The sequence below is a fragment of the Podarcis pityusensis genome (assembly GCF_964106645.2).
Source record: "Podarcis pityusensis genome assembly, chromosome: 1".
Taxonomy (NCBI): Eukaryota; Metazoa; Chordata; class Lepidosauria; order Squamata; family Lacertidae; genus Podarcis; species Podarcis pityusensis.
In genome coordinates, this window is record NC_138028.1 from 94860102 (window position 1) to 94932190 (window position 72089).

Sequence of the window (72089 nt, forward strand, 5' to 3'; positions counted from 1 at the left end):
TTACACATGATTTACATCAGTCTATCTAAAAGAAGTCTGGTGTGCCGGTTCTATAGGAAGTTCCAATTGTGTAATATGGTTGTGTTATCTAGCTCTCCATGCTATACTTACTGTTGATAGAAATCCCTGGGTTGTGAGCTAGTGTGATATGATGTGTAGCTGCTTGAGTGATTGACATAAATCTTCTAGTATGTGCGGCTGTTTGTCACATGCATTTCAACATGACAACTGTGGCATTCAGTGGTGGTTTGCATATGTGAACGAACTATTTCAAATCAATACCAACCAGATCTTTCATACTAATTCACCTCACCTCACACACATATTAGAATCATGTTATCTATACCATTTTTTGATTTTCAGTAGGCTCATTTTACATACACCACAGTCTGAAGCTGTCTCGTTTCAGTAAACGTAAGTTAAGACTAACCACAGTTTGTCCAAGTTCAGACATAACACCAAACCGCTGTTAGCTAAAAATGAAAGCATGTTATATCCTTATGACTGCACTTGAGAAGAAGGGAGGAGACAGTTGACAAACCCAGGGCTCATTCATGTAATGCTAAGCTATAGTTTAGCATTATATCCTAATAAAAACCTCCCACTATTTGCCAATTTTTACATGGGTGCTCTTTTAAAAGGTCTTATATTTAAGCTGTGATCTTGCTTGATTTACTTCCTGTAAAATTCATCTTCTTTAATTTGCTAATAAGTTCTTGGAAGAACATCAGCTTAATAAATTAATAAGACAGTCTTTTGAAAGGAGTAACGACTGAGCTTTCTATCTTTTCTAATATGAGTTACCAGCAACACTGGTAACTAACCTAAGCATGGGAGATGAAACTAATCAGTTTCTTTCATTAGATGGAGAGATTCTGGGCCGGGTGGGTAGGGGCAGGATTGGGGAAGAAATTGTAGCAACAGTAACACAGATCCATTGTAATGAAGACAGAGAAAAGTGCTGTTATGGCATGTCACTTGAGTAAGCTGAAATATTTTCCTGGACACAAAGTGCACTATGTCCATCGGCTACAATCTGATGTGTACCTTCACCATTTAAATAATTTGTTTCTAAATCTAATCCTGATGCTGAATCTCTAGGGCATTTCCCAGAATGCCTTTGGTGGCACTGAAAAACCCCCAGTCCCTTATCCATGGGGCTGACAGATGCCCTTGTTTCTAAACGGACTGCTTAGAAGCAAAAACAGAAATGCAGTTGCAGGCGTTGGCATGAAATCCAACCCTGTGAAGAAATGGGTTTCCCCATTTACTTTTTTAAAAGTAGGACCTTGGTATTTGACGTTCAATATTATAATGATCAGCCTTTAAGCTGGAAGCAACACCAGAGATCATGCAGCTTGACCATTTTCCACATAGGAGAAAACTTACGCTCTTGTTTCTCTAGTCCAATAGTAGCAATGAGACAATCCTAAAACTATTGTTTACTCACTTGGGAAGCTGTTTTGCACTGAGTCAGACCCTCAGTCCACCTAGCTCAAGATTGTCAGTAACGAATGGCAGTGGCCATTGCAGGATCCTAAGGCAGGAGCCTAACCTGGAGATGCTGGGGTGTGTGTGCGTGTGCGCGCCTGTGTGTGTGTGTGAACCTGGGACCTTTTGCATGCAAAGTGTGTGCTTTGCCTTTGAGCTAAGATCCCTGGCCTTCCACATATCCTATCAGTGATCCCCTTCACATACTAGAATAATGCAATGCAGTGAATGCACTATAAAAAGGCCCGTGTGAAGGTATGAATGATTTTTCTTTTGCTTTTTACAGAGAATTAATTGAACCAGGCCACCTCACACATCAACTAATAATAAGTCTGCATTGGAAGGATTAAGCTGTGAATCCACTGAACCAGATGATGATGATGATGATGGTGATGATTTTCTTTCATTTGTACCCTGCCCATCTGACTGGGTTGCCCCAGCCACTCTGCATGGCTTCTCACAAATATAAAAGCAGAATAAAACATCGAACATCAAAAGCTTTCCTATACAGAACTGCCTTCCGATGTCTTCTAAAAGTTGTATATTGTAGTTACTTATGTCCTTCACATCTGATGGAAATAGAGTGGACAGCTAGCTAAGCGCAAAATGGAACTGTCCCAACAAGATGGGAAAATCTTAAAAAGGTCAACTGCTCTATGTTGTCCAGAAACACCTACACCCCCTTTTGCCTTCTCCCCAACAGGTGCCTGCCCAGCCTTTCCTTAGTGCAGATGTGAAGAACATTTGGTCCGTAATTCCTGGTCATTGGCCATGCATGCTGGACCTGATTAGAGTTGTAGTGCAGCAACATCTGGAGGGTCCAAAATTCCTACACCTGCTGTAACACCTCCTATTTGTAGCTTTCTTTAGGTGATTGCTAAGATTGCTGAACTTCGTGGTCTACAAAGCCAGGCATCTGGGAGATAAAGGGAAGCTTGTCCAACACTTTCTCATATAATATTGAGGGGAAAGACAGAGGACAAAGTCGACATTATGGGAAATCATTTTCTCTCCCTAAAACGCCAACAACTTAGTCCTTCTTTGTAATCAATCGGTCCATGTTCTCAAAAAGCTTAGCCTCACATCATTAAAAAAAAGGATCAAGGATGGAGAAGGGAAAACAGCTGGAAATAATAACCATTCCTAAGGGCAAATATTCATTTTTAATTACTGGTATCCCTTTTATCCATGACAATGTAATTGCATTCTGTTTAACTAAATCTTAATTGGGGCTGTGAAGTAATGATAAGCATAGCTGTACAATTCTTTACTGGCTATCTTATACATACAATCGTTCATCCTATCTACTATGTAGAGAGAGGACACAATGGTACACATCAGAGTAACAGTCACAGCAATATGGTGTGATTTTAAGGGAATCCAGTCCATGTTTTATGTGTTCCTGTTCACCAGAGTCTGGAGCAGTTCCAGTCCAGGTTTTACACAAAGCTCAGGGGCCCAGTGTAGAGACTAGGCTTTGATACAGCCAATGAGATAGAACATAAGAAGATCCTGCTGGATCAGGCCAAAGGCCCATCTAGTCCAGCATCCAGTGGCCAACCAGGTGCCCCAATGAGAAGCCTGCAAACGGAATCTAAGCACAACAGCAATCTCTCCACTTGGATTTTATTACCATTTTTCCTGTGGTGGTTTGGCTCCTGGAAATTGATGCTGCCACTGAGGCCAGGACCCCAGTAAGCCACATAGGTGGTGGTGGTGGGGCTGTGGGGGGCGTGGCCAGGGGAGGAGGGATATTCCTGTTTTGCCTCAGGCAGTGAACACCTGGTCCAACCCGGTTCCCAGTCCTGCCTGGAAGTGCTGGGAATTGGACCTGGGACCTTTTGCCAAGCAGATGCCCTACTGCCAAATGGTCCTTACGTCTGTTCTACACTGACAGCAACGGAACGCAAATTTTCCACTATCTCTACCATGCAATTTGTAGCAATGTCCTAAAAACTTTTTGAAGCCCTGATTGGATTGGGGAGATGAGAAGCCTGATGATCAGTCACAAAGATGTACAATAAACTTGAAATGCCTTCGGTTACAAGAGGACAATGTTTCCTGCTTTTGCCAAAGTCTTCTCTTAGTCCCTGGACAACTTCAGATATTTCTGTGCCACAATGGATGATGGGAATGTCACAGGAGAGTGGGCCATGCAAAGAAGACATCAGGGCCCCCTACCCTCCTTCAGGATCATCTACCTCCAATTGTCCTATGGGGAAGATCCAGGTGAATAGTTACAGTTTACTATTATCGTTATTTTCGTCAGTGTATCCTTATTTTACTTGTAAGCTGCCTTGGACACAGGCAGTGGAAAGAAGGAATTTCACGTTGCGCTCTGGCAGACTTAGAAAAATCGGAGTACTACGTTCCCCCACTTCTCAGATTCAGGTAGGAATTGGGGAGAAATTCGATTCAGTTTGCATTTAGAGACGAACCTCTGAAATTCAGGCAAATTATGTTCCTTTTTAACCAGGCCTTTGGTTGCTTTGCTTTGACTGACATCCTATGCCTTTTAAAAATAGGTATGTGTGGGGGGTTTTTTTTGGGGGGGGGTTATTGGGTTGTTGTTTTTATTTTGATTATATATTTTGTGGTTTTATATTCTGACATTGTTCTGTGCACCGCCTTGAGACCTTCGGGCATAGGGTGGTATATAAATAAATATTAAATAAATATATAAAAAGCAAATTAAAACACAGTCATCCTTTGAAAGTTGCACCTCTCTGAATTCTGCCATGCAGTACTCCAGACAAGGAATGTGTAAAAAATTACAATGTATGTACTAGGGTAAGGTATGCACAGAAATGCACTTACTGGTGAAAATAACATATGAAATACATTATATCGGGGTGATCATTTTGCAAGAATGTGCATATTATGCAGACGTGCATACCAAAATGTGCACATTAAGAAAAAGTTGCATGAAATTGCGAAGTGGTGTGTAAATATGGTGAACAGCACCTATGACTGGATAAAGGAGAAACTGGGAGAAATTTGAATTGATGGATTCACCCGTTGCTAGATACAGAGTTAAAGAGGGAGGGAGCAGCCATCAGATCCTTCTCAAATGCGTAGCCAATTTGCTTCTAATGGATAGTTGTCAGGCACAGCCATGCAAATTCTGAAGGTGAAAAGAGGCAAGATTTTTCTCTTTTTTTAAAAAAAAAAATGAGCGATCTTTTTTTTTGAAGATTTGAAGCAATGAAATCTAAACATTGCTAAAATGACTGGAAATTATCGAGTAGCCTATCTGCCTAGGCACACACCTGGAGTAAGACGGTTTCTATTCAACGCAATGTCCTAGGCTCACTGATTACTTTTGTCAGTGACTCCTTGCTATATTTCTCTCGTGACACTGGACTACATCTTTATTCTTTAAATTCTAAAATGGGGATGAGGACCTTGAGCTCCACCTAGCGCTGGGAAGGAGCAATTTGTCAAAAGATCCGAAAGGAGACAAAACACCTAGAAGCAACAAAGTTGTCTGTTTCTATTGTGGATTGTGTTGTCTTTCGTCACACAATAAGAAAAAAGTTGATTCACTGTAAGGGTTTCAGCTGATAAATCAATTAAGTCTATATGCGGCTAAAACATGTGGCTAAAACAGACCTGTGGAAGGAAAAAACAAAGGACATTTATCTTGTTTTTGGATGATGTGTATGTCACAACAGCCAATGTGTCTCCAATGTGGCAAAGGAGGAGAAATGGTGCTTCTAAGGAAGTGCATGTTTTAAAAACAATTAAGCTTTTTTAAAATAAAATCAAAAAGCAACAGCAATAGCAACTGCTGCTCACAAAAGAGAGAGGGCACTATTTTAAAGCCATTTTTTAAATGTTTGATTCGTGCTCAATTAATTAATCTAATTGATGAATGGACTAGACATTGATGCCCTAGGCTTTGGACCAATGCCTGACACAGCAAACAAAGTTTATCCACATTAAGAAATATGTTAAGGTGATTTTTTCCAGCAAACGGTGGAGGGGTACATATCCTTCTGCTGTTCTGCAGAATGTTTAGAAGGGGTAGTCCCTGTTTTCTAGTATTGATCTCTAGGTAAGTTGCTGTCCTTTCCCCATCTTTTTTGTCATTTCAGGGACGCCTTGTTAAAATTGTGTTTGTGTGAGCTGCTAGAGCAGGGATCAGCTCCTTTGCCAGGGTCGCCAGAACAGATATATTTGGAACCCAAGACTCTCCAGACATTGCTAGACCTATCTCCCACCATCTCCAGTCAGCATGGACGATGATCAGGGATGATGACAGCTGGAGTCCAACAGCCTCAAAGGTCCTCCCTACCTGTTCTAGATGTTAAATCTCCAAATGAGGTGTCTGTGGATGTCTTTTCACATCCACAGCATATGTAGCAAGGCACCACACAGCCCGAATGATATGGATGTAGGGCTTTCTTCTGAAATGTCAGTGTTATATTCTAGGGCAGGGGTGGTCAGACTTCCAGCTTTATTTATGATCACCATATTTTTCGCTCTATAGGACGCACTTTTTCCCCTCCAAAAATTAAGGGGAAATGTGTGTGCGTCTTATGGAGCGAATGCAGGCTCCAAGGCTTCAGCGAAAGCAACGCGAAGCCTCCGGAGCTCAGCGGAAGCTCCTGCTGCGCTCTGAAGGCTTCACATTGCTTTTGCTGAAGCCAGGAGACCAAGAGGGGTGGGTGCGCACCGATCCCTCTTGCTCTCCTGGCTTCGCTTCGCTGGAGAGGCGCTGCGCAGCTTTCCCTCTCTGCGCAGCGCCCCTTCAGCGAAGCGGGAGGAGAAATGGAAGGGGCTCCGCTTCTCCTGCCACTTCGCTGAAGGGGCGTTGCCACAGAGAGGGAAATAATATTTTTTTCTTGTTCTCCCCCTCTAAAACTAGGTGCGTCCTATGGTCGGGTGCGTCCTATAGAGCAAAAAATACGGTATATTTCCGCTGCCAGAGCAGAGGAAAAGGCTTCTGTGATAACTTGGCCAGCCCTGGGTAGTAAACATCTTGAGCTGGAGTGGGGAAGGGGACACACCATTCACTGTTCTGCATTTAAGTAGCAAACCCCCTTGGCCCAACCCTGCCTGCCAGGCTGCTGGGTTCATGCACACAAGCTTCACATAGCTGTTCTAATGTATTGTTGATCCAGAGACTCCTTCTTCTAGTTCTTCCTGAATGCCAGTGCTTTCCCAGGGATCCCTTTGCACACAGCAATAGGCTACATTGATGCGGTGAAGAATCTTGGCTGCTGGTAGGTTGGGTGGCTCAGAAGGTGGGACAAGTTTGGAAAAGATATGGACTTATTGGCTTAAGTCAATTTTGTTCATCTGACTGCAGCCGCGTTGGCACTCCAAACCTGGGACCACGGCCAAACCTGGGACCATACATTGCCTTTTAAGTGTACACATAAGATAACCATTGAAGCAGCACATATCACGAGAGGTGAAAATATATTTTTTAATTGACCCTCCGTATCTTCTCTTCCAGATCTGATTGTATCTATAAAGGAAGCTTCATCTGATGCTTAATGACAGACTCCAGGATTCTGAGTTGAAGCTTGAAGGCTTTCCCAGGACTCGTGTCTTAAAGCAGAGAGTGGTGAGGGATGAGTAGTATAGGGCTGTCATACATTACCAGGGGTGGGGGAATTGACATCCGGGGGGGTGTTTCCAAAAGGTGGTGGATCCTAGACAAGTCAATCGAAAATTTGTGGGGGGTTTTGGGGTGTGTGTGTGTGTGTGTTTTAAAAAAGCTCGACAACTTTGGGGGTTTCCTGTTTTTTACTTTTTGAAATATGGCAACCCTAGAGTAGTGAGGAAGGTTATTCAGCATGGTTTGCTTTTCTGATTGCATGATTTAAAAGATCTTGTATATATATGCACTCTGTGTTAAAGCTGGTCTCTTTCTCTCTCGGGCTATGTCAAACATGTTGATATTATGGTGTGCACATGTGTGTTCTATATTTCTTGGGCAAAGGACAAAGTACTACAAGACTCTGTGCCACTGTATTTCTTCAGACAGAAATGCCTTCAGGTCAGCATTTGCTAGGCTTGCAGCTCAACTAAAATGACATGCGCTTTAGAAGAAATAATAAATTCTGCATAAAAACAATGGTCTAGAAATATAGTACTTAGCATTCAATTATATTCAACATTGAAATAGCAATTTCAATGATATTTTTTTCCCTTGAGTGTTTGGCCAAATACCAAATACTGGCATGCCTGGGCATAAGTAGGGGAAATATAGGAGAGACATCAGCTGGCAGTGCTGCTTTTGGAAATTCCTGAATTGCTCAGCTAGGTACATCATGATTTTCTCCTGCCAGATAGGGACACATCATTCATTCAGTCCTTAAGCGAAACTCAAAAATGGCAGCACAGTGCATTCATATTCTGCTCTTTTATTCTGCACTGTAATCTAGATATAGGTCCCGACCTGCTACTAGAAATCAGCTCTCATCATTCATCGTCATTTAGGAACTTCCAGAATCCTTTCTTTACATGTGTGGCCTGGCCCATTTTCAGCATGACTTTTCTAGGTGTCTGTTTAAATCCCCCAACCTTTGCCTAAGGCTAGCTGTGGGGTGTAAAATGGGATTCCCCAGTCCCTTTCCATGTCTGACATGCTTGTGCACTGTTGCAATGCTGGCTATTTCTATGGGGGAAATGGTGAGCACAATGTTTTGACTATTGAATGTAAAAATAACTGAAATTTCTCATAACCAGGATTCATTTTCTTTTCTTACGTATGAATAGATTTCTACCATTTGCAGAGGTACCCTATTAATTTTGGTGCCTCATGCGAATGAGACCCAAGAATCTTTATACAGTCACTAAAACTTAGGGCAAATCCATACCCTACAAATAAAGACCACCCAATCCACATTTAAAGAGCATGACTTCCCCAAGATTCCTGGGAATTGTAGTTTTCCCACTACAAGACTACATTTCCCAGTATCCTTAAGAAACTACATCTCCCAGGATTCTTTGGGGAAATCGTGCTTTAAATGTAGGGTGTGGATCTTTCCTTAGTGTCACACATTCATGGATGTATGCCAATTAACTGGAATAACAGGGCACATCTGCACTATACATTTAAACTAGATGACATCTGAGTTAACTTCTATGATTTTTCCCAAAGAATCCTGGGAATTTTAATTTTGTGAGATGATTGAGAAGTTTTTGTCACAGATCCTTTATAACTGCAGTCCCCAAGATTCCTTGATTGGGGCCTCAGACTGCTTAAAATATTTGAAATGGGTTTAAAGGTGTAGCGCAGACATGACCTTAGTTCTGAATTGATCAGTCATGTATTTTGGCTCTCCCAGGATGATAGGCTTTTGCTTATATCATCCACCTTTTCTGTTGGGCACTATGCGTTTGCCTTTAGACATTTGGTACAGGAGAGGTATTATTTAGTAAAGTATATGTAAGGTTTATTCGTCAGTGAATGGAAGCCTAAGTATTTAATTAAAACCTGCACATTCTGAAATTTACACAATATCATTATTAAACCAGCGGAAAGTTAATCATGTAAACCTTGTTGGCTCCAAATGAAAGTACTCAGCACTTAAAATAAAATAAAATAATGCATGGCTATGTTGTTTGCAGGAATGTTTTCACCAGTATACCGACTGACAAAATTCATGGAGAATAAGGCTATCAATTGCTATTAGCCATGATGGTTATGTATTACCTCCAGTGCTGGAGCAAATATGCTTCTGTATACCAACTGCTGGGAATGGCCAGTGGGGAGACGGGCACGGGCATCTAGTTGACCCCTGTGAGAACACGATGCTGGACTAGATGAGTCTCTAGCCTGATGCAGCAGGCTTCTCATTATACAGACTGGAAATCTGGAGAAATCACTCAACAGTTCATTTGCCCTTTCCCCGCCTCCCTCTCTCCATTGGCCATCTTTTCAATATTGCCGCCATCCAATCAGGCAGCAAAGCCAATGCCCACAGTCCAAAGGAATGCCATGACCATAAAAACAGTGGTACAGTGGAGCAGGAACACAGGGGAGTGCAGCACCAGAGTTTTTACTCACAGGAGGAGGGATGATGTGAACTGCTGGATTGGTTATTTGCCTGTGTTGCAAGCTTGGGAGTTTGGAGGATAGTTCTAGTCCGGCACATGATCCCCTTGTTATGGAGGCTAGTCTCAGACAATGACTGGTCCAAGGTCAACCAGTGAATCAGATCAGGAATATGAACCCAGTTCTCACAAGTCAAAGTTTAACATGGTACTCACTACACTTACTATTACAGGACTGTCAGCTGATCCTAATATAATGCCTATTGTGCCATATGGCAGGGGAGACCAATGTGGTGTCCTTCCATTTGTTGTTGGACTACCAACTCCTTTTAGCTCCAACCAGCATGGTCAATGGTCAGGGGTGACGGGAGTTGAAGTCCAGCACATTTGGAAGACACCATCTGCTATGTGCTTTTTGGTATGTATCTATAAGGAATCAACATGGATGGCTGCATTGAATCTAGGGACTCCCCTTGGAAATCATGGCTATGCAAGCCATTGTGAGCTTTGACATTTCAACATTTATCACGGCATCGAGAAATAAATCAACACATTGATTTGGAGAGCTTTGCTTCTTTTTTCACTACAGCAGCCCCCACCAGCAGTAGGAGCAGGTCACTCCTCTCTCTCTCTCTCTCTCTCTCTCTCTCTCTCTCTCTCTCTCAGAGAAGCTTGCCTCTTTGGCAATAGAAACAGTTTCATTTCTCTCCTCCACACCCAGATCCTTCCTTGGGATCATGGACAGTGTCATGTGACTTCAGCCAAACACTGCTAGAGCTCTAAGAGGAAAATAGTGAAATGAAGAAGTTATGAACAAGGCACAGAAAGGTAGACTAAATAAACATGGGCATTATCTTTCATAAGGTTCTGGGAGACAAAGGCTATAAGTGTTGCCTCAAGTCTCATCTGCTTTCGGAAGTGTTTCCGTGATGTACGTTTCAATGGGTTTATGGACAATATCCAGCTGAAGACACCTGGAAAATGATTTGGCATGTTTGAATTACAAAAGCCAGCTGCACATATTTTTCAAGTCACCTTCCTCTATCTGGATCCTCTGCATCTTTACTCAGAAGTCAGCATCCCTCAGTTCAACGGGTCCTTCATTTCTTGATTATATGGGGGCCCTTTACAAGGAAAAACTATCTCAAGGCAGCTTCCACAAAAACGGAACATACAAGCATCAAACTTCCCCAATGCAAACCATGAACAAACCTATCAGTTATAAAAACACACCCAGCTCTCCCAGCCCAAATAAAATGGGACTGCAGCCAAAACCATCAACAGCAAAAGAGCATGATAAATCATTACACAAGAGAAGGCTACTGAAAACAGTCAAGATTGGAACTTTCTTTATGTATGCAACAACAGCAGCAAGAATACTCATCGCAAAGTATTGGAAGACACAAGAGCTACCCACACTGGAGGAATGGCAGATGAAACTGATGGACTATATGGAATTGGCGGAAATGACTGGCAGAATCCGTGACCAGGGAGAAGAGTCGGTGGAAGAAGATTGGAAGAAATTTAAAGATTACCTACAGAAATATTGCAAAATTAAAGAATGTTAGAGTGATGATGGATTGAAATTAAGTGGTTTCTAGCTGTACAGGCTTTAAAGTTATATACAGATCAAGATTAAGGATTAGGATTAAAAAGGTTAAAAGAATGGAAAATTGGCTATTAATAGATAAAAACTTAATGTTATATTACATTAAGATTAAGGATTGGGATTAAAAAGGAGGGAAAGGAAATGCTGGACAAACAAACTGAATTGGAATACAGAAGAGTGAGGTATGAGGAGGTCCAGAAAATAAGTAAATTCAAAAGTAGTGATGAAAAGATGGAATTGTTTTTAACTGTTTTTTCTTTTTTCTTTCTTTCTGTATTTTGTATTGTGTATTTTTCTTTTTACTTTTAAATTCTTTTTTTATTAATGTGTCTTTTTTTATCTGAAACTTTAATAAATATCTTTAAAAAAAAATGAAAACAGTCAAGATTGTAGGCCTTTCTAAAGACCCTACTCCCAAGTTAATGTGATTAGGATGTAGTTCCTGTGTCATGATTAGGAACACAGGGAGTGCCCTTATACTAAGTTAAACCATAGGTCAATCTAGCTCAGCATTGCCCACGCTTGGCTGGCAGTGACTTTCCAGGGTTTCAGACAGGGATATTTCCCAGCCATACCTGGAGATGCCAGGGATTGAACCGGGAACCTTCCTCATGCAAGGCAGATGTTCTAACCACTGAGCTACATCCCTTCCCCTGCAATAATAGTTCAGTTACTGGTCTTCTAATAAAGTGAGCCCAGTTACTGATGTTGATTCCTCACATACCCAGTTAGAATAGCCTTGATCAGCAAAGGAGAATGTAGAGATGTGTTGGTACAGTGGAATTAAAGGAGTAAAACAAAATTAATCCATTCTCTGATTAGCCAAGAGATACACTCTGAAGGACAGTGCCATGCACACTTCTTCGTGGAATCATCAGTATTAAGGTATTGTTTCTCAGACATCGGAGCAGAACTGTTTTCCATTAGGCACACTCTACCCCAGCATCTTCATTATGACTGCAGTTGTTTTCACCCCAGTTACGTTTTGCACATGAATAAATGGAGAATTCTGTTCCGGTACATCCCACGTCATCCAACCAGATTTGTCCAGAGCCTGCTATCAAGCAGACATGTAACGAGTTAGCACAGGGAGGAAAAGGGTGAAAAATAACAAAGCAACAATCCATCGTGTGACTCACATGCTAATATCTCATTATGCCTAAGTACCAGGAAAGTGGAGGGTAGGGGTGGGGGAGGCTGCTTTAGGAAATGCTTCTGGAGCTGCATAACAACTGCTTAATTACTCCAGAATGAAAATTGCTTGGGAAGAGAATCTCACTCTTCTTTTCTTTTCTACCATCCTATTGTCCAGCAAACAATTTCAGACAGCAGCAACTTCTAAAGCAACTTCCTTAGCCATAAAGGAAGCATGCAGACTTTGTTGTTGTTTAGTCGTTTAGTTGTGTCCGACTCTTTGTGACCAGAGCACGCCAGGCACTCCTGTCTTCCACTGCCTCCCGCAGACTTTAGTACACTTTAATATACTTTGGACACTGGGCTGCAGTGGTGAAACACCTTCCTGGTTGGACCTGGGACTTTTGGCATGCAAAGCAAATACTTTACGACTAAGCTATGGCCCTTCCCCTATTAGGTGAACATTCCACATTCTTCTGAGAAGAAGCCAAGGCTGCCAGAGCCTTCTGTGAGTAGGCAGTGCCTGTTGAGGTTCTGATCACACCTCCACTGCTTGCTACCGCATCTCCCAAGGAGCAAAGAACTTGCTTTGCGGGTCTGGGATGGGGTACCAGGTACTAGATGGCTCCTCAAAGTGAAGGGATCCCTACTCAGCCTCTCATCATTTCCCCAACTATTTGGAAAGTGAAGATCCTGCCAGTCTCTTTTTCAACTGGGGTCATGGGAACTGTACTTCAACTATAACTCCCATGACCCCCAGTAATAAAAGATCCTGACAACAGTGTCTTCTCTTTACAAACAATCTGGGAAGGATGAGAGTCCCAGCAGGCATTTACCATCTGCAAGGGAGTTTCTATCCCATCACATTGGCCAACCTTTTTATTTTTTTCTCGGAGTGGCAGAGTCTTTCAAGCACTTGAAAACTCCCTTTAAAGGGGTCTCAAGCATTCAAACTGAATGTTCAGAGGGGAGCAGCATAAGGCTGCTTGCCTAGCTCTACTCTAGTGACATGTTTTGGATGACAAAGAGAAATACCTTCCCCTTCCCTGCTATTTTTGAACACAGTCATATTACACACAATTGAATCTTTCATTTTGCGGCTTGATTAAATCAGCCAGGGAATGAAGTGATAAATTACCTGCAGCTGCAGTGAAGGTTTCAACTACTCGGCTAAATCCCAGCATCCGACAAATCACAGCTCCATCACTAGTGTCCCAGCTGTCGTCACATATGGTACCCCATACTCCTGAATACAGAACCTCAACTCGACCACGCTGATGTCCTCCAACAAGTCTTACAACAGAACTGCTCCCTGTTGGATGTTTTTGAAAGGCAACATTTATGCACATCAGGAGACAGAGGCAACACATCAAGATTTGGGGCAGGGTGTGAGTAAATGATGGGAGAGGTGGTTTCTACACATCCCCTCCTTTTTGGTTGCTGAAATATGTGTTGTACATTCCAAGAATGAGGCCCAGCCTATTTCTTTGTAAGCTTCCAAATCAACTCTGATGGTGGTTTGAAGGGAAGCTGTTCCTGAGTAGCTGCCAACTCGCAGTGTAACACAAGGACATATGACATCACTTGGGACTTGAAGCCTAATCCTGTGATAAACATATAAAAATGATAATGTGCACATATGTGTTTACTAGTAGCATTGCTGCACTTTAGAGTACTGTTTCCTTGACCCTACTGACTGGTGTGCATGGAAATGAATCACGGATGGTGGAGGCTTCCAATGGAAACAGAAACATAAATGGCCAAAGTTGATTTGTTGGGTGTTCACTGTTGTTTTCAGTCCACAAATAATGTGTAATTGATGGCTCCCCCCTCCATACCTTGCATTGTGTTTCTTTTGCATTGAAATGAATGGTGCAGAATAATGTAATGATAACGGAATTAACAATGTAAAATTCCACCATGGCAGACAGCGAGATAAGTAATGTAGTTTTTGTCAGAATATGAAGTGCAGTGGGACAGAAACAGCAATGAATGTGGGTCGGAACAGAAGTCGATGCCTTCTTACAAGCCTAATAGGACTCCCTACACAAGGAGAAGCTGTCCCACATTTGCTTCACTAACAGAGAAAGCTTGATAAGCAAGTTATTGTGCCTCTAGTGTTCTTCTTCTCAGACACCAAACGAAACAGAGAAGCCTCACTTCATGTGGGGTTCCATATGTACAATAAAAAAGGTAAAAAGGCAAAGGACCCCTGGATGATTAAGTCCAGTCAAAGGCGATTATGGGGTGCAGCGCTCATCTTGCTTCAGGCCAAGGGAGCCAGTGTTTGTCCACAGACAGCTTTCCGGGTCACGTGGCCAGCATGACTAAACCGCTTCTGGTGCAACGAGACACTGTGACGGAAACCAGAGCGCTCGGAAATGCCATTTACCTTCCCGCCACAGTGGTACCTATTTATCTACTTGCACTGGTATGCTATCGAACTGCTAGGTTGGCAGAAACTGGGATAGAGCAATGGGAGCTCACTCCTTCACAGACATTCAAACCGGTGACCTTCTGATCGGCAAGCCCAAGAGGCTTAGTGGTTTAGATCACAGTGCCACCCATGTCTAATGTACAATGAAGCTCCACAAAACATTGGATTGGGAAAAGTTTATATACTTATAGAGAAAAAGACCATACTTGCCTGAATCCCCCTTTTCACCTTTAATCCCTTGTACTCCTGTTGCTCCTGATTTAACACAGAAGGAACAAATGAATGATGGCACATCTAGATAATTTTTTGCATTAATAAGGTTCAAATGAATTTTTTTTTTAGTTTGCCTTAACTGCATAAGATATCAGTATTTCTGGTTTTTGCCTAGTGCAAAAGCTGCCAAGTTTACTAATCATATTCAGAAGATGGGGAACGCCCCCCCCGACCCAGACATGCCCTCTTCCTCTTCCTTCTCCTGCCTTCTCATGTTCAATTTCACTCCTCTAAGCACAGTGCAACATTGCTAACCATGGTTAGGTCAAACCAAGTGTAATGATCATTGCAAACTGTGGCTTGGAGCTAACTGCTGGAATATAGTGGCTAAGAAACTGGACTATGAATAAGAAAATTCCCAGTTCAGAAGTAATCTCTGCCATGAACTTGGTGCCAATATAAAGCACATCAGATAGTAATCAGTCGTCTCTTTCTGTCTTGCCTTCTTTCTTTTACCTCTATATCCCTGATTGCCTCTGTCTCCTTTTCTTCCTGGTTCGCCTTTCTCCCCATTAGATCCGGCACTTCCTTTACTTCCTTTTTCACCAGGCATGCCTTTGCTCCCTAAGTAAGAAAGGTGGGTGTCTCAATTTCACAGGGACAAGACAACAGCAAATGGCACAAGAGGCATTACCTGCAGAAGCCATGAAACCATTATTGTGCAATAACCAAATGGATCCTGCCATTCCTCTGCCTTTTCCACAGAAATGAAAGTTAAGGGTTGTGGTCCTAAACACAGAGTAAGCCCTGGGGAACACAATGGGCTTTATTTATTTATTCTTTAAATCTGTATGCCGCTTTCCCCATTAAAACATGCTCAGAGTGGCTCACAACAGAACAGCAAAACTGCAAATCACTACATCATTACAATAGAAGTCAAAGGTCGAATAATTTTAGAACGTAACACAGCAATCCATCAAATTCCTGGCATGTGGCCCCTGGAAAGTTGCAGGGAAAGGAATGTGGCCCTCAGATAAAACTCAGCGGAGCAATGAATGTGAATTTCACCTTTGTACTGTGGGCTAATTTCTGCACACAGTCACATATTCCTCTCTATCCTCCATTCAGTCAAAAAAGAGGCATTATCAGAGTTGATGTTCACCAGGTAGCAACTGGGACAGATCCTTTTCAGTAGTGCTTCCCCGATCTCATGATTGCTCTCTCTAAGGAGGCTCAAGCTATTTTTCTTTCCCCAAGCTTTTAAAGCAACTTTTTAAGTAGTTGGAGTACTGGTTTTTGCTTCGTCCTCTTGAGAGTTTATATGCCCATGTCACTATTACAGCTTTGCTGCATTTTAATACTGCATTGCATTGTATTTTTGCATTATGTTTTAACTGTAAGTCACTCTGGGGAGCATAATAATAATAATAATAATAATGAAGAAGAAGAAGAAGAAGAAGAAGAAGAAGAAGAAGAAGAAGAAGAAGAAGAAGAATTTATTATTTCTACCCTGCCTATCTGATTGGGTTTCCCCAGCCACTCTGGGTGGCTTCCAACAGAACATTAAAAACAGAATAAACCTTCAAACATTAAAAACTTCCCTAAACAGGGCAACCTTCAGATGTCTTCTAAAAGTCGGATAGTTGTTTATTTCCTTGACATCTGGTGGGAGGGCATTCCACAGGGCGGGCTCCACCACCGAGAAGGCCCTCTGCTTGGTTCCCTGCAACCTCACTTCTTGCAGTGAGGGAACCGCCAGAAGGCCCTCAGCGCTGGACCTCAGTGTCTGGGCTGAACGATGGGGGTGGAGATGCTCCTTCAAGTACACTGGGCCGAAGGTATGGAGTACACAGCTTTGATTCTACGGAGTCGTCACTTTCATTTAAGAACTCCAGCAAATGCCTTACCTGTCATTCCCTGATCTCCCTTCGACCCTTTACTTCCCGGTATGCCTAAAATAATGGGGGCGGAGGGAGGGGGAAAGAATATAAAGTGGCAAATCCAAAGACAATGGGAATTTCAAACTTTTGCTTAATATTCAAAATTCTACTATATGTATGTATTTAGATAAAGTTTTAACTATGCGGATGCAAAAGAGCCCTGCCACCTCCATATAGACAGCTGTGATGCATGGGGAGTTGGGAGGTGGATTGGGAGCTGCTAACCAGAATGGGGCAGGGTGAGAGACAGCAGAGAGGTCAGGGGAACGCTGGGTTACGTAGGTGCCAACTCCCTGGGGTCCTGGGTGCTTGAGCAGCCACAAAATTTCCCCTTGAAAGGACTGAGCACCCACAAATTTTGGTACCAGGGCCAGGCACGCCGCATGGCACCCACAGCCCCAGGCACCCACGGTCGCAGGGCCAAGTTGGGTTAGCAGTGCACACCTGTGGCATACCAACACCACCCATCACACTGCTGCCTTGCCTTACCCCGCCCTCTTCCTGTCCCAGTGAGTGGCAGCAGGGTGCTGGGGCCGTAGAGGAGTGCCCCTCCTCATGCACTGCTGCTGCAGGTAGAAGTAGGAGAAAACCCATCTAAATCTAGAGAGCAGCTGCCAGTCATCATAGGCCAATGTAGCCAACATAGTGCACTCCAGACACTGCTCGATTCAAACTCACAACAGCCCCAGCCAACATGGATCATGGTCAGAGATTACTGGAGCTGTAGTCCACACTGGATACTGGGTTAGATGGACCAGTGGTCTGATTTATTTCTCCAAAAAAAAAAAAAGGACAGGAGATCCATGCTAGGAATGTGTATTGCACCACTCCATGGCTATTTTCCTCAGGGAATTTTCACAGGAGAGACTATGTCCCATTGATTTCTGTAAAGCAGTTTAGAGTCCTGAATTAGCTAGAACTGGGGTGAGGAGAAAGTGGAGCAGAACCTACCAGCAGATCTCTGGGTAATTTTTCTGGAAATGCCAACTATACCTTGATCAGCTTTTGACCAGGCTGTCAGAGGTCAGATAGCTCTGAAGCTAGATTCAGCCTGGGGAATGTTGGAGAACTAAAAGACCGACTTTGAATAAAAACTCTTTTCCATTGGTGATACATCTCTGTAAAACACTTAGATACCACAGCAAAGGATTTGTCCTGGCCTTATGGCATCTCACATCTCTCTGAATGAGATGTGTTTTGCTCACACACTGGGTTTTTCCACTTCCATTTATATTTTTACCTGGATCACCTTTGTAACCCCTTTCCCCCCGATCGCCTTTCACTCCTGGTACTCCTGAAAGAATAAAGGGGAAGGTCAGGTCAGAAACTTCTTGGGAATCAGTATTTCAACAGATTGAGCAACATTCCCATTTGTATACCTGGAAGGGTGCTTGCTTCTCCTTTCTGTCCTTTCTCCCCTTGCGCTCCCTTTGGGCCAGGACTTCCTGGTGGCGCCATGCTGCCTGCAGGACCTTGTAAGTGAACCAAAGAAGCTTGGTCAAAGCCAGAATGACACTGAGAAAGCAATCAAGCACTGAAGTATCTATCATATTTGGTGAACGAGGGAAGGTTTAGAAGGACTGCAGCCTAGTGCTGGCACAGCTCCTGCCTTGCATGCAGAAATAAAGTCCCAGCTTCGATCCCTGGCAACTGGGATTGCCCCTTGCCTGAAACCCAAGAGACCTGCTACCAATCAGTGTTGACAACACTGAGCTAAATAGTCCAATTGGTCTGACTCAGAATAAGGAAGCTTCCTTTGTTCCTCATCCTTTCAAAGGCTCAGGACAAGACATCACTTGACAACAACACAGCACTTGCATTCCACAGATGCCTCTCTCTTAAATATTGCCTTCCAACAAAGGGAAATTGTCTTCTTCAGTCATTTCACACCAGCTTCCTGTTGATTTATCATTTTGCGTTTGTGTGTATAACCACAGACTTTGGCTGCAAATCTATAAAGTAGCATGATAGTTAGAATGGACAAGGCCAGAGAGTCAGAATTCATTTCGATTATTAAGTCACCACCAAACTTATTGACAAACCTGAGGAAAACAAAAGCCTTTTCATGATCGTAGAGGCATCTGTTGATCAACCAATGGCAGCTGATCAGCATTTACTTTTTTGCTGTTGTAGCAAGTGATGCACAAGTTAGTCCTGAACCTCTTGCCCAAAAATCCACTGAAGAAACCAAAACAGCAACTTCCCAGCAGTATTTCACTAGATAAGTCAGTCGTAGTTTGCCTTAAGACCCCAGAATGGAACTGTTTCAATGAATATTTGTCTTTTTAAATAATTCTTAGGAGTTAGTTCCAGGTTGGTGAAATCAGAAGCAGTTTACTAGTAAAATCCTAGGCATGTTTACTCAGAGGTAGGTACCACTGGGTAAGTATTATTAGTGTACAATCCATATCACATTTACTTCAGAGTAAGCCCTACTGAACAGAGTTACACTTCTGGGTAAACATGTATAGGATTACACAGTTAGAGAAATTTATGTTGATTAACTATTCAATCCTAGGCATATCTCCTGAGAAATAAGCTCTGCTGGATTCAGTTGACTTACTCTCATGTAAGTGTGTACAACATTGCAGTCTAAATAGAACCTTAAATGAAGCACAAATGGTAGGAAGTATTTTTGTTAAATTGCATTTAACTTGGTTGTCCAGGAGGTTAATTGCAATATACCTGGTTGTCCAGGAGGTCCTTGGGGACCACGTATACCTGAAATAGAACATAAATGAACATAAGAGAACATAAATGAACACAAAAGAACATAAATTGCTAGTATATGAGATGCTTCTATCTTTATTTTGCAGTTAAGTTACAAATGGCTAACAGAATATAAGGAGGCATGAGAATAGGAACGGGAACAGAGTCTTGGCCTGGGGCATAGGGGGTGTTGTTAGCAGGGGTAATGTTGTTGCTGCTGCTATTGATATTAAATTTTGATCTTATAATTAATGTGGAAATTGTTCGATTTGGTTGTGTACTTTTCATTGTGTTTTATTTATTGTTTATTACTTCTTTTGCTATGTTTGTAATCATGTAAATCTTTTTCTGCTGTAAGCCTCCTTGAACATAGTTTTAACTATAGAAAGGCGGCATACAAAAAAATGATGATGATGATGAACAGACACCTGAACTTTCCATATAAGATGAAATGAGAAAAGCAGCAGCTATTTGTGCATGCCTGCATGTAACTGTGGCAAACAGTATCACTGGGTTCCAAGAAGATTAACAGAAATACACAGAAGGAAGAACTATTCAGTTTGTGTGGTCTTGATAAACCATGGTTTAGCTTCCCCTATTGTGCAAACCAGGCCTTAGAATGCCTGTCTGTCTTTACCCTTAAGAGTGACAAGATCCAGGCATGGTTTTCTCTGGTTATATTCTTCCCTTACGGTTTCTGAAACCAGCACTGACAAGATGAAGATTCAGGGAGTGTTGGGCTAAGTCAGTAAGGCTAGTCTCAAGCCTAAAAACATGGCAGATGTCGTTTAGGTTTGGCACTTTGCTGTGTCCACTCACCTGGCAGGCCTCGTTCTCCCTGCACACCCTTCGCTCCTGTGAGACCAACTGGTCCTCTTGGGCCCAGATCCCCCTTTCCACCAGCTGGTCCTTGGAGTCCTGGAAGACCTACAGACCAAGCTTGTTTCAGGCGTTAGCACATACAATATATTATTTATTAGATTCCTTATCTGCCCTTCACCATAAACTCCCAAGTTAGAACAATGTGTAAGTGTTGCCAAAGGAAACAATAAAACTCTTAATAACCTCTCCCCTAACCACTCCAAACATTGAACAAGCTTTCAATGCATGTTGATTTTATGCGGCTTTTGTTTTAAAGCTCCTGGAAGAGACGGGGTCAATATTTTGTTGCTTGGTGACCGACACAAACCCTGAGGGCTAAACTGTATAGAGCTGCACTAGGCTGCCCAGCCTAACTGATATTCAGCCTGAGAGTACAAGGCGGGCAGTGTCCTTTCCAGGTCCCAGTCAAGCAACCCATGGGCTTCCCCTTTACAAGTATGGCGATAAAGGTTTTCAGGCTGAGCTTAGGCTTTGGAGAGACAATGCTGAGTCTTGAGTCTGTCTGCCAGTATCGTCTCTACTCCTGTTCACTATTTAACTGTTTCAGCTACTTTAAACATTCACGTAACGTTGCTGAACAAACTGACAGCACAGTAATTTTTCCTGGCTTGCAAGTGTCTCTCTCCTCCGGTCCTCATTTCCTGTGTGTGATAGTTGCCTTCTCTTATGGACACACTTTCAGAACAATGAACTTCCACTTTTTAAGACAGGTTCCTCACCCTTATTCATAAGATGGAGCATAAAGCCCTCCTTTAACTGTGTGTTATGTGTGTGTGTGTATTGCTATTTCTCAGACCTTCCAAGTGTCCCTATTTTCTAGCGACGTCCCTGAGTTAGAGAAGCCATCCTGGTTTCTGATTTTATCCCAGAATGTCCCACTTTTCCTTTGGATGTCCCTATTTTCATTGGAGGAATGTTGGAGGGTATGGAGTTATCTGCCTCCTGAGCTGTCTGAAAGCAATCCTGTATAGGGAAGGTTTTTTTAAATGTTTAATGTTTTGTTATTTTTTTTATATGTTGGAAGCTGCCCAGAGTGCGGGGGCAACCTAATAAAATGTGTGGGGTATAAACAGTAAAATTAACATTATGGAATGGGATGCCCCTATTTTCATTGGAGAAATGTTGGAGGGTATGTACTCTGCCTTTCTTCTCTCTCTTGGGTTTCAGGAAGCAAGGAAGCCAGGGCTCCAATGGAAGAAGGAACTTGGTCTGCTATAACTTCTTAAACAGGACAAGAAAAGCTATGCCTGCTGGATTTTCCATTCTACACAACTGCTGAAGATAAAGAGGGTCTTCTAGTGCCAGGGATGCAGAGGGAAGGGGACTGCCTTGAATAATAAATCAACAATAATACTAAATTCCTTTGTATTCCTGTAAAGTACATTACATAAAATGGAAACATTAATTAACAATCATAAATGCCAATTCACTAGAGAGGCTAATGGTTTCATACCTAGCTTTTAGCTGGCGTGCACTTTTAAGAAATGTTACTGTCAAGAAAAGTATACTGAAAATTTGATCCATTTCTCGATCTTCTATGCATTATCTTGGCTCTTTTCTGCATTGGTGATGCTCTGGTTTTTTGGGGGAGGGTTTTGCCTTCTCTTTTTAGCATTCATGCCCCTGTTAAGACTTGCAAATGCCAATTTAATGGAAGTTACACGTTGCATAATTCTTCTGTTTAACTAAGACAAAACTCTGGCTTATACATGATACAAACAACTCAGAAATCGACTTCACAATATCTCCAACTAGCCAAACACACACATGCTTATGCATATAAATTATACCGTATTAGTTTGTACCAGATAAATCCTACTATAAACACCTTTGCATTAATCAGAGACAGAAAGATAATTAAATACTCATTGCCTGTATTGCATACACATATGCCCAAAATGAAATATTAGACTGTACAGAGTTAAATTTGCTTTCTCCCTTTTCCAGTGCCTGCCTGATTCTGTGACGCAGTGTATAAAGAAAATAGAACATTATACATATTGTTGGCCTCCTTCAAAGACATGCATAGAGTTGACTTGTTGGCACAGGGCTGTTTGAGGCCAAGTTAATGATGTTTGCAAGAACATCATTATCAGTTCTGGAAAATGAATCTAGAAGTATATAGCCTTGGCTACCACAAGCAACCCAATACCTCGTTATGTCTATAAAAACAGCTAGTCTGGCCCAATGGCTGGTTGCCTCCCCAGATCAACTCCATCATCCAAACCGGCATGATGGGAAACTGTGGGTGTATGTCTGACCTACCATGCTAACCACCCCCTACTGTTCATTGTTCAGCAGGTACCACATACCAGGCCACAAGAGCACCAAACCAAGCAGCCTACACAAGCTGGTCAACAATAGGTGGTTAGTGAAGTGCCCTGCTCCCAACATGCATGAGGGTGCTGACCTTCCTCTAAGTCACTTACCTGGTCAGCAGCTGGTCCACATTGCTAGCTATCATTTCAAAGGGGAAAAGGTAACTCCACTGCCTGTTTAGTTTCTGAGATATACAGGACAGTCTACAGGCAGAAGTTCAGAAAAACACAATTCTGTTCCTGCCTCCCAGTATCTTAGGGAAGTCAGTATAATGATTAATAATATGGGCAACAGTGATAATCTTCATACTATTCCACACCATTGCATGTGGTGACCAACTGATACAAGCTGGATCAACTCAAGCAAGCAGGAGAACAGTCCTATCTAGAAATGGGTGAATCTGTCCATTTGTTTCCTCAGTTTCTCCAGTCTGAAGTTCAAGTCTCCACATTTCCATATCAGTTTGCAATTATTCTTATTTTTAAGTCCTCATGAAAATCACCAGCATTTTAGTGCAAATTTCTCCAAATATTAAATATCATAAAGATTATGAACACTCTTGGCAAAGTCTTACCTTGAGGTCCCCTGTCTCCCACTTCCCCTTTTGTTCCTCGTTCACCTTTTGGACCAGCCGGCCCAAGATTTCCTTCAGATCCCTTTTCACCATCAAGTCCATTTAAACCTGTATTTTTTTAAAACACACACGAACAAAATTGTGATTTATTTATTTGTTTGTTTTAAAGCAACACAGTTGCTACACTAGTGATTCCACTGCCTTCTTTCAGAAGTATGGTGGTACTTTGGTTCTCGAATGGCTTAGTTGACGAACAAATCAGCTCCCGAATACTGCAAACCATGAAGTAACTGTTCCGGTTTGCAAACTTTTTTGGGAAGCCAAATGTCCGATGTGGCTTCCGCTTAAGTGCAAGGAAGCTCCTGCAGCCAATCGGAAGCTGCACCTTGGTTTTCAAATGGTTTCGGGAGTCGAACGGACTCCTGGAATGAATTAAGTTTGAGAACCAAGGTTCCACTGTAATTTGATGTAAGTGGTTTCAGGTCTTAAAACAATTCTGCCTGTGCACATTGCAGAATGTTTACAATGGTCACAGGATGCCTTGCCATCAGAAATGTACATGTTAATTCTTCCCAGGATGCATGAAAGCTGCAATTTGAGGAAACTGGCTTACTTGTGATGGCATCTTATGACATACTGATTGTCAGAAGCCAGACCTTTTATTGGGTCCTCACACAGCCATTGAGTCTTCTAAGTCATCTGAAATTTGTACTGTTAGTTTCCAGTCATTGCTTTTTCCTAGTTTAAGCAGCTGTGAGTTTTGTCCTATCACCTTGGTTGAGTTCTCTGAATCCTCGCTCAAAGCAGGACTGCCAGCTGGGTGGTTGTAAATATGCCTTACTGGTTTCTAGCTTGGCCTTAATTCTTGAAAAACTGACACTCTCAACTTGACATGCATTTGGATAAACGTGCACATGGAAGGTAGATCTAGGAATGGCTGTTAGCTCTGGAAGCTAGAGGGGACTTATATGTTCAGAGACAGTCGTAGCTACCTCTGATTACCAAAGGTGAGGACAAAGCACAGGGGATATCTATCATTTCCATGCCAAATCTGTGAATTTCATAGGGACATCTGGCTTGTTACAGCTGAAAACAGAATGCTGGACTAGGTGGACCTCTGGGCCGATCCAGCAAAGTTCTTATGTGCATATACAAAATTGGAGGGGAGGGGTCTATTTTAAGAAAAAACAATAAGAATGGCACATTCTACCAGTGGTGGAGCAAGCTGATCGGGCTCCTGGGACAGTGTGCAGGGTGGGGCCAACTGTCCGTGGGGGTGGGGCAAGCAGGGGCAGGATGCTCCGTGGGGCCTCTGAGGAATCTGCCTGCCTCCTCCCCTTCAGCAGCCCTACAGCTGAGGAGGAGACGGTGGGTGGACCGTTTGGGCAGTGGGGAGCTTGCAGTCACGCAAGCCACCGTGTCACTTCCAGGAGAGACGCATGGCTTGGGCACGCTGCAGGCCCCTTGGTGAGTGCCACCTGGCATTTTGTCACCCCCCTCAGCGGTGACACTCAGGGTGGCCCGCCCCCACTGCCCCCCTTTCTCCGCCCCTGCATTTTACAACTCGATAGATTGCTGTAAATCAGCCTCCCCCCAGTCTGGTGCCCTCCAGATGTTTTGGACTACAAATCCCACCAGCCTAGTCAGCATAGCCAAATGGTCAGGAATGCAGGGAATGATAGTGAAAAACATCTGGAGGTCACCAAGTTTGGGAAGGCTGGTGTAAATCAATATCAGGGATAGATGCTGTTGACCTACAACTTCCATCATCCCAGATCATTGGTGATACTGGCTGGGACTGATGAAAGTTGTAGTCTGGCAAAACCTGGAGGGCACCACATTGGCTACCCTGATCTGGATTATTGCCATAATGCTGGTTCAGTTACTCTGGTAGTGCCAGTGGTGTAATGTAAAGAAGATTTCTCAGTGTGCATCAGAATGCTGCTGACATTACACCTAATATGCCTTCATCCATTGCAAGCCAGTGGAAGGGGCCTTACCTTGCAGTCCTTGCTCTCCTTTTGAGCCCTTTGGCCCCATGGTTCCTGAAATAAAAATACAGAGAAATAATAATAAAGTGGAGAAGAAGGGAAATTATCAACTGCCTTTTTTGATATGGTGTCCAGTTTTGACTTAACTGACCTATGGCGACTTAAGCATCCATTAGATTGCCAATTTAATTTTTTCAAATGCAAACAATTCTTAAAGCACTTGTTTCTGTGTTGGTAAATGCCGAATTTAGTTACTCTCATATCAGTTGCTTTTGTGGTTTTAAAATTTTATGATTGTAATTATACATTCTTTTATTAGGTTCGTAAAAATTAACAAGTATGGTAAAAAGGGTAGACATTCAACCAAAGACATTATCCGATCACAATGCCATCTTGATAACAGTATTAACAGGTGAGAAATGTTCTTTGTTTAGGTGGAGGTTAAATTATATGGTATTGCAAATGAAAAAAAACTATGAGTTGAATATATGGAAAATAACTGTATACAGCTGAAAATGCTGGCAGCACTAAAATCAGTTCAGCAGAGTAAATAATTTTTGATGGATGTAAAAGTGGAAAACTGATTTGAATGATTATAGTAAAATATGCAGGAAAGTATGATACGTAAAATGAACCATGAAAAAAGAAGAATGGAAGTCATTGGATATTTTAAAGTTTGTAAAATGTTTATTTTGAAATGTAAAATTGAAAACTTAATAAAAATTATTATAAATAATAGTAAGCTTGAAAAGCAAATGAGGTGGAATTTCACCTGCTTTTCAACATTTGTTTCTACAGCTCTTCTTTCATTACCTGTGTCGCCCTTCTCTCCCTGGGTACCTGGAGGTCCTCTCATTCCTGGAGATCCTAAAATATAAATACATTGAGGTTGCAGTCCTCTTTACATCTACCTCGAAGTGAGTCCCATTGACTACAGTAGCATTTACTTACCAAAAAAACTTATATAGAAAATGGAATATGAAGACCCTTTCCAAATATCACTAAGGGCATGTCACTATATAAACACACACCTAGAACTCTGAAGAGAGAAACATGGATGGGAGAAATGAGGATTGCAGTAGAACAGTGGAGGAGTTAGCAAAGTATCAATATTCCCTGACTCTTTTCTCCAATTCAGTCCAATTTTCTCCTCCCCTTCTTTAAAAGAAGGGCTCCTATTTTGAGTTTAAAATCTCTATCCAGAATGAGGTGTGGCCATGCACTTCCCATCGCTTTCCCTCCTAAACTCAAAGGAACTGCCCCCTCTACTCTCCTTGGATTCTGCTGGAGCATTTAGGAAGTACGGTTGATTCATTTTAAAACGTATGTCCTCCTTACAGGCTTGCAAAGGCGCTACATCTCCATTATAGGGGCACAGAAGAGCTGCTCATCCCTTTTGACAATTCCTGCCATAGACTCAGTGTAAAAACTATCTGAAGTGCCTCCATTCAATTGTGGGTTCAAGGGAATTGCCCAAATGTTTACAGGTATTATAGTGACAGAAGTGGGGAAACAACATTACCAATTTCTCCTTTTGGTCCAGGCAATCCTGAGCCTGAAAACAACAACAGCGTGTCAAAAATGTTAAATATTGATCCCCATCCCCCTCCACTCCTTGAAGATTTGAGATTTCATGTTCTTTGCTTGTCCTTTGGTCCTGGCTCTCTTTGGCTTCCTCTTAAGCTGATGCCTCCTTTCTCACCTTTACTTCCTGAAAGATGTCCAGAATATGTGTGTGTTGCAACTCGAATACACTGTACTTATTGCAAATGGCTGAAGCTCCTACCTTACCTTTCCTCACTTAAAGTCACATATTAGCCACATAATTTTATGGGGTTCACATTGAACCCTGTTTGCCTGCCTTCCTGCCTGCCTGCCTGTTATTTCATTTTATTGAAGATGTAAATTTTCACTCATTAAGCTGTGACATCAAATATATCTCTGCATCTTTCAGTGGTCCCATTCAGGCACCACAATCTTAACACAAGATTGTACAGTACAAAAAATGAGCCATGTGCTCATTCCTAGCCTGGTTTGGATTTCATAATCTGGTTTGGAAGTTGTCCTTAAACCACAGTTTCCTGGTTTGGATGTCATGTGAAACTGTGTTGTGCATATGAACTTGCAATCCTATCGGGCCCTTGTTTCTGTGTTGGTGAATGCCGAATTTAGTTACAGTGGTACCTTGGGATAAGTACTTAATTCATTCTAGAGGTCCGTTCTTAACCTGAAACTGTTCTTAACCTGAAGCACCACTTTAGCTAATGGGGCCTCCAGCTGCCGCCGTACCGCCGGAGCACGATTTCTGTTCTCATCCTGAAGCAAAGTTCTTAACCCGAGGTAATATTTCTGGGTTAGCAGAGTCTGTAACCTGAAGTGTATGTAACCCGAGGTACCACTGTACTCTCATATCAGTTGCTTTTGTGGTTTGTAAATTTTATGATTGTAATTGTACGTTCTGTTTATGCTATTTGTCATATATTTGTCTGAGAGTAAATAATAAAATATGAAAATAAAATAAATGACAGCAATCAAATAGGGCTGTTGGGTCCTCTGCAGCTGCTTCATAGGACTTGGGCAAGATCTGTAGATGCAGAGATTCAAAATGATGCGTTTCCACCCACCTGGAGGTCCCGGAGGCCCTTGAAGTGCACGGCTTTCCAGTTGTTCTGAAACAGATATTGATAGCTACTAGAAATTTCCTACCAATGGTGGAAGACGTCTACTGTTAAAATGAAAGCTTTAATCTCGTGAGGTGACCACTGTTTCTTCAAAAAGAACAAACTCTAGGCAGAATTCCACCAGCTCATTGGTTTCAGTGAAAACTGTAGCAAAAGAGGACAATTGTTTTAATGGGGAGTCCAAAAAACGTTTTCCCCTCCCCCAAATTTACTCTGATCCTCCATGCTTGTCCTCAGGATGCTGTACAGGCTTAGAGTAGGTGAGCTGGACTTTCTCATGAAACTGCTTAACCCTGAACAGTACCAGGCTGACAAGCTCAGCTTTAGAAACAGGACTGGGCTCCTGGCAATGGGATGGGCTGCACCAGAGCACTGCTCTTTCTTTGTTTCAGCATACATACCTTCACTGTGAAGCCAGAGAGCCGTGCAGTGCAAAGGTACCATTTGCAGCAAGCTTCAGCCTTATTGAATGAGCCGTTAATGCATTTCTCTTCACTACAAATTGTCTTAGAGAGACTGGCTCCTTTCTCTGAGAGGCTCAAACACCGATTATAGATTGCTTTAATGACTTATTCAATAAGACGGAAGGCCTAATTGCCAGCCAGGGCAGTAGCTCCTGTAATGGACTCAATAACCACTGGTGATTAGTTTTATTGGCTTTACCTTCCCGTTGTGTGTGTATATACTGTTTCCTCACATCTTGATTCCTCCCCTCTTTCCCTTCCCTTGCTTTTTTGTTAAAAAAAACACACCCTGTCTTTTGTGTAGTTCATGTGAAACATGTAAGATTGGATGGGAAGGTTACCGAAATGCCTATTCACACATTAACTGCCCCCCAAAATGATGTCCAGCCAAGGAGAAGCAAGAAAATACCTGTAAAATTGGTCATTCTCCATTGTAGATGTTGGTTGCTCAGTTTGATTATGTGAATTTCTTCCTTTAGATTTCTGATCCAATTGTCTCCTTGTCTTTGTGAGCTTGCCTCCATTTGCTCAATATCATTGGCAAGCATGCTGTCATTGACAAAATAGCTTGCCAGTTTTTCTGCTAAAGGTAAGTTGACTTTGTTCTTTTCCAAGTCTTTGTTCATCTCATAGACTGAAAGTGGAGGAGAAGAAATCATGACATAGGTAAAGTACAATGTTGTGTCATATGTACTGAGCTTGGATCCTAGAACAATAGGCAAGTAGGATCCTAGAAGGCAGCATCCTGATTAGTCTGCAGGAGCCGCCCAATCCGGCTCCAGGAGGAAGTGAATCATGTGCATCGCCTCTTTCTTAACAGCTGCCAATCAAATGTTAACCTTCTACACTCATTTTGTTATTTTCCCAATATGGTAATGCAATACTAAGACTGCAACCCTATCGCCAAGGAACATACTGCTAAGCAGACATGTATAGGATTGCATTTTAAAGTGAAGAACTTCCCCCTTTATCCAAATCTAAGAGTCACAAGGTCTTCTCAAGAGCCAGGTTTTAGTGCAGCAAATGTGCAATGGGAAAGGGCCATAACTCAGAGGCAGAACCCCTGTCCGGTATGCAGAATGTCCCAGGCTCAACCCCACCATCTCCTGGTAGGGTTGGGAATGTTCCCTGTCTTAAACCCTGGAGACCAGTTGCGCATCAGGGTAGACAATACTGAGCACGAATGTTCTGACTCGTTATAAGTCAGGGTCCTATGTGCCTAGATGTATTTTCTAGAGATTGCAAGGATACCACATTTTGTGAGCCTCGGTGTCACACTGTTTTGTACCTGGGAAAATGTGGTTCCACCCCACTCTCCAGCAGCACATCTATTATTGTTACCACTGCCATGTAAAATATGGTTGTGCAACTGTTTGCCTATTGCTTATAGTGTGAACGATGGCGGATGGCACAAATTCCCCCACTTCTTGTGTCCACACAGTAGTAGGGCTAGCACACCACAACAAGGCCATTTCCCCCTCCTTAATCCATTTGCTATTGACTGGCTATGACTTCATTAACTTAGGAAGGGGCGATCATGCAAAAGCTGTAATGTAGTTGGGGGCAGGCATTCTCTGATTGTTCAGACCTATAAAATAACCAGATAGTGGCAGCCCAAAGCCACTTGTTCCACAGCTGGGGCCAAGTGAACACATGCACACCCCATCCCTTGAGGAACAGAGCATCCAGTGATGGATTCCATCTGTGCTCTATCCAGAACCATGGACAGAACTTCCATAGCACCCCATGCGCAATGCTTTCGGACCGTGAATCACCTCACACACTCTGGCCCACTGCAGTGGCAAAGGTAACGTTTGAAGGTCAACAATCTTGTGGTCAGATTTGGCAATTTGGTTGTCTCTCTCTCTCACACACACCAGCATTTTCGGCCCCCTCAAGTACCAGATGCTGGCATGGTAGAAAACCACACTGTCATTCCCAACACGCACATGATAGATTTGTTCCACACATTTACCCACAGCAATATTGGAGCAGCCACATTGCTGTTGCAAGTGACGGATACTCCAGGCCTCAGCCGTGAGGCATTAAGTGGTAAGGAATCAAATGAAGCACATGCAGGTGGGGCTGGCTCTTGTTTGTGTGGCTTTATGGACATTTACAATGTCCCTGAGGTAAGCAGCCTTCAACCTTTTGAGTCCCATGACCCAACTTTAACCTCAACCCACAGTATGAGGTCCTCTTTGACTATTTTACCATATATGGCAAGACAGGCATGTTCTGTTCATCATCATTTTTACTCCTTGCTCCTTTCTCCCTCTTCCCTGTGTTCTTTTCTCTCTCACCCTCTTTCTATTTCAAAAAAGTCAACCAAAAAGAAAGAAAAATTGGTGATATCACTACCATGACACACTTTGTATCCAGCTATGATATAGGATCTGGTCACAGAAGCCACCAGTTCAAGACCAGTGCCTAATGCCATTTGGATGAATAGGCTTGTACAATATTGTAATTCCTAATTACCCCAGCAGTATATTCTGAACAGCTTTGCATTAGAACGAAGAAGTCACTAGCAACCTGTAGGATAAGAAGCACTTGAAAGCACTTCTACCCAAGCTGTCACCAGGGTCCTTAAGATGACAAATTTGTCTAACATGTGGCTGGATGGGAGAACATCTGAGGAAATAGTTTGGGAGGCAAAAAGTCTGAGGGTTATTTACTCGCATGTACGGAATTTGGCCTCTGTGAATTGAGCAGCCTTTGTGTTTGTTTTTCACAAACACGTTACATGCTTGGGACTTTTAGAGTTGTAATATAGGGTAACAAGAGTTTGAGGGTGGAAGGGAACCCATAACTGCTAGAGTTAGTGAATGTTAGAAATTAATTAAGGGGTAAGAATTAGTTGGTTTATGAAGTATTGAAGGGAAGATGCAGGCCAGTGGAAAAATACAAGGTAAGCTCCCTTTCCAGGCCAGGGCCTCATCTGGGATGGAAGCCATTAAGCATGACAAAAGGTGTTGATGGGTCTTTGCCAACCGATCACATAGGATACAGGGAAATCATCACCTTTTAAAACTAGGCTTGGAACAGCAGGGAAAGGGGGATGAGTTGCTTGGCAAGGGGTTTTCTGGGAAGGAGAAGCAGGAGGTGGGGACAACTCTATGTTGGGGAGGGAGCTGAAAGGCAGACGCCATAGGGGCTGGCTGGAGACAAGCTGGGGCAGAGGCACAGAGATGGTGCTTAGACAGCCTCTGGATGCAATGCCCAGCTGCTGTGAAGGACAAGCCCTTCTTGGGATGTGAATGCTGTTAACTCTGCACTCCCTCCACCTGTACCCTGGTTGTAAATACGTGTTAATAAACCGTATGTCTTAAAGACATGACAGTCTCCACTGTGTTTTGATTCCCATTGGAAACATGACCCTGGGTGAGTGCCTGGAACCCCCTGGAATCTTGCTGCCACGGCAGAGATTGGGGGTGGCGTGCAACCCTTGTAACAACTCTTTTGTGTGTGTGTTTGTGTTTTATACTGCCATTCTTTCTGAGTTTTTAAAGGTTTGACTAAAACTCTTTTTAAAAATGAGAACACACATTTTAGGTCTTCAGCAAATGATGCAGCTTTCATCCCCATCTAACCTCTTGTCCTGGTGGTTGTTTCCTTTCTGGAAACAAATTTACTTATTGGATATTTAAAATATAACCAGTGCACAATCTTTTATCTTTAGATTCAGGACAGGAAATAGCATTTAAAATCAATTACCTTTATAGGCCAACAGTCCGAAGCCTGCATTGAGCAGAATCAGGTATATTGTAACCAGAGCCGAAATGTACCTTTTGCAAGTCTTTTTCTGGCCTTTGGTTTCTAAAGTTTTGGAGAGGAAAGAACACACTAAGAATTGATATTCCATCCTTTTGGCTTGCAAACGAGTGACCAATGTGCTGTGTTACTGTTTAAGGCTGCAGCCCTATGCACAAGTACTGAGAGTTAAAATCAATGACTTGCTTCTGACTAAATAGGGATCCTATCAAGCTGCATGGCTGAAGCTGACAGTGAATTCATGCAGAAGCAGGCTGTGATATAGTACTTTTTAATAACTTTGTTCAACTTGGTTGTATTTCCAGACAGACTTTCCATTTGCTGGGTTCTCGGAATGGCAAATAGGGCTGTGCAGAGTGAAAAGCATGTTTCACTGAATGTTTAGCTAATGTTTACACCAAAACAAAAAAACCATTGTGTGAACTCAAGTCCTTCGCCTCTTTCCCTTTGCTGGTCACAGAAATACAACAAAGGCAACTAAAAGCTTGTTTTATGGAAGCATCCATCTTCATATAGCCTTCATTGTATATTCTGAAATGCAAGACAAATTAATTCTTCCTTTAAAGCACAGTGAAACATCTGCTTGGAGGCAGGCATACCCCAGTATAAAATATATACACAGCTTGTGTCAGTTGGCATGCTGTGGAATCACATTTAACTTGACACTTTTTTTAGTGAAATATTCAGAAATAGCATAAGTGTGATTTGTGTGTGTTATGCTGTAGGGAAGGGCGGATTAAAATACGTGTATGCTATTCTTAACTAATGTGAAGCACATAGACATTAATAAAGTGAGTAGTGGTCCCTAGGAATCCTCTAACCTCACTTACCTGGAAGTAAGGGCTACTGAATTCAATAGGGCTTATTGAGTATACGGATACAGTTTTGATATGGATCCAAGATGGCCACCGTGTAAGTTTCCTCCTTCCAGTTCTCTCCGACCTCTTCTCCTGACTTGGATTTTACAACCGCTGGAGTAAGCTATTTACTTTAGTTTTGCCTTTTGCTAGACAAGTAATTGCTGGACTCTCCACTGGTGTGATGCCAGATTTTAATTAAGTTTGACGAAGGAGGATTGCTTTGGATTGATCTGGGTGGTGCCAAACTTGTGTGCTTCATAGAACAACGATCCTTCAGACCTGTACCGCCGGCACGAAGAGAAACTCCCCTGTTTAAGGTTTCTTATTGCTAAATGATTTTCTCTTCTGGGGGACACTCGGACAATTGACTGAGAATTGTAAGTAAGCAACGAACTTTACCTTATTTTTTCTTCGCTCACCACTCCCCTGCCTCCTGCAATACTCTCTAAGGTGCATTAAGATAATTCCAATTATTGCGGATATTTCTCCTAATCTCCACTATGGGCCATGGCAAGCGGCCAAGGGACCTGGATGAGGCAATGCCTCCCCCGAGGCCCAAACAGTCTAAGATTGATTCTTTCTTTCTTAACTGTAGCAGAAATAACGAGGAAGACAGCTACACGGTTGAAACTCACAATCGTTTTAATCCTTTAATTGACCTCGCACCCGATATAGAAGTGGAGGGGGTGAACTCGAAGGCAACGAATAATGCTAATGATAATGACAAAGAAGTGAGAGTCACCTCGAAGGGGGAGTCCGAGTTGGCCCTGGGCGATGGTTTGGGATTCGAGCATTTCCAATTAATAACCAGGACCCTGCGCTGCATCTTTAAGAGCATAAATGGGATCTCCATGCAGGTGAATAATCTCCACCAAAAGCTTGAGGCCCATTTGCTGGAGCTGCAGCACAACCTCACTCTGCCTCCGAGGGATTTAAAGGGACAGTGGTGTACCTCCCCTGTTAGACATGAAAGTGGTACTGGTGTTCACCTCCTAAAATCTCAACTGGACTTTCAATCTCTGATCTTACAACCAAACAAAATATGTCTAACTATACGCAGCAGTGACCCCAGGTCCCCAAGGTGGAATAATCCGAGAGAGGTCAAAGATCATCTAAGGCAACTCCTTCAGATTTGGCCTCCGCTAATAGATCTCAGTACAGTGAAACTTTTATACTACCACCATCGGTTCCAAAAAGTACTGCTCTCCTTCCAGTCACCAAAAATTCCCTCCATACTGGTTAGGCGCAAAGCGTTATTGGCCACCTGGGGCATCTTCCCAACGAGAGTCTTTAATGACACCAGGATTAAACCTCTTTTCCGTAGCATCGTACAAAAAGGTATCCGCTCGCCAGACAGGCGCGACATAGTCTTGAAACTCAAGCTGTCCACCCAGGAACCTCACCCTCCCTCTCAGCCCAAGCTTCCTGGTTTATCTACCCCAGCAACAGAGAAGCATGACCAAAGCGGGCCCAGTCATCTGGCTGCCTCAGAGGAGAGGGACCTTATTTCATCCTATGGCGAGTTGCCATTAGTAGAACAGCAGGAAGTTATAAACAGGCTTGATACACTCAAGCAGCAACTTACACATGTACTTCAAGAGAAAATCTCCTCAAAACCTGGTCATAGCAACCTATTAAATCAAAGGAACGCAGTCATGAAGGGGCTAACACCCCAGAAACCCCTGCCAATCACTGGGACTCCAATAACGGATGATATGGCAGTCTGCCTGGCGGAAGCTCCTCATACACCGTCGCAACGCAGACCCCCTTCACCTCTACTAATAGATCTGCAATCAACTACCTCGTCCTCCGCCTTAAAGAGCAATATGCCAAACACCACTCATCCTGGTAATCTGTCAATGTCCTATTCTTCTATGCCTGACCTGGAGTCCTCATCCAGTGCGGTCCAGGCAGATGACTGTATATCCTCGTCCTTTGCCAGTCAACCTCGTTTGGTAGAACCTCATGTATCCGCAACCTCTTCAAGCCAATATATAAACGTTAAGGAAGCCACTGCGCAAAGAGACAGCTCAGGCTTTATTGAAGACCCTGCTGGCCACATCAATCAAATTACCACCCCTTCGATACCTTCGGCTGTATCACGCCTGGCGCTGTCTCAGACCCTTGGCAATGCTTCTTCCACCAGCAACCAGAGTAACTGACTAGCACATAGTCCCTCCTCAAACTGCTTCAATGTGCTATCCTGGAATGTGGCGGGATGGACGTCCAAACAGGATGGCGGGGATATGATAGAGTTTTTAGCGAAATTCCAGATTATGGGTATACAAGAGACCTGGTGCTTAGAATCGTCACCCCCCCCTTCCCTACTGGGCTATGACGCCTTTGTGATTCCTGCGACCAAAACACATTTGTATGGGCGCCCTAGTGGAGGCCTGGTAACATTTGTTTCGCAGGAGCTTCAACTTAATATCTCTCCTCTCTTTTGGTTAGAGAGTAATTGTATTCAAACTTTGCACATCACTAACAGCCCGGTTGGGGACTTCATATGTGTTAACTTGTACAATCCATCTACCTACTCCTCTTCCCATACAAATCAGTTTTGGGAGGATCTAAGATTTATCCTTGATAAATCTGTGGCTGAATTCCCAAAGTCAGAGATCCTCATAATGGGGGACTTTAATGCCAGAATCGGAGCAGATATAAGCTCATTCACCGATAAGTCGCAACTATTCATAGAAGAGGAGTGGTTTCCTACGTGGAATTCACATGACAAGACCATTAATAGGGCTGGCATCATGCTGCTGGAGTTTACCATTAACTGCGGGCTGCACAGCTTGCATGGTACACCCAAAGACTGGTCCGGGGGATGCTATACTTTTCTAGGATCTAGAGGGGCAAGCGTTATAGATTATATCTGGTCCTCCTCGGCACTTAATGATAAGGCATATTGTTTCAATGTGTTCAACAGAACCGAAAGTGACCACCTTCCTATTGCCATCTCCTTCCACCACACACAGCTGGGGCTTCCCAGCTCACCCCACCTCCAGGATTCACTGACCTTAGCCCCCGGTCGTAAGAAGTGGGATATCTATCTGGAGCAAGACATAAAAGTCCTCCTAAATTCCCCTGAGATCCTAGCCCTGAAAGCTCAGCTGGTAACAATGAATGTGAATCATTTCTCAAGTTTCCAACAAATTCTAGCCTACTTGCTCCCAACACTTACGAAACCCTCCCGTGCGAGTCTAACCTGGAAGAATCAAACTTGGTTCGACCAAGAATGCAAACAGTGCAGAAGTAGGCTTAGATTTCTTCAGTCTGATATGAAATCAGACAGCACCCAGAGCAAAATCAGGGAGTTAGCCCAATTCCGTTCTTACTACAAGAAGTTGCTCCAACATAAGAAATTGCTCTTTGCGAAAGAACGCTGGACGGCATTGTCAGTGGCCATTAAAACCCGTGACGACAAGAAATTCTGGAATTTAATTAATGCAGGTTTAAGACCCCCCTCATTCATCGTTAATAACATCACAGCAGCCAGTTGGCACTCTCACTTTGCTCAGCTGTATTCCGCCCCAGATTCCGACGTAAACGCAGTCTCCACTCTTCCTGCATCTGCCTTGCCCACCTGGGAGCCAGTCTCCCCAGAGAGATGTGTACAACTAATTAGCATGCTATCAGGGGATAAATCCCCGGGGGAGGATATGATTCCACCCGAGGTATTCTTATTGAACCAGATGTGGTGGGCCCCTATTTTTGCATCTCTCTTTACCACTATTAATGCCACTCTTAAGATCCCGCCTAATTGGAAACAGAGCATAGTCATCCCAATACATAAAAAGGGGGACCCACAAGATCCGCGTAACTATCGACCTATCAGCCTGCTAGACATATCATACAAGGTTTACTCTAGATTCTTGCTAGAGAAATTAGTCGAGTGGGCAGAAGAAACAAAGCTATTCCACCCGGAACAGGCTGGCTTCCGTAAAGGTCACAGCACATCTGGCCAATGTCTTGTTCTATTTACCCTGATTGATAAATACCTAAACAGGTTCAACTGCAAACTACACGCGGCTTTTGTGGACCTGACCTCCGCTTTTGACTCCATTCCCAGAGATAGGCTATGGCAGAAGCTTAGTTACACCAACATAGATAAGAGACTCCTCCTCCTTCTTATGGAAATTCATAATGACATATCGGCCAGAGTAAAATTCGGCCCTCTGGGAGCTCTTTCTGATTCTTTCCCTCTGAATAAAGGGGTCAAACAGGGCTGCCTCTTGGCCCCTTTTCTATTCAATTTCTATATCAACGACATCGTTACAACTATGCAGGCCCTAAATCAATCTGCCCCCTCTTTACAACAGCTCAAGATCCCCATATTACTCTATGCGGACGACATGGTGATACTGTCTTTAACCAAGCAGGGCTTAAACAACATGCTCAGAGGGCTCATGACATATTGTGATACCAATTCCCTCAAAATCAATTTCGCCAAAACCAAAATTCTTACTTTTGGCACGAAAACTCGGAAGTCATTCTGGAATTTTGAGGGCCACTCTATTGAATATTGCTCAGCATTCAAGTATTTGGGAATCACTTTTCAGCATGGGCTTAGCTGGTCAGCTCACCTAAATATGACCATCCTGGCTGCCCGTAGAACCATCAAAGCCTTGGAGAAATTCTTCTATGCAAAAGGCGGCCAGTTGGTTCCACCAATCAGAAAAGCATTTATCAGCAAAGTCCTCCCGATGTTACTGTATGGGGTTGAAATCTGGGGGTGGAATTTAAAAACACTACAACGGCTGGAGATTCTACAAAACTCTTTTGCACGAAAGATACTGGGTCTCCCCAAGGGCTCGGTTGCTGCACAGTTAAGAACAGAACTGGGCCTCCCCTCCATTGTTGCGAGAGCCCACATTAGAATTATTAGTTTTTATTGCAAATTAATCAATGCCCCAGGTTCCCTACTAGCCAGGCAAGCCTTTTTAACTTGTTCTCATTCCAACAAATGGTCCAAGGCCATGGAGACTATTACTGCACGCTACTCCCTCCCAGATCTCGACACGCTGTCATCTTGGGACCAACATAAAATCCGGGCCTGGATTCTTATAAGAGATGAGGCCATGGACCGGGCACAGTCCACCTCAGCTCGCCTCTCCATGTGGCTCCCTAAAGTGAAAGTGGTAAGATCACTTGCCAACTACTTGATAGACCTGACGGAGCCCAATCTGAGAAGAGCGTTTACAATGGCCCGTTTCCATTCTATACCCACGGCCTTCCTGCAGGGGATCTACTCTAAGACCCCTATTACTCAGCGTCTATGTCCATGCACAATGAATGAAGTAGAGGACTTCATACATTTCTTTTTCTACTGCCCTATTTATGACCCAATAAGACCTAAGCTCCTCCTCTTGATCCCGTCCTCCATTTCATCTAAGGAAGACTGTTTGAAAGCACTTCTTGTGGATGCAAATCCCCAAATTTCACGTGGGGTGGCAATCTTCATAGTGCAGGCTCTGAAACTCAGGGCTACTCTGACAGGGTAGTGTGTCCTAGTCCTGGACCTGTTTTAATTCTTTTATTACCTTTTTTAACTCAATGTGCTGAGCCTATTTTGGGGCCATTTTATGCTTTATTTATATCCGCATACTAGTTTTTTTGGCGCTGGCAACTAAATCTCTGTATTATTGTCTTAGGGTATTTTAAATGTCATTACGCCAGCAATATCGCTTTGAATTTTGCTTGGTTGCTTGTCTCCAACATTTTTGTATTGTCTTATTTTGCTATGGCTGTATGCTAATGCAATTAAATTAAATGAATGAGTATACATGGTTAGGGTTGTACTGTTAAACCATTCAGTGCCATATTCTGCTAAATTTGTCAGTGGCACAAATTTAAATAAGACAATGGTTTTAATGCAATTGAATCCCAATTAAACCTTTAAAAAGAAAAGCACCTTTGAACACTAGTAAAATGCCTTGAGATATTGTGCTTTTAAAAGTCTCTATCATTATGAAACAGTGAAAATACTTTACCATCTATTTCAAAGGGTGTAAATCCAGATGCTGAAAACTTCATCTTGTCCGAAAATGTAAAGGATCCAGTATCTTTGTCACTTCCAGCAAGGTTGTCCATGATCAAATTTTGACAGCCGCACTACAATCTTGCCAGGATAACCTTAGGCACTGAAGAAGGAGAGGTTTCTGAGCTTTATCTGCTGGGAATGTGTGCTATTAAGCAAACCTTTTCTGTTGGCTTCGGGTTATTTTGTACTAGACTTGCAAAAAAACAAAACAAAACAAAAAAACACCCAGCAACTTTCTGATGTGGCGTCTTCAGCACTTCCTCCAAAACTTCTAAGGAGGTTGGTCAATGCATGTCTTAATACAGAAAGCAAAAAAGATGTGCATTAAAAATGACAATGATGTGAATTTGATTTTTCAGTGTGAATAGCATTTTATAAAACTTTCAGGTAACAAATGCATTATTCCAGATCCAAGTAGGTAGCCGCGTTGGTCTGATGCAGTCAAAATTAATAATATAATATAATATAATATAATATAATATAATATAATGTAATGTAATGTAATGTAATGTAATGTAATGTAATATATATAAAATATATAAATAAACAAATATAAAAATTGTCCAGTAGCACTTTAGAAACCAACTAAGTTTGTTCTGGGTATAAGCTTTCGTGTGCATGCACACTTCTTCAGATACACAGTGTGGATGCACATGAAATCTTATACCCAGAACAAACTTAGTTGGTCTTTAAGGTGCTACTGGACAATTTATATATCGTATTTCAAAAGGCATTATTGTTGGATTGGCCTAACTTGCAGGTTTCACATAATTAATGTAGCATAACAGAGACTTTGCAGACAGGCTGGTATTTATGCTCCCTCTGGATCAGCCCACCTACCCTTTGAACTAATATTAAAATACTATTAGTCGAAATTAGCATAAATAAATAAATTGGCTTTGTTTGGGGGAGGCAAAAACTTTTAGGGTGCAAAACTGGGCCATACCTCCCCCACCCAACTTGAGGCTCCCCATTTATGTGAAGGGATCTCCACATGTAGAAGAGGGAGCTGAGGGGGGAGCTGCACTGTTGTGCCTGCTTCACCCCCACCCCCGCCGTGTCCATGCATTTTGTGTGGCAGCCAGCTTGCCCAGGACTGAAATTAGGTTTGATGAGGCCCTAAGCTACTGAAGGTAATGGGGCCCTTCATATGTCTAGCTGTCCTTTGTCAACAACAAATTGTCACTGTTTTTTGTGTTGAATATATGATGATTTATGGACCTAATAGGTATCTAAAGCCATTTGCACATAACAAAATATGTATTTTATCAAAGTTAATTGTTGAACTGAAATACAATTGGAAATGTACATCCAGTGTCCCCCCCCCTTTAATTTTTTTTGGGGGGCCCCCAGGAGAGTGGGGCCCTAAACTATAGCTTGTTTAGTTTATGCATAAATCCGGCACTGTGCCTGCCCCTTTCTATACTTGGAACCTCATTCATGTGACTAATGTGTGAAAGATTTTAGTATTCAATGGCTAGAGCAAAAGGTTACTCTCAGAGAATGATCCATTTCTTGTAAAATGACTGAGCTGATGATAGAATCGGTGAGGATTTGAAAGAACGGACTCATGGGACTGGGCTTCTCACATGTCCCTTAATTGAAAACGTATCCTTTACTCCTGAATTTGTGACATTACCTCCAAATTTCAGGGTGTGCCAAACTAGCCCCACAGCACTTAATGGAAGACTGTGAACCAACAACAGCTTACACAGCTGATTTAGCCTTTTAGTGCTAAAGCAGAAGGGGAGAAAGAGGTACCAGCTAGCATCATCTGCCTGTGCTATGGACATTCTTTGGGGGATTTCTGTATGACTGTGGGGAATTCTGCAACCTTTTTACCTCCTTGTCTCATCCTATAAATGGCACAAGAAGACTAAACCTCTGCAAAATAGTAAAAATTTATTCAAAATAAGAATTCATACCAAAAATGTATAGGTCATATAGGCCAACTTTTCCTGCTACCAAAGCTGGACTAGCTTCCTATAGATTTTTTATATTTTTTCCTCCATTATCTTTTTCCAAATGCAGCCCACATTCAACTCTTCCTGAAGGCCAAAGATCTATGAGGAAAAAGGCTCCCTGCTCTGATTTCTCTTTTCCCATGGGGGTGTTTGGCAGGGCTCCCCAAGTCAAACCAGATTGCTTTCAACCTCTGCTGTCTGCTACCTCTGCCTATTATTTCTGATGGAGTTCAGGTAATTGTGTCCATGTTGCCTTTTGTAATTTGGTGTCCTGGCAGCAACAGATGTTGCTCCCCTAATAAGCACCACCTTGCCTGATTTCTCTTCCTCTCTGTGGCTCTAACAGATTAGTTTCTGAACATTTCGACCAATACTGCTCTAAATTAATTGCTTAACTAACTAATGACAATTAGAAGAGGGCCTTTGGAGAATAAACCAAATCAATCGGTTCCACAGAGGAGAAGGCTGATCAAACCTGGCTGTTATGTGGACAGTGATGGAGAAATGTAATAAGAAAGTGATTTGTGGAAGCCCCTTTCCTTATCCCCTGCCACAACCCTTCCTGCCACTTCCCCATTTTTCAAGTGGGCTTTGCAGAATTTAACAAAGTGGATTTTGAATGAAACCCAATGAAAAGCAGCACAAAAGGAGGTATCACTGCCATAGAAAACAATGAAAGCAATGCAGAAACCTAGCCGGTACCCTGGGCGCTGGAGCTGACTCTGGAATCTATTAAAAAAAAAAAAAGGCAGCAACATGTATTTTAATTCATTGACTGTTGTTTTATGTAAATTGAGCTATTTTTGCTGTTGTTAGCTGCTCTGAGCTCGACTTTGGCTGGGGAGGGCGAGATATAAATAAAATTTATTATTATTATTATTATTATTATTATTATTATAACATTCACAAAGCTCAATGTATAAATGGTGTTCATTGGCAACAGTTGTAGTTTTGTTTATCAGATCCCCATCCTATCTGAAAGGATAAATGTCAATTAAATAAGGGGAAATATGGGTTGGCATTTTGATAGCAATGGTGTCATGTGGGCGCTGAAAAGAAGAAGAAGAAAAATCATGCAAGAGGATCACTTATCCCACAAGGAACACAATCTGGAAGCACCCAGTTGTTGTTTACATTGCATCTGACAAAGGGGTTTAGTAGAAGAAATGAGGCTTGTATGTGGCTTTTGCGTGGCTTGAAGCTGATGGAGTTCTGTTGCCAGAACTGAAGGAATCTCTCTCTATGTGTGCTTGGACAAGAAATGCATACTGAAGTTGTAATACTATGGCAAGCTGCTTGAATAACACGCCAACCTTTATGTTCAAATACTAAGAAGATGTAACCAAAGAAACAACCTCGCTCAGCTAAGAGAGAGAAGGAAGAGATCAGCAGATGAATCTCACATTCAAGTTGCATGTGGAGTCTTTCCTCTGCAGCATGGTTTGACAATCTGTTTTCTCGTAAGCATTCGCAGCAACTCATTGACTGCTGTTGTGAAATGGGTTGCTAAATAAAGGAAGAAAATGTGCTGACTCAGGTTGAGATTTCAGGCGTAGGGTTTTGTGGAAGCAGAAAGCTTATTAATAGCATCGTAGCTTCCTGCATGTTCTGTGAGTACCAAAAACCAGCCCCTGGGAGGAAGTATCCATGGTAGGGAGTAGTCCATGGGAAATCCAGAAATGTGTAAACCAAGAACACGGCGTACACACAATATGAACAGTATGAACATATTATACATATTATACACTTGCAAAGTGTGAATGTTTCTGCATGCAATATCTCTCTTTTCATCTCTGGTGTGTGTGTGTTTGTTGATCTGGCAAAGTGGGAGAAAAGTGACCAAGATGCTGGCACTGATGTTACACCCTCAGAAGTCCAAATGTGCTACACAGCCCAAGAAGACAAATCCGTCAACATTACAGGGGTCAGTAAACTTTTTCAGCAGGGGGCCAGTCCACTGTCCCTCAGACCTTATAGGGGGCCGGATTATATGGGGGGGGGGGATGAACAAATTCCTATGCCCCACAAATAACCCAGAGATGCATTTTAAATAAAAGGACACATTCTACACATGTAAAAACATGCTGATTCCCGGACCATCCGCAGGCTGGATTTAGAAAGCGATTGGGCCGGATCCGGCCCCCGGGCTTTAGGTTGCCTACCCATGGCCAACAACATATGAATCAATCTGGCTAACCTGATCCAAAAACACACACATACCCCACTCACACACAAAAACAAATTTCACTACAGCCAATCAAAGACAACCAACCACACCCTAGGCCACCCCCAACCTCTCTCACCACCAAAGAAATACAAGTGAATAGTAAGAAAACCCACACAAGTGACGCTGACACAAAACCCCACACATACACTAATTAGAAGAATAGAAGCATTGCCACCCCACCCCACACACCATTCCCTCCTCCCACTCTTCTACCTAACCTAACACTGTATATGACACTAATGTCTCACAACAAATGTAACATCTGTAGAAAACACAACTTGAAAAAAGAGACAATGCACGTATTTTTGTAAACTAATGAATCTTTAATAAAAATATATTTTTTTAAAAAAGAAATCCAAATGTGCCATGGTCCTTAAAAAAGTTGGTGACCCCAGACTTAGCGAGTCACACATTGTTTAGGCTTGTGTGAGAAATTCACCAACCTTCTTACAGAATGTTAATTACCAGGGTCATTAGGTTTTTACTTGCTTTTGAAGCTCACATTGATTTTTCGGGAGATGTGTGCATTCCCATTTCCTTAGCTTGTTTATTTGTGCACACAGTATTGTCAGCTCGACATTTCCAAGATTAGAGAGAGGGGCTGTGTGATGCTGTGATGGAGGAACGCTATGAGACACTTTCCATATTCCCTGCAGATGGATCTGAGTACAGTAATTGTATAACCCACTTTGTACTGGGTTGAAACATGCATTCTGCCCTTTCGGAGGAAAAGCTCAACTGAAGTAGATTGTGGGGAACCTTGGCAAGTATCTTTTCCAATGAATCAGGTGGTCAAGCTCAGAAGGTTATGAATTTTAGAGATAAAACCAGGGACTGTATAAAATAGTTTGGAGTCCTTCATTCTCAGGTTAAAAAGTGTGACTTCGGATATTGATTACAATTCCCATCATCCCTAGCTAAAAGGACCAGTGGTCAGGGATGATGGGAATTGTAGTCCCAAACATCTGGAGGGCCGGAGTCTGCCTATGCCTGGATTAGGGTGTCCACTTAGGCATTATCAATTAATGAGGAAATGCATCACCACAAAAAGAAGACACCAGCTTGCATGTGCTAATTCATATTCACAGGTGCTAATTCAAAAATGCTTACTGTAACTCTACCATTATGATCAGATCTATTGTATTTCACCAGCTGGCCTGTGTGCCTGCTCAGGTCCAGATGCTTCCTTCTGATGTTTCTTTAAACCAGACTTGGATAGGACTGCCCTTCGAAACCAGGACTTCTTGATGGAAAAACACAGCCCTATCTACAACAGAAAAATGGCTGATAAAACTATTGGACCTGGTTGAGATAGCCAAGTTAACATGTTTAATTAGAGAAAAAATTATTACTGACGCTGGTTAAGGATTGGAAATTCCTTATAGACTTTTTGTGTGAAAGAGAATTTAATCTTGTAATACTTGGATTTGAAGGTAGAACAAATTCTGGTTTATAGATGGCAGAATGGTTGTATTTTAAGGAATTAATATCATATGTAGCTGCAGCCCAGAGGCGGGAAAGCAGTATTTCTTCAGACAGGTGACTGTTCTCGGTAAAGCAGAACACACAGCCACACTATGTTTGGTAGTCCTAAGAAAGGGGGAGGACTTGCCACAAGGATAATAGTACTTGATCAGAAACTGCGCTCTCTTCCCTGTGCAACCCTTTCTGTTTTCCTCTGTTGCAGTGGTGGCCAGAGGCCTAATTCAGCCTGCCAGGGCTCCCACTTTGGTGTTTTGGGCAAGCAACATCCACGGATAAAGCCATGGTTGCAAAGGAACAACCAAGAGCCTTTGAATGCACTCCTGATTGAGTACCTATACTTCTTCAAGCTCACTGATTTTTAGTATTTTGATTCCCAAGGCTCCTGGGACTGGACATGATTTGTAATCCAGGAACATGCATGAAAATATCATGCGAAACTTATCTGTGACACTGTCAGGGCTCAGGCCTGGGGCGCAAGGATCCCTGTCTCAGTTGATTCCCCATAATAGAATCATAGAACTGTAGAGCTGGAAGGCACACAAAGGGTTGTCTGGTCCACCTCCCTGCAATGCAAAATAGATACATACATTTACTTGGCCCTGGTGAATACATCCTTGCTGAAAAGCAGTCAAAACACAGATGCTGAATAGTTGACATATCTCCATCCAGTCCTGACAAGTTGCTTGGCTTTATAACACAAAATGAAGCCAAGCTCTGAGTTATGATCATTCCTGTATCATTAGGACTTTTTAGTGCTTTATATCCCAACCCCAGCTGTGCTACCGATACAAAAAACCACCTGGAAAGTGTTTTGAAGACTCCAGCCCAGAAACTGAACTGAAATTGGGGTGGCCTGGTAAAATACCCGGTAATCAGTGGGGTGGGAAGGGGCCCCACCAGGGAGAGGAAGGGAGAGGAAGAGAAGAAATTATCTGCATCAAAGCAGGCACGCCTGACAGAAATGATTCTCTGAGTCATCTTCCCCATATCATATGGGCTTAAGAGATATAATATTATTTCCCTCAGCCAATCTAGAATATGATGCATAGAGAGAATAGATGTGTATAGAGAGACACCTTCCAAATCCACCATTCTCTGTTCACAATAATGCTACAGGAAGACATAGGAGAGATATGGTGCTGTTCATATCAAGGTTGTGTTCTGATGGATTGTCAGGACTAGAAGGTGCTTTTAGTCCTGGGATTCAAATGTGGTGTTAAGACCCCATGCTTCCCCCCCCCCACTTTTGTTGCACTAGAGCACAAGAGTGTTTCTCAAGACAGCAATAACTTGATGACATTGGGGGTGCAGAAGAATGAATAAAGTGGAATGATGTGTGGGCATTCACCATTAATGCACTATTTATGACATGTTGCAGAATGTATCAGCAAAACAACAACAACAACAAACACCACCACCATCAATCTAGAGGGTCCCCTGTTCTTCCAGACTCACACAAGAATTGCCAATTCAGAGGTTGTGCTACTGAGGAAGATGGGGAAATCCTTGCAAACCTACCACCCCTTTATATGACTCTTGAAGTTTCAAGTTATCAGCAATTGTACATGATGGTGCAACTGCCTCTTGACTTCCAGTTTTTGCTTAGTAGGCCCCTTGTCCTCCCTTCCTTTCTCCTAATTCAGGCAAGGATCACGAGATTGTGATGACCTCCAGGGCATGGATATCCTCCATTGCAGATTTTAGACTTTCATTTCATAAAATGATGGTTCTCGTTTCCTATTAGGCTGGAAGAGAGTTTTAGATCTTTGTTGCTCAATCTGATGGCCAGGATGGGTGGGATCTTGCTAGCATCAACACCACGAAATACTACCCTTCAGCAGCTTTATTCTGTTGACACTCTGTACTGGCATGCAGAAACTATAAGAATTATCCGGGAATAGATCCATCCATTCTGGATAACTGTGCTTGACTAGTTAAAGAATCGCATGCTGATTTTCTAACACACATTGTGGAGTCACCTGAAGATCTCAGGGCAGTTCACAGCATAAAAACACAAAATAAAAACACAAAATATATAGCAAAAGTGGGAACAAAAACAAAACAACAAACCCCTCTCCAATTGTCCTGAAGTCGGAGAATAATTCTAAACACACGCACAGAAATCACTTCATCTTTTCTGTATGTGGGCACCATCTACACATGCAGCTGAATCAGCTGAAAATGAAGTTCTGAGGTGCACAAATGGAGTGTAACCTTTTAGGCTGCAGTTTTAGGATTGGGGGTGGGTATTACTTTTGCAGGCATTGAGAAAACTAGCCCAGCAGGGAAAAGGCTGGTTTTCATCCAGGAATTCCCCTAATAAAATGCATTTTTGAATGTTATTTTCACTAGCATGGGCACTTTAGGCTACCAGGTGATTTTTTTGTACAAATTACTTGACTGGAGAACTGCACTGCAAAAATTGGAGAAGTACAGATTTCAAAGGATGGCTACAATTTGGTTCACATATTGTTTTAGAAAGAGGTTCGCCTTTGAATGTGAGTTGAATCAAATTTCTCCCTGCTCTCTGTGCAGAAAAAACATGGAGCTCCCAACTTTAGTGTCTTCTCATAACGCTAATGTGGAAGAAATGATGCACTTGTGAGAGGGATTTTTATTACTGCTGTGGGATATATATATATATACACACATATATACATATACATATACATATACATATACATATACATATACATACATATATGTATATGTATGTATATGGACTCAAAGACACATCTGATATGGTAGATGTGCACACAAAAATTCCACTGATCATGGAGATAGGTTTCTAGTCAGCTCACTGAATCAGCAATATCCTTATCCTTTATCCAATCATTGCTTTGTTAGCAAATCTTTTAGATTTAGGAGAGCTAGTCTCAAACGTTTATTGGGGGAGACCTAGGTTTTTTTGTGGGGGGAGCTATTTGTCCTGTCTTCACGCTTTTTATGATGGAGGACCGCTGTAGCCACCCCCAACGACACGTTCTCAAGATGGAGGGGGAGGGAACAGCTGCAGTCGCCTGCGGTTCCTGCGCAATGTTTGCCATCTTGCCAAAGGTTGCAGGCAGCTTTACCTGCAGCAATTGCATGTTGATTGCCCTCTTAAAAGACAAAGTCCAGCAACTGGAGGAACGTGTAGCTACGCTCCAAAGAATTAGAGAGCTGGAGCTCTTCTTGGAAGCAACAGAGCACACCGTCTCCACCAAGGAGGAGACAGGGGACTCCCCTGAGAAGGAGGCTAGTTCACCAACACAGGAGCCAGATATATGGAGAAACGTGACTCAAAGAAGTAGGAGGCCCAGGGTTCGCTCTGATTGTTTAGAAATACACAATCGCTTTGAGGTCCTCTCCCCTAGCATGGAAGACGAAGAGCAGACTCCATTTGAGGATCTCTCCCTCATTACAGTCGATCAGGTATATGAAGACGAGCAGCAAAGTCAGTCCTCAGGGAATGTGCAGGCGACCTTGGAACGGACAGCTCATGGAAGAACCCCGACCAAACCTAAGAGGAGGCGTGTAGTGGTGATAGGGGATTCCCTACTGAGGGGAAGAGAAGCAGTGATCTGTGGGCCTGACAAGATGTCTTGGGAAGTGTGCTGTCTCCCCGGGGCTAAGATCCAAGATGTAACTGAACGACTGCAAGGAATCATAAAACCCACTGACAAATACCCCTTCCTCTTGGTTCATGTGGGAACCAATGACACTGCAAGCAATAGCCTCCAGAAGATCAAAAGAGACTACGAGGCTCTGGGCAGGAAATTGAAGCAATTAAATGCACAAATTGTCATCTCATCTGTCCTCCCAGTTGAACGACGTGGCCCAGGGAGAGAGGGGAAAATAGTGGAAGTGAACAGCTGGCTTCGCAAATGGTGTAAACAGGAACGGTTTGGATTCTTAGATCACGGACTGCAGTTTCTTGACGATGGACTTCTGGCAAGCGTTGGGCTGCACCTCACAACGGTTGGGAGGAATGTTTTTGCCAAAAATCTCAGAAACCTCATCAGGAGGGCTTTAAACTGACTAATGTGGGGGCGGGAGACAGTGCTCCTGAAGGTAGGAGTCTATCAATTGATGAAGATGATCATCCAAATGTCATAGACCAAATGGAGCAAACAGCATGCAGACCTAGTGGTGGGAGGAAAAAATCCTTAAATAAGAGACACGGGGGAATGATTAATGGACTTCAATGTCTGTACACTAATGCGCAAAGCATGGGAAATAAAGAAGATGAGCTTGAGCTCTTGGTACAGCAAACTAAATATGACATAATAGGCATCACTGAAACCTGGTGGGATAAGTCCCACGATTGGAATGTAATAATGGGGGGATACAATCTATTTCAGAGAAACAGACCAGACAAGAAAGGAGGAGGAGTGGCGTTATATGTCAGGGATGTGTATACCTGTGAAGAGATCCAAGATTTAGAACCTCAAAGCCAAAGTGAGAGCATTTGGGTGAAAATTAAGGGAGAGAAAAATAACAGTGACCTCATTGTGGGAGTTTACTATAGATCCCCAAGCCAAACGGAGGACATAGATGATGCCTTCCTGGAACAGATGGCCAAGCATGCAAAAGGAAGGGAGATAGTAGTAATGGGGGACTTCAATTACCCGGATATTTCTTGGCTGTCAAACTCAGCCAAGAGCATACGGTCAAACAGATTCCTCACTGGCCTTGCAGACAACTTCATTGTCCAGAAAGTGGGAGAAGCAACAAGAGGAACAGCCATTTTAGATCTGGTCCTAACCAATGTAGATGACCTGGTTAGTGGGGTAGAAGTGGAAGGATCATTAGGCGCGAGTGATCATGCTCTTCTGAAGTTTACTATACAGCGGAAAGGAGCAGCCAAGCATACTAGAACTCAATTTCTTGACTTTAAGAAAGCCGACTTCATAAAACTTAGGGAAGTGCTGGGTGAGATCCCATGGACAGTAATACTAAAAGGAAAGGGAGTTCATGATGGCTGGGAGTTTGTTAAGAGGGAGATAGTAAAAGCACAACGTCAGGCAATACCAATGAGACGGAAACATGGAAGGTGCCTAAAGAAGCCAGGGTGGCTATCTAAAGAACTTTTAACTGAGTTAAGATTAAAAAAGGAGGTGTACAAAAAATGGAAAAGGGGGGAAACCACCAAAGAGGAATTCAAACAAATAGCCAGCACGTGTAGACACAAAGTCAGAAAAGCTAAAGCACAGAATGAACTCAGGCTTGCTAGAGAGGTTAAAAGCAACAAAAAAGGCTTTTATGGGTATGCTCGTAGCAAAAGGAAGAACAAAGAAACAGTGGGGTCACTCAGAGGAGAAGATGGTGAAATGCAAACAGGGGACACAGAAAGGGCTGAACTCCTCAATGCCTTCTTTGCCTCAGTCTTCTCCGATAAAGAAAACAATGCCCAACCTGAAGAATTTGGAGCAAATGATTCAGCAAAGGAAACACAGCCCAGAATAACTAAGGAGATAGTACAAGAATACTTGGCTAGTTTAGATGTATTCAAGTCTCCAGGGCCAGACGAACTGCATCCAAGAGTTTTAAAAGAACTGGCAGATGTGATCTCAGAACCACTGGCAGTCATCTTTGAGAATTCCTGGAGAACAGGCGAAGTCCCGGCAGACTGGAGGAGGGCAAATGTTGTCCCTATTTTCAAAAAGGGGGGAAGAGAGGACCCAGGTAATTACCACCCAGTCAGTCTGACATCAATACCAGGGAAGATTCTGGAGCAGATCATTAAGCAAACAGTCTGTGAGCACCTAGAAAGGAATGCTGTGATCACCAATAGTCAGCATGGATTTCTGAAAAATAAGTCATGTCAGACTAACCTGATCTCGTTTTTTGACAGAATTACAAGCCTGGTAGATGAAGGGAACGCAGTGGATGTAGCCTACCTTGATTTCAGCAAGGCATTTGACAAGGTGCCCCATGATATTCTTGTAAAGAAGCTGGTAAAATGCGGTCTTGACTATACTACCACTCAGTGGATTTGTAACTGGCTGACTGACCGAACCCAAAGGGTGCTCATCAATGGTTCCTCTTCATCCTGGAGAAGAGTGACTAGTGGGGTGCCACAGGGTTCTGTCTTGGGCCCGGTCTTATTCAACATCTTTATCAACGACTTGGATGATGGACTCAAGGGCATCCTGATCAAATTTGCAGATGACACCAAACTGGGAGGGGTGGCTAACACCCCAGAGGACAGGATCACACTTCAAAACGACCTTGACAGATTAGAGAACTGGGCAAAAACAAACAAGATGAATTTTAACAGGGAGAAATGTAAAGTATTGCACTTGGGCAAAAAAAATGAGAGGCACAAATACAAGATGGGTGACACCTGGCTTGAGAGCAGTACATGTGAAAAGGATCTAGGAGTCTTGGTTGACCACAAACTTGACATGAGCCAACAGTGTGACGCGGCAGCTAAAAAAGCCAGTGCAATTCTGGGCTGCATCAATAGGAGTAAAGCATCTAGATCAAGGGAAGTAATAGTGCCACTGTATTCTGCTCTGGTCAGACCTCACCTGGAGTACTGTGTCCAGTTCTGGGCACCACAGTTCAAGAAGGACACTGACAAACTGGAACGTGTCCAGAGGAGGGCAACCAAAATGGTCAAAGGCCTGGAAACGATGCCTTATGAGGAACGGCTAAGTGAGCTGGGCATGTTTAGCCTGGAGAAGAGGAGGTTAAGGGGTGATATGATAGCCATGTTCAAATATATAAAAGGATGTCACATAGAGGAGGGAGAAAGGTTGTTTTCTGCTGCTCCAGAGAAGCGGACACGGAGCAATGGATCCAAACTACAAGAAAGAAGATTCCACCTAAACATTAGGAAGAACTTCCTGACAGTAAGAGCTGTTCGACAGTGGAATTTGCTGCCAAGGAGTGTGGTGGAGTCTCCTTCTTTGGAGGTCTTTAAGCAGAGGCTTGACAACTATATGTCAGGAGTGCTCTGATGGTGTTTCCTGCTTGGCAGGGGGTTGGACTCGATGGCCCTTGTGGTCTCTTCCAACTCTATGATTCTATGATTCTATTCTATGATTCTATGAAATGTATTTTGCTCGTCTATTAAAAATAAAATAAAATCATACTGATACTACATCTTTACCATGGCTTTTTTTTTTTTTTTTTTTACAAATTAAAGCTTTTTATTTTCTGTGACCCACCTCTTTTGCTGAATTTATACCCCTCCTCCTGCTAGGAATTGTGGGTAATGAAATCCCGAAAAAGTTCAGGAGAGTCTTTGTGTATGTTGCAGTTGCTGCCAGAATTCTAATCGCAGAAGGCTGGAAGGAAGAGGATATTCCATCTAAATTAGAATGGCAAAGCAAAATAAGAGAGTACTCTGAGCTGGTGAGATTATCTGCAAGGTTAAGATAATCATTTTACAGATGAAAAATTTATCAGAGAGTGGGATATATACAGAGTATATGTAAAAGAACACTGTCAAAAGATCAGTCTGTTGGCAGGTCTTGATTGAGCTTCAGTGTGTAAGTAGGATAATTTTATAAAATAAAATTTAGAGTAAGTCAAATAACATAGAGAAAGTAAAGCAGAATTGGACAAAATGACAGGAAGGATTCGAAACCTGCGGGACCAGAGATTTACAGAAGATTGGAAGAAGTATATGAATTATTTGAAGAGCAACTGTAATCAACAAATTAGGCTAGTAGGACTACAAGAAGTTTTGCAAGGAGAAATATACAAAGTGTTACAAAGTAGAAAAAGATAGAGATACTGGTTATGAGTTTGAAATGTAATAGGGAAGATAAGAAATGCATACTGAGAGATTAGATTGGAAAATTTTCAGACAGGATTGATGGAAGTCAAAAAAATTGAATAAGATGTAAAAATATGTTTAATTACTGTTGAAAATGATATTTATTAGTTAAAAAACTAATAAAAATTATATATATAGATTGCTGAATATCCAAGAGGTAAAGAGAGAGAGAGAGAGAGAGAGAGAGAGAGAGAGAGAGAGAGAAAGTAAAGCTCAAGCACGTATTTAAGGAACTTAATTCAGGAACGCAAGGGGAAGCTTGGAGTTTTTGTCAAATCTAAGCACAAATGGATGTACAAAGCAAGTATTAGTTAAAGAATGAATAATTGTTTATTTTGTATTTCCTATTTTGCCTGTAACATCTATTGCATATTTCTGTTATAAAGTTTTCAACCAATAAAACATTTTTTTAAAAAAGAATTTATACCCCCTATTCCATTTGGAACAGCTTTGCTTGTTTTATAATTATAACGGTTTCATCTGTTTTTATAATTCTATATTATGTTGTTGTAACCCACTCCGGGACTTTACAGTGAAAAGTGGGTAAGAAATCTTACAAATACATTGCCTCTTAAGGGTAATACAGATGGATTGTTATGAATGAGAACAAATGATGGGATACTCAGAAGCCTTTATATCATACCTGTATGTGTCTTACTGCTGGAATAAAAACCAAAGTTGAACAAAGCATACATATGTGGATGAGATGGGGGGAATGGGGACAGAGACAATGTGGTCTCTTTCTTTAAACAGCCAATAAAGTTTGCTAGGAATGAATTTAAAAGGCATGAAAATGAAATAGTGGAAAAGGGGAACACATTTTGGAAAGCAAATGTGCAGCTTATTAGTAAAATGTTTGAACTCTAGGCAATCATTCTAGACTGTCATTGTTTACCTTTATTAATCAGCATCTAATATTTGCAAATCACTGCAATAATCTTAATGGAATGAAGAGGCCTTGCATGAAGGAAGGCGATTTATAGCCATGCCTTTGTTTAAATTAGCTTAGCAGATGTTCGCAGACACTCCCGTGTGGAATGCTGCCTTTCCGAGACAAATTTGGGGCTTGATGCAGAGTCTTTGAAGTCAGTATGATCTTTTCTGTCAGATTCCCGATAATAACAGTCCTCAAATCACTTACGCCACAGACATTCTGGGAAATTTAGGACTTTCAGAGCGCTCACAATGGAGTAATGCTTGGAAATTTCACGTTGAAACGAAACGAATTCTAGTGCAGCTTTATCTTGCCCAAAAGGGAATGAGTTCCAGTGCACATGTGTCCTTTTACAAAAATAAAATAAATAAATAAATAAATAAATAAATAAATAAATAGTTATAAAACTGAAAGCTTATCCTCGGCAAAATAAATTCTGAATTCAGAATGCTGTGAGCTGCTGTGCCGAAATATAGGGGGCCACGCACAAATAATACGATGTCTTATTTGGATTCAGATCCAAGTTGGGTCAAATGAGGTCTGGATCAGTCCAGGCTGGATCAGGTCTGATCTGTATTTACAAACACGGGCCACAGATCGGAACAGGGGAATTGGTTGGCCTTTCTGGAAATATTTGCACATTGCCGTTTGGTTAGTACCTCGTCCTCCTGTCCCTGACTATTACTCTCTTTCAATGACTTTTAGCTACCTCAAGGGGTCCCTCAGGGTAGAAAGTCTGAGAACCACCGCTCTATGAGGAAGGCATTGGCAAGAGCCTTCCTCTTAAGTAAGCGGGAAATGAAGTAAATGAAGCACTTCTCTATGCAGCTAGTCAAAGGGTCATTCGTGTTCACAGTCAGCCTCAAGGGAAAGAAGATCTGGAAAGTTACATTCGTTTGTGGCCTAGAACGTATAATTTGCTTAACTGACAAAAATGAAGAACAGACTTAGGAAAGTAGGCCTGATGTGCTTTACTTTGCTATTGTGTCCACTATCGAGGGAGGATCTCATTTCCCCCCGAAATTGGTTTTGGAGTCTGAATAAATCTTTCGGAACTCTTCATAGACTCCTTTGGGCTTACCCCAAATCTATTAGTGTCATCTATGTTTAAGCGTGGCCACCCCACCTTTATGGAGTTCCATTTCATATCCTGCCTCAGCCATGAAATTCACTGGTTGACATGCAGCCAACCAGTCTCTCTCTCTCTCTCTCTCTCTCTCTCTCTCTCTGCCTAACCCATCTCACTGGGTTCTTGTAAATTCACAAATCCCTGAAGTACATTTATGACTGGGGAGGTGTATTAGTGTCATAGATGGAGATTAATGTTGCCTGCTTTTCAGGAACATATTCACACCTGCTTATCTGATAAACAAATAATGGAGCTCTAGAACCAACTGAAGATTCCCAGGTAAGATCCTCCCTCTATTGTGTGGGCAGGTGGTCCCTCCCCCTACCTGGCCTGATCACCTTGGCAACACTTCCCCAGACGCGATTGGGCAACTGACTGAGGTAGGCGGAGACCTCCAGGTATCCCACCTGGGGGAAGGCGAAGCCAAGCCTGTGCTAAATGTTGCTCCATAGGGTCCAGGGGCTGAGTGTGACCACGCAAAGGGCGCCCCTCCCCATTTAATGTGGGGAGCGGTCATTATAAGCTCCCTCCCTTTTTTCTTTACATTGACCTAAAAGGAATCAAAGCATTGGCTTGTTTTTATAAATTACACAGACATTAATATTAAAATAAATTTTCTTCTAAATAAAGACGCTTAGGATCAGGCAGTTAGATAATAAGTTTGCTCTGTTTCAAAAGATGATGGCAAGCTGTAAACTGGGGCAATATTAATTTAAAAACAAAACAAAAACAAGAGTGATCCCAACTGTACTGAAGAGATAGAAGTGAGTTCATGAGTAGTATAGATTGGTAAAATAAATTTGAAGCTCCCTTTTCAGAACTCACTATCAATCTCAGCTGTGTGTAACTGGAGCCTGAAAGAAGTCTAATATCTCTCGCTCAGCTTTGCTCAAAATACCAGACTACGTTCAATAATAACCAAAAGTGTGGTCATAAAGGGAACTTTTATTTTGAAGAAAAAGTAGCCATGGGTCTCCGATCCAAAACATGGTCCTGCTCCCACTCAGGGCCCCACACCAGTTACCTGCCAAAAAAAACCTCCCCCATGGGTGCTTTATGTCCCTGAAGGAGCTGTTTGCAGTAAACAAACAGCTTCAAGGCAAAGTGAACAAGGCTCAGCAGCGTGCTGCTGGGTCCTAGAGAACGAGATGCCTGCCTCCCAACCTTTTATCATTTTGGCCTGATCACCAGGGGAGAGAAGGATTCTCTGCCTCTAGGTATGGGGATAAAGTACAAGGTGGGGGGTTGTGTATATAACCCTGAATTCATTGGTGGAAGGGTGGGGAAGATCAAGAGAAAGTGATGCTAGCCAGTTCTCATTAGGTTCTCCACAGGAGTTAGGTTTGTCACAACTGGGATGGATAAATCTGTCAATTATCGCTTCTCTCTGTTTCTCATTTTACCTGTCTTAAATTCAGCTCTCCACATTTCTGCAGCAATTTGTGATTTTTTTCTTAATTTAAAAAACCCCCAGCCTTTTAGTGTGGATTTCTCCTTGTATACACTTTTTTTTTTGCAAGCAATCTTCCCCAATATAATGAATTTATGTATGGTGTTTTCACTGACGTATGCATTCATATGCATATGTTACTCCAGTATATGCATATTTGTGTATAATGGTCTGCTGGAGAACTGTGCTGCAAAATTCAGAAAGGCACAAATTTCGAACGGTGGCTGCCTTTTGATTCGCATATTGCTTTGGAAAGTGCAACTTTGCCAAGCTGGCCTTTAAATGTGAACGGAATCAAATTTCTCCTCCATCCATAGCCATGACTCATTGGTTCAGTGGGACATGCAGAGCAGCTTGATGCATGTTTTCCCAGACAGAAGTCCTTCTGAGTCCAATGCAGAAGTGGGCAACCTCCCCCCCCTGCTTCTGTTGGAGCCTGATTTCCCACAGGGGTAATCTGTCAGGATCCACACACTGTGGGTAGGCAGGGCCAGAGACAAAAGTGGGTGTGATCAGAGCCTCCCTCTCTCTTCCTGCCACCCATATTAACTTAGACCAAAGTCTGCATGAAATTAATGTGACAGCCACAGGCAGTCCAGCCCCTGGGTCAATGGAACTTCCTACCAAGTGCACAGTATTTTCAGCCTAAGGCAGCGAATCTAAATAGCCTTACTAGGGAGTAAGCCTCACTGAACTTAACACGCTCAGGATTGCACTGTGTGTGACTAGTGACTTTAACCAGATTGACCCCCTGGCCTTCACTTCTTTGGGTCATTTTCTGCATCACGATGGAGAAGATCTAGGATGCCTAGCAAAAGGCATTCTATCTCCATCTTGTGGTTTAACTGTGGATTGCTTTCTATCAGCTGCAAACCCTGCATTTCACATCAAACCAGTTTCTGAAAACTTGAGAGGAGAGGAAGTGTCCTTCTTCAGATTGCAGCTTCATTTCATTGGCTCTGTAGGACAACATTACTGGGGCCTTGTCCCTTGCTGATTCGCATTAGCAGATGCTGATAGCCTCCACTCTGAGTATCATGTTGATTATTACCAAATTCACATGGTCCTGCTGCTGCTGCAACGCTATATTTCGATAAGCTAATATTGACATGTGCCATATCAAATAATGACTCCCTTGTTCCTCAAACAAAATCAGCAATGAAAAGAATCTCTGAAGCTTTTTCTTAACACCTCATAACCAGTAAAGCTGACAAATAAATGTTGAGCCTTTTGAAGGTATATTGCTGCTATATGAATCAAGTAATCCACACGATATCTGAAGCGTGTGGTTGGTCAAATACTGAGAGAAACCATTGAGCTTTCTACATACCTGAAAACTATCACATTCCTCATCTGAAAATGTACAGCAGAAGTTGATACTTGGTACTGATGAGCAAAATTAAAATAATAGGGATCATGAGTTATTGATATTTAAAGAGCAACCAGTTGCTCGTGAAAAAGCTCAGCTGAAGTCAGAAGGACTGTGAATGACTGTACACTTGATGGACTTTGAATAAATCAAACCATTTTAATCATCTGAGTTTGGACAATTCAAGTAATACAAAGAATTCACAGTTTGCTATCCTCACCCCAATTTCAAATTAGTTCATGAATCAAGTTACATCTAGCTTTTCCCTCTAGCAAAAAGACTTTCAGATGAATTAGATTACTCTAAATTTCCAGTGCATTAGAGGCAGTATTCTCTGAAGAGACCCCAGTCATCATGTCATGGAAAGTAGTGGCTGCTGTTGTTGTTGTCTCCCAGCAAAGACTAAAATCAATATTCTCAACAGCACAACAGAAGCCTAAACATCTAGAAACATTCAGAAATTTTTATTTTTTAAAAACCCAAGCCCTTAAAACATTAAATGGGGTTGTTTCCAGCCTTAAAAAGCTAAACGTTCTTCTCTTTGTGCCAAAGATACCACAGCATAGGCAAGGCTTTCTGGGGTGGACATTTCACAGCTGGGGTGTCACCACGAAAAAGGCCCTCGTCCCAGTAGCTGCCCTTTATACCTCACTTGGCACACCTAAGAGCAGTGCCTTAGAAGATAATCTAAAGCAGTTGGGAGGATATGATACTTGAGTTTGGGATGTTATAAGATTAAAATCAGCACTTTTGAACTCAGCCCAGGAGCATCCTGGAAGCCATTGTAGACAAAGCACTGGTGCAATTTGATCAAATCATCAAGTCCCAGTAAACTGTTTTTTACCACTGTTCTGGACGAGCTGAAGATTGCAGGTTGTTTTTCAAAGGTGGCCCCACCTACAGTGCACTAGTTAGATTGCATCCATTTTGACTATGCTTGATGCACCACTGCAGAAAAGATGCCATGGATAAAGAACTGTTGACCTTTGGAAATGGATTTATTACAGACACAAGTCAACATAAATCAACACAACAACACTTGTATTATGGGGCTTAACTGATGGACACCACCTGAAGATCAAGCTGGCTTCTTCCTAGTGTTGTTTTGTTTGGATAACATAGCCCACTGCCACCTGACCAACAGGAATTATTCACCGTTAATATTGAATCAAGCTGCCCATGATTTTTAACTAGCCAGCACCCGATTTACACAGCTGTGTCCCTTCTGTTCTTTAAGCTTCTATAAAAGCTGTGAATGTGCTGCTGCAATGAAAACAACCCATAACCATTTCCATAAGGAGCCCAAGAGAAGGAGGAGGAGGAACATAGAGCCCTCTTCTTCTAAAGTCAAGATGGGAGGTGTGTTAATGAGGGGACAGCTTGCAGGTGTGCTCTTCAGAAGTATTGCTTCTCCTGGGAAAACACATCTAATCTCAACTTGCTGGTTATTTAATATGAAGCAGAAGTCTCACAGCAGTGAGAAGCCAGAGTACTGGCTGGTGAAGCCTGGACATGCTATTCATTCAAAAGGCAAAACAAAGCAGGTCCTTAGAAACTATGTGCTCATCTACACAAACCTCTAGCAGTAGCGGCATGTGGATTGTTGTTTCATATTTACTTATTGTAATCGTTACACTTATACCCCACCTTTTGTCCAGGGAGCTCAAGATTGGTCCCCATTTTCATTTTACCCTCAGAGCAACTGTGTGGGGTAGAAAAGTCTGAGAGACAATGATTGGCCTAAGCTCACCCAGTCAGCTTTGTGGACAAACAGTGATTGGAAGCTCGGTCTTCCGGGTCCTAGTGCATGATGATGGGAGTTGTAGTCCAAAAACAGCTGGAGACTCAAGTTTGGGAAACCCTGTCCTAGTCCAAGATTCTAGTCACAACCCCACACTGAAATAGTAACTAGTCACAAAACAGGCACTTCACGGTATCCAAGCTGTGACGCTAACTTCCAGTTTATTCCATGTTTCAAAAGAATATTTGGAGGCACCACCTTGGCTATCCAAAGAGTCTATCAGCACACGAAAAACCATGTGAAAACGATCAATTATCTCAGTGAAATATGTGTTTTGGAGTCGGGAACAGATGCTTTTTGTGCCGTGTTTCCATTCTCAAACTACTGCCCTTTGTCAAGGGTAAATTTATTTCAAAGGCAGCTGTTTAAGATAAACATGTCTATCTTGGACCCATAAGCTATTTTTGATTTTGACTAAGATAGTTTATCATTTTGAAACTCGCAAAGGATGTGACATTCTCTGGGTCTCAGATATGGACAAGGAATTGATAGCAACTCTACCAGTGATCTTGGCTAGGCATCTCTTGTGATCCCTGGACTGTTTGGCCATACAAGGTGATCTGTCTGCTTACAGCTGCCAGTCGTGGCTTGGATGCAAGGAGGTTTTTCTAAGCATTAAGTGGAACATTTGCCAGAAGGCATTATATGGCTTTAGATAAGAACTCGAAAAAAGCGTAAGTAACCAGGCTCCTGCAGTAAATCTTTTATTAGTGCCCAAACAATATGTGTTTACATAAGGTTGCCTCCCACCTGTTGAAAAATCAGCGCCGGCTCAGAATCGGACCAATCTGAGAAAGGAAAGGTTGCAGTCCTGTTGCATTCTTTCTTGGGAACAAGTCTTGCTGAAAGCAAAAGGACTTCCTTTTGAGTAAGCAGTGCCGAAGTTTGCACCACAAGGCTTCTTGTTGGCAGACCATGAGGCCATCTCAGCCAGTACAAATGGGAAAAAGCAAAGCCAACATCATTTGTAGCCTCATGGTATAATAAGCAGAATCATCATCATGGAAATCAAGAGGGGACTGGACTACATAGAGGACAGCAGAGAGTTCAAGGACCTCCCTGGTTTGGATTCAATGGAGAAGACTGATTCTGTCCTCTTTACATATATCAGATGCCTTCTAACTTCACATGTGTACTTGTTAAATTTAAAAATCAATACATAACGCAATACAAACTAGGCCTCCCCCCCCCCAGTTTCTTACATGTTTATTTTTAAATGGATCCATTTTTGCCTTCAAATCATTTAATTGGCATCAATGTTTCCTTTGCAGAGAATGGCACCACTCAGCAGCTATAGTCCCATGGCCAACTATGCCCTTGCTGTGCCCACTATGCCCACTGAAATCTGCATGGATGCTGGGGACTGGCTGGATGACGAGGAGCGGTCAGAGGCTCCAGCTGGAGAACCCCCTAGGGAAGCTTCAGAGGATGAAGGATCAGAGCCAGGGGAGTGGTGGTGAGACACTGAAGACAGATCAGAGGATGAAGGCTGGGGCAGAATGGTTGGGTGCTGAGCAAGCAACAGGCTTAAGTGAGAGGGAGGAAGAAGAGGCAGAAAGCACTTGCAGACGCAGGACAGGCAGCTGAGGAGAAGGTGGGGACTGAGATTGTAACAGATTCACGGGAGCCTGCCGGTCCTACTGTATTCAGCTCTCCTCCAAGGGCACAGAGAAAAGACCTTCAACTCAGCATAACACTGCATGCATCTGTTGCAGTGGACTGTAGCCCACAAAAGTTTAGAATGCAATGTTTCGGTCTTTAAGTTGCCACAAGGATCTGCTGTTTCTGCTGCAAGAAACTAACATAGTTATTTCTCAGGTAAAAAAAGAAAAGAAAGAAATACTCCAGTGTATGTACAGCCCTACCTACCTACCATCTATCTAGCACACACATCTTGCCCTTCCTCCAAAAAGCTCAGAGCAGCATACTCAAGGCTATCTCAGGTTAGAGAGCTTCCAGGCAGGGTCTTAATATTGCTAATGTTGTTGAGAAACTGGAAATGGGTCACTGGCAACATTTCTGCAAGTTCAGGTTTTTTTTAGTGTACATTAATAAGTTTATTATCCTAGCTATGACAAACTTGTATCAATAATATTAGTAAATAATAATAATAATAATAATAATAATAATAATAATAATATTTATACCCCGCCCATCTGGCTGGGTTTCCCCAGCCACTCTGGGTGTCTCCCAAAAGAATATTAAAATCTCAATAAAACATCAATCATTAAAAACTTCCCTAAGCAGGGCTGCCTTTGATGTTTTCTAAAAGTTAGATAGTTGTTTGTTTCCTTGACATCTGATGGGATGACGTTCCACAGGGCGGGCGCCACTGCTGAGAAGGTCCTCTGCCTGGTTCCCTGTAACCTCACTTCTTGCAGTGAGGGAACCACCAGAAGGCCCTCGGCGCTAGACCTCAGTGTCTGGGTTGGACGATGGGGGTAGAGATGCTCCTTCAGGTATACATCATGGGTGATAGCCCATATTAAGGATGTAAGAGAGAGAAGTTGCTAACAAACTCAAATCCAGCTTGATTTCAGATTAAATCTCCAAATCACCACAACAATCTATAGCAACTTCATCTAACTCCTTTTTTCCTGTTTTGATTTGTGTTTTTGTTGTTGTTTAGCTAGTGCATAAAGGACCACTTTGTGTGTTACATAGCTATTATTGTCTCTCAAAAGAAACCAGACCATTTCTGCCAGATGTACTTGCTTTCTTGTGTGAGCAAAGGTCCCTTCTGTATTCAACAGACGTGTCTTTTTGTGAAAATAACACATAAGATGCATTATATTAGGGGAAGTTGCTTGCAAAAAATGCATCTGTAAGGCAGAATTGCATTTTTAAAATGTGCACATTTAGAATAAATACTCATTAAACTGCTGGTGAATATTCATGAGAGCTTTTAAAATAATAATAATAATAATAATAATCTGCGAACAGAGATGGAAATGTAACACTAATGTCTCAACAAATGAAACTGACCTGCAGAAAATGTAACTTGAAAAAAGAGACATGGCACATACTTTGTAAACCAAGAAATCTTTAATAATTTTTTTTTAAAAAAAAACAACAACACAGAGATAGAAATGTGGTGAACTGAATTAAAGACTGGAGGGGAAATGAGAAACAGAGACAAACTGACAGATTCTCCCTACCTTACTTACTGGTTCACAGCTTTGTTTTAACCACAGGATTGTCCTGTGCCTGAGTGGAGGTAGGGGTAGCTTCCTAGTAGTTTGACCTAGGGAACAATGACATGGACAATACAATCCACATGGAAATGCACTGAATTTATCTGCAGTAGTGAAATGAAGCATCAGGGGCAAGGCAGTTTAAAACCAGTTGGGACATTTTTTTACCAGGGTGCTGACAAAGGCTGAAGTTATTTCAAGTATTTCTGTAACTTGGGCCCACTGCTAGTCCGTGAGTTTTACATGTACATACAACTATGGCGAATGAAGTGTGTATTAACAATGCCCATGTTGTCCTCTCTGTGATAGTGGTGACACTCCTAAGAAGAATTTCGAATTGTGTGCATTAATATGCTGTGAGTGGACTGGACCAGATAGTGAAATGGTTTGCATCAGCTTGTTTTCCAGGCAACTCAAAAGTAGGACTGCAGATACATCTTACGAAATGCTATCAAACCACAAACAACCAGAAAATCAGTTTCCCGTCTCTTGCATGAGGATTCCTAGTAATATAGCTACACTCCACAGTGCTAAATGCACACGAGAGTTTGCTGCACATTCTCAGACACACTCTGGTTGCTTCTACAGCATTACAAATTGCTTCTGAACTGTCTGTGCATCAATAGGGTCCTCCTCTGAGTATAATACTCCTCTGAGTATTAAGGCAGAGGAAAGAGTGGCTATTCAATAAACACATGCAAGTCCCACTGGGCACACAGAATAGTTCTGCAGCGCTGTAGAATTTGCAGCCATTCTTTTTCATTAAAAAGGGGGGTGGGGACCACTTAGGGATGTGCAGTGCCTAAGGAAAGCCACAAGATGTCTCTTGAAACCTGCAGTTGAGAATAAGATGCACAAGATCCAGGAATTAATCATCACTGCTGCCACCATCATCATTATCATCACGAGTCCTTTTTAACTTGCAGGGTGTTCCTGCATGGGCATAATCTGAGAGGCTGCATTTCCTGCTGGAATGATAGTGGTGGACAGCACAGCCATGACTCTGACACAAGGGACAACACACACCATAGGGCCAAAATAGGGCGGGTGATGAGGTCATTCCTGATGACTGATTGAGAAGCTCAGGTGCTGGACTGCATTATGCGTGCTGTGAGGCCCATGTCCCTCTTTCCTTCTGATAAATACTGCCACCCCCTGCTACTAAATCATCTCCATCCCTATGCCATGAATCTCAATGTCAATGGCATTCTTGCATGCCACCCCAATAAGCACAGCATCATCAGCCCAAGAGGTTCTAGCTTCTCCCATAGGCACAGCCTTGGACTCAAACAGAAATCAACCACAGTGCTCTGACCTTCTCTCCAGTTTGCTGCCTTTACCAGCCTGCAACCTTTTTTCCTCTCGGTCACAGCCAACTCTAAACTCTGCCTTTGACTTCTAACTAAGGGAGGGGCCCCACCCACCCATTTGCCAGCTAGCCCAGAGCCTTTGCTTTCTTAATGGCCCATCTCCCAGACGATCTCCTCAACAAGGGAAGCTGGGTCCAGGGATTAGGAGCCTGGGATCCAATTTAAGTCTCCAAGCCTTGATTAAATTTTAACGCCTTCTGGACCCAGGAATTTAGGGGAGCTTGGCACCCACAAACTCATAGCAGTATTATAATTTATCTCAACATAATGCTAGCAGAATGGCTGGAAAGGACCTGTGTGCCAACTAAACTATTTCCTTAGACCATCTGCTTGCCATCAATTAACCTACAGACCACAATCTGCCTCAGAATAGGGAGCTGATTCAAAGGAGAAAGGGGCCTACAGTCCAATGGCTCCACATGAGCAAGCAAGTCAAGTCACATGCTTCAAAGAAAGACAAACACCAACTCAGTGAAAGTTTAGTCCATATTTAGCCTGAAATTGCGTACATGCTTTTCTGGAAGCAAATCCCATTGAACTTTAACTCCCAGCAGCTCCAGCCAGCATAGTTTGTGGTCAGCAATTTTGGAAGTTGTAATCCAACAACATCTGGAAGTCTACAGCTTTGTCACAACCTTGATGGCAGAAAGTGAGGAGGAATTAAAGAACCTTTTAATGAGGGTGAAAGAGGAGAGCGCAAAATATGGTCTGAAGCTCAACATAAAAATAACTAAGATCATGGCCACTGGTCCCATCACCTCCTGGCAAATAGAAGGGGAAGAAATGGAGGCAGCGAGAGATTTTACTTTCTTGGGCTCCATGATCACTGCAGATGGTGACAGCAGTCACGAAATTAAAAGACGCCTGCTTCTTGGGAGAAAAGCAATGACAAACCTAGACAGCATCTTAAAAAGACATCACCTTGCCAACAAAGGTCCATATAGTTAAAGCTATGGTTTTCCCAGTAGTGATGTATAGAAGTGAGAGCTGGACCATAAAGATTGCTGAAGAATTGATGCTTTTGAATTATGGTGCTGGAGGAGACTCTTGAGAGTCCCATGGACTGCAAGAAGATCAAACCTATCCATTCTTAAGGAAATCAGACCTGAGTGCTCACTGGAAGGACAGATCATGAAGCTGAGGCTCCAGTACTTTGGCCACCTCATGAGAAGAGAAGACTCCCTGGAAAATACCCTGATGTAGGGAAAGATGGAGGGCATAAGGAGAAGGGGAAGACAGAGGATGAGATGGTTGGACAGTGTTCTCGAAGCTACAAACATGAATTTGACCAAACTGAGGGAGGCAGTGGAAGACAGGAGTGCCTGGCGTGCTCTGGTCCATGGGGTCACAAAGAGTCGGACACGACTAAACAACAACAACACTGTAGTGCTTTGGGGTAAGAATAATTTAAGTTTAGGCTATTTGGGATTTTCTGTCTGGGACTAGATCAACCAAAATCTACCCAAGTACAGTGTTCCAGTTTTAACTAGACTGAATTGAGCTGAGTGACATTTTGATGACTCGAGAAGCATGGGCTTTCAAAGAATACTGAAAATCAGACAACCTTAAATCATCATCACCCTATCCCAGGCTCCCTACAAATTTACAATGATCATGAAATTCTGGGTGGGAAATCTCTGGATCAAAGAGAAATTAGTAAACCCCGTGTTCATAAAGTGTTGAGAGATAATTATATGTGCCTCTCAAAGCTCATGGGGGAGGGGAGAGAGGGAGTCCTTTCATGAGAGGGTTGCTGGGAGCTTTCATCATTTGCCTAGTTTAGGAATGTCATGTTTTTAGCCTGATGAAGGAATTCAAACATGGCTGTAGGGCTAAGCAGAAGTGTAGCATATCAAACCAAGTAGTACATTTTCTTTTCTTCTTTTTTGGTCTACAGCATGGATTTTAAAAAAAGACACACACAAATTGAAGGTGCCTTTATTCAGTGATGGGAAAACTTTGGCCCTCCAGATTCTGTTGGACTTCCATCATGCCTGGCCATTGTTGATGCTGGCTGGGTCTGAAGGGAGCTGGAGTCTGCTGTGGAGTGCCACAGATTCTCCAACCCAGCCTTTATGGGAGTGATGAGTAACACTGGAGTCCATGATTGGCAGCATTGAAAGAAACCCAACAACTCAACTTGCTCAGTCCAATGGAAGCAGGAGTGGATCTACTATGAAACTAATGAAGCTTAAGCCCCTAATCCCAGAATGGCCCCAGAAGTGATTTAAGTCTACAGTGCTTAATTTTTTGGGGTCTAGTAGACCCAATTTGAATCACAGAACTCAAAAACTATAAGCCGCAGGACATTTGTATTCACGCCAGTGACTTTGACATGTAAGATAACGCAGTGCAGCAATTTTAACCGAAATCTGTGATGCAGCAGTTAATTATTTTGTGTGTGTGGTGATCTGTTGTAGAATAAGTCAACTGAAGAAGATAACAGTGGCTACCCAGACACCACTGCTGATTGTGAAGGGCGCCCCATAACAGTTTGAGCTTCAGGGCCTCCAAAATGTAGGTCTGCAACTGCATGGAAGGTGAAGTTGGAAGGTCCAACTGGTCATGTTGTGTGGATGCCTGATGATCGTCTTCCAAAGCAGCTACTCTATTCCAAACTTAAAAATGGAAAGCATAATGCTGGTGGTCAACAGAAGAGGTTTAAATATTCTCTCAAGACAAATCTAAAAAAATGTCATATAAACATCAACAACGGGGAAACGCGGGCCTGCAAGCGCTCCAGGTGGAGAACAGCCTTTACCAAAGGTGTCGTGGGCTTTGAAGATGCTCAAACTCAGGATGAAAGGGAGAAACGTACTAAGAGGGAGGCACGCTTGGCAAATCCACACCGTGATCAACTCCCGCCTGGAAACCAATGTCCCCACTGTTGAAGGACATGGGGGTCCAGAATTGGCCTCCACAGTCACTTACGGACTCACTGTTAAAACCGTGTTTATGGAAGACAATCTTACTCGGCTATGATTGTTCGCCAAAGAAGAAGAAGGAAGGTGGATGCAGTTGTCTTTATTAAACTTCCCTCTGTATAGGATCTGTCAGTTGAATAGCGGGTGAATAACTTAAAGGAAAGAGAAATGACTCAAACTGTTTAACCAGTTATGAAATGCAGCCCCGCCCGCCCATCCCCCCCAGCATTTTACATCTCTACTGTGCAAATTAGACTTGTGAATATGTGAAGCAGGCCACCTTTGGCTATACTTTACCATCTCCTCTTTTCTGTCTATGGACATAGGAAGCTTTTAAGTATCTCTTTAAACAGTCACAATAACAGGAGGAACTTTTCAGAGGGGTAGCCTTATTAGTCTGTTGCAGCAAAACCAGGAAAGGGTTTTACAACACCTTAAAGACGAACTAATGTATTATTATGCATTAGCTTTTGTGGACGATAATTCATTTCGTCAAATGCATGAAGTGCTATTCTGAATTACAGGGGTTTGGGGGGGCGTCGAGGATGGATGCAAAGAGGTCAAAGGGAAATAAAATGTGCAGCGCTCAGGTAAAAGCTAACAAATAGACCACCTGATAGTGGTGCAAGACATCTGTGTGTATACACTCTATCTTTAAAGTACCTTCAAAGCACATCACCCCCTCAAAGAATTCTGGGCACTGTAGTTAACCTCTCACAGGGTTACAGTTCCTGTTAACAAACTACAGTGCCCAGAATTCTTTGAGGGAGGAAATGTGCTTTGAAGGTGTTTAAAAGGTATGGTGTGTACACAGCTCCTCACGTTAGTTGGTGAGCTGGTTGTTTGCAGGGCAGAGTTGGGACCACACATAAACAGAGATCACACTTCAAGGTAGTGCAGCCTTGACTTCCTCAGGCAGGCTAAACAAACCTGATCGATCCCACCCACTCCAGCCTTTGTGGGAAATCCCTTGTTTCCTTGCAGGTCTTGCCATCACCCCAGAAAGCAAGTTTGATGTTCAGATAAGGATGAGTCAGCTTCGCAATTGGCCTTTGATGCAATGAGATCAGCAAAAAATCAGCTTCAAGGATTCTTGGAGCTGGCTTTGTTCTCTGAAACTTGTTGAATGGTCTGCTGATATACAGCTGACATATATCATGATGAATATCAGAGCTACCTGACATAAGAGCGTGGAGTTCCACAGAGTGGGCTGCTGAGATGGTAATGAACCCATCAACATTTTTAGTTGGGGGAAACAGTCGAGTCCACGCTGCCGAGACTCTTAGAATCATCATGAGCCCTCTTCACCAACACCGCCCAGTTCCTTCCAGTGCATCAGGGATGGGGAACTGGTAGCTCTCCAATCCTCATCAGCCACAGCCAGCCTAAGGTAAAGGTAAAGGGACCCCTGACCATTAGGTCCAGTTGTGGCCGACTCTGGGGTTGCGGTGCTCATCTTGCTTTATTGGCCGAGGGAGCCGGCATACAGCTTCTGGGTCATGTGGCCAGCATGACTAAGCCGCTTCTGGCAAACCAGTGCAGCGCACGGAAATGACGTTTACCTTCCCGCCGGAGCGGTACCTATTTATCTACTTGCACTTTGACGTGCTTTTGAACTGCTAGGTGGGCAGGAGCAGGGACAGAGCAACGGGAGCTCACCCCGTTGCGGGGATTCGAACCGCTGACCTTCTGATCGACAAGTCCTAGGCTCTGTGGTTTAACCCACAGCGCCACCCGCGTCCCACAGCCAGCCTATGCCTATCTATATCAGCTGCCTCAGTGACTTTCCATCGCCACTTGCTCATTTTGATTATTTTCCAGCTTACGGGAAGAAAGCTCAGTTTCTAAGATGAGAAGGAGTGGCCTTGCTGCCCAACACACAGAACAGGGAGCTTCAGGTGCTGGGTGTGGTGCTGTGGTCAGTTTCCAAGGGCAGGAGCTCATCACGACAGCCCCACTAGCCATGGGCGTAGCCAGGATTTTTGTTAGGGGGGGCAGGACTTTTGTTGGGGGGCAGAACCGACATGATTGGTCAGTTAGTTAAGTATTTCTATTGTTTTTACCTTGATCTAGGGGGGACAACTGTCCCCCCTGCCCCCCTTGGCTACGCCCATGCTAGCCACACATCCCAAGGATAGTCCAGAAAAAGAGGCAAATAGGCTCCTCATAGGAAGTTGTCGTATACAGAGCTGGACCATTAATCCATCCATTGTGTACACTGACTGGTAGTAGCTTTCCAGAGTTTTGTGCAGGAGATTCTCCCTGCCCTACCATGTTATGCCACAGGTTTCCTATCCCTGCATTGAAATAATATGCTTGGGGTTAAAAATGAGGTTAAAATGTTACCATCCTTTCAGGTTCATTTTAGTCTCCAAACAGACTGGAAGCTTTACAAAGGACCGACACTGGATGGAGCCATCTCCATAGGACTGCTATAGCAACGGGATCCCTATGGGAGTGCAAGAGAAGCACTCATTGACAGGCAAGGAATCTTGAGTCTAGGTGGCAACATGGGCAAAGCCAGGATTTATAGGGGGCAGGCAGGACACCCACCTGTCATCTCCCTCTGTTTGGCTCTGTCTAGCGGATTTGGAATGAAATGTCTCATGACAGTTGTTTTAAATTGCTTTTCTTTGGACCCCAAGTGCTCAGGAAAATCTGCCAAATTCTTTCTACAATTTCTACTTTTAGTTAATTATTTCTATTTATTTATTTATTTGATTGATTTAGGTGGGGTAGCTGCCCTCCTGCCCCCTGGCAACAAGGACCAAGAATGTGGGGAAGGGGTTTCCCCCCAGCATTTCTCTCTTTGGCACCAGGATCCGTCTCCCTTCTTTGCTTGTGGGTGCAGGGAGAGGCAAAGAGCGCCCATGTGCCATGTGCCTTATGCTCAGAGAGCAGGGGCTTAATATTGGCCTCAGATCATTGAGATTATCCGCCTGACCCCCCCCCCCCCAAAGCTTACTAGATGCTCTGCATAAATCTGGATTAAACAGCAGGGTGGGGAAGAATATAGGCTGACATTCTGATGCAAACATCATCATGTCGATGCTGGGGGGAACACCCACATACACGCGTTCCACAATGATCCCACAATGCGCACCTGCCTGGAAGCACCCCAAAAAGTTATTGATTCATTTATTTCAACCATTTGTATGCCACTTAATCACAGTTGCTTCTAAGGAGCGTGCAGAAGGCTCAGTACAATGAAATCAATAATAAGTTTTAAATAATAACATCAGAATTCAATATAAAAGCCTGCTGGAATAAAGAAGAAGTCAGTAAGTGTGGGGAGTTTCTGTGCTGCTTGGTGGACACTCATGCACACACAGACACACACATGTCAGTCTCTCTGGCGAATTCTTCACACCTGTGATAGATATCTGTGTGCTGAATTAACGGCATCAGCCAGCTTAGCTATCAGTTTATTAGCCTCCATAATTAACTCTGCCTCCTTTTCCCATCAGCTTGCACTTCAGGGGTGTGGGTTCTCCCGACCCGCAAGAACCTTTCTTTTCTAGTGAACAGCAACTGGTCACCTTCTCTATGCCCTCAGTCCTGTATCAGGAGCCCTTCCTTCCTCAGTCAGATCCACTCTCCGCTTGCAAGTAAATTCCACGGGGACCAAACCTGTGTAAAGATCAATGCTGTTCAGCAGTCTTTCACTCCAATTCCAATGGGCAACATTTGGTACCATGGTGAGCGAATGTGAATCAGACGACTGTCAAACTGCCCTCCATGAATTTCCTTTGGAGGGGGGATGAGGATGGTTTAATATTCCTGGCGGGAAGAGGGGAAGGGGTGTGGTTGCTTCTGTTTTTATTCTGCTTGGTACAGGATCTTTTAAGGGAGCGAGGTTCCCAGTCAGGCCTGTAGCTTGGGTGAAGGGTTTAAGCATGTACATTATACCTAGGCGGTGAGCTAATGCCTTAACACCATCAGGGGGCGGGTCTGGAGCAGGTGCAGGCAAACTCGGCCCTCCAGATGTTTCGGGACTACAACTCCCATCATCCCTGACCTGTTAGCTAGGGATGATGGGAGTTGTAGTCCCAAAACATCTGGAGGGCCCGAGTTTGCCTATGCCTGGTCTGGAGCAATCTGCCCCAGCCAAGGTTGAAGGTTGCCTTGCTCACTAGGGGGCGCCTTCGCTCTCCATTCCTACCTTGGTGCTTGATTCATTGGCAGAAGAAATCAATACCATCTAACAGCACAACCTAGTGTGCCTACTCAAAAGTAAACCTGGTTGAGTTGAATGGGCCTTACTCCCAAAAAACAACAACTGGATGGTAGCCCAGGCAACCTAGAAAACCTCTTCAGGTCAAATTACCGATGTGAAGATAAAAGTTATTATTTAGTTAAAGATTCCAGAGCAGGACTATATCCTACCTAGGTCCTCATCCTAAGCATCTCAAGTTCAGGATGTCCAGGCCACTGAACCCAGTGTGACCCTCGGGTGCTAGCCTAAGGACACACGAGACAGAAAGTCCCAGTGGAGGGATTTCTCACATTAGGAAAGTGCTGGAAGAGGAACGCAGTCATGGGATTGTGTTGTGCCTCTTTAGGATTAGGTTGGCCCATTGGCAGGCAGAAGAAGCAAGCCAGCAGCATGTGGTACAGGAGGGTGCTGTGTTGACAAGTTAACATCCAAATGCATCCAGGCACTGAGAAGTGGACTGGGGTGTTAAGAGTGCAGACCACTGAACTCAATGGGGAGGGGACAGTGCCATTGAATTGGTGAGGTGCAGATTAGTCCTTGGAACAATAACTATTTCCTATAAAACATTGCACCAGATGTGAATATCAATGAAGACTTGCTTTTTTACAGGTCCTTCCTTATTTTATGCCACGTTGGAGATCTCCCTGTCTCAGGTGTTTGCTACCTTCCTGACAAGTGGCAACTGTCCATAATTCAAATTGACTCCGGATTATTGCTTAGATACTATTTTCTTTTCTCCCAGCCCTTCTGAAGGCTGATTTGGTCGCATCCAGGCTGGATCTGTAGCTTCTTACTTCCAAATCACAGCGCAATCCCACGAAAGTAAATCATCCATGCCTGTTTATTCCTAGTTAAGGGAGCGGGTGGCTCTGTGGTCTGAACCATTGAGCCTCTTGGGCTTGCCGATCAGAAGGTCAGCTGTTCGAATCCCCGTGACGGGATGAGCTACCGTTGCTCTGTCCCAGCTTCTGCCAACCTAGCAGTTCGAAAGCACACCAGTGCAAATAGATAAATAGGTACCACTCTGGCACTCATCACGCTGTACCATTGCATCAGAAACGGTTTAGCCATGCTGTCAACATGACCTGGAAAGCTGTCTGTGGACAAATGCTGGCTCCCTC

At 42.9% G+C, this 72089-nt stretch overlaps 1 protein-coding gene across 4 annotated transcripts; it reads right to left on the minus strand.

Moving 5' to 3' along the window:
- Window positions 1–8914: 8914 nt before the first annotated feature.
- Window positions 8915–42640, minus strand: MARCO (macrophage receptor with collagenous structure). Of its 4 annotated transcripts, none has more exons than XM_080998246.1 (18): window positions 42502–42640; window positions 39085–39429; window positions 32175–32276; window positions 28867–29091; window positions 27937–27981; window positions 26835–26867; window positions 26126–26179; window positions 25322–25366; window positions 23322–23429; window positions 20366–20473; window positions 19523–19558; window positions 18217–18309; window positions 18078–18131; window positions 16805–16849; window positions 15414–15521; window positions 14895–14939; window positions 13386–13559; window positions 8915–12167 (listed from the first exon to the last, which is right to left on the minus strand). In XM_080998246.1, exons 2-18 carry the CDS (start codon window positions 39182–39184, stop codon window positions 12037–12039), a joined length of 1506 nt encoding a protein of 501 aa, XP_080854372.1. In that variant the 5' UTR covers window positions 39185–39429; window positions 42502–42640; the 3' UTR covers window positions 8915–12036. The 4 variants fall into 4 exon arrangements, with proteins under 4 accessions (XP_080854372.1, XP_080854371.1, XP_080854370.1 ...); XM_080998245.1 differs by having other exon boundaries at window positions 8915–12170; window positions 13386–13555; window positions 14891–14939; window positions 42502–42636; XM_080998244.1 differs by having other exon boundaries at window positions 8915–12170; window positions 42502–42635.
- Between the last annotated feature and the right edge of the window lie 29449 nt (window positions 42641–72089).

Coding starts and splice junctions, on each gene's coding strand:
- MARCO (XM_080998245.1), bottom strand. CDS start 39,184: ATGGACAACCTTGCTGGAAGTGACAAAGATACTGGATCCTTTACATTT. Junction 19,559..20,365: donor GGGAGAACGAGGCCTGCCAG/GTGAGTGGACAC, acceptor GTTCTATTTCAG/GTATACGTGGTCCCCAAGGA. Junction 18,310..19,522: donor AGGACCTCCTGGACAACCAG/GTATATTGCAAT, acceptor TTCACTTACAAG/GTCCTGCAGGCAGCATGGCG.